Consider the following 70,630-nt stretch of genomic DNA (forward strand, 5'->3'; position numbering starts at 1 on the left):
CATCCCCACCAGAGATGTTGGCCACTCTCCGTTTGAGGGTGCTGAGCTGGGTGACGGTGCAAGCCCCGCCCCACCCCCGCCTGAGACAGGGGCCGGAGCCCCACCACAGTTAGCACAGGTAGAGGGGTGAGCCATCACCTCGGCCTTCTCAGGAGCCATGCTGGGCTACAGGACACCCCGCCCCTTGGCAAGGGCCCATGCCAGCCCTGTCCCCACGGCCTCATTCTTCACATTCCACCAGAAGTCCGGATCCCATAGGGCTCCTCCCAGGTCTCTTTTCCCAGAGCGGACCTGGCGGGCCCTCAGCACCAGTCCTTGCAGATAGCCTGACCCAAAAAGATGCCTGGTGGCAGCTGCCTCCACCCTCCATGCCCCCAGGGACAGGGTGTGGGCAGCTCAGAGATAGGGGGTACAAAGGAGAAGGCCATCGGAGGAAGGCCCAAGGGAGTGGGAGCCAGGCCTGGGGCAGGGCGGGGGGTGGGGGGGTAGGGCGGGCAGCAAGGCGGGCAGAATGGTCCTGCTGCCTGCCCACTGCTCAGTTGTTCATTCACTGAGTGGTCCCTGTGTTGGTCCCCGGCCAGCCAGGCCCCAAGCAGACACAGGTTAGCAGAGAGCAACAAGGGCAGGACTATAGAGAAACATCTCCAGGCACGTGCCCTCATTCCAGGTGACTGCGATAGTGGGGGCGGGGGGAGGGGCGGGGGAGTGGGAGCTTGGTAAGGGATCTTTGAGATGGGGTTTGCCTTACAACTAGGAGTTCACACGGGGGGTGGGGGGGACAGGCTTGCATGGGACCTGTGACAAGCCGGAACTCGAGAGAGACCAGTGGGGACAAGAGGAGGCAGAGGCCAAGAAGGTTCCTGAGGAAGGGAGGCACAGGACCCAAAGGGGTTGTTGATTTGTACTTGGAAGGCTCTGTTAGAAATGTCCCTCCCCTTCTTTCGGAGCAGGAGGTGCTCCAGAGGGCGCACTACCGCCCCAGCAGGTGGCCCCAATCACATGATTCAGGATACACAGAGAGATGCCTGGTGTCTCAGGCGGTACACCCGACCCTGGGGTGCCAGCCCATCACCCTTCAAGAAGGGGAGTCCTCTGCTGGAGGCACAATACCAGGGACCATCGGGAACTGCAGGGGTCTGTGGGGTCTCCCAGGACGTCAGGGATGCTAAGGTCCAGGTGGCTAACAGGGACCAGTGGAGTCTAGGCAAGTTCCCTATTTGGCCATCAGGGACTTGCTAGGGTCTGAGTGGGCTTTGCTAGGGTGTTAGGGACTGATGGGGTCCAAATGGGACTCTCCTTAGGCCATCAGGAACCACTAGAGTCTAGATCAGTGGTTCTCATCCTGTTGGTCTCAACTCCTTTGGGGGTCGAATGACCCTTTCCCAGGGGTCACCCAATTCATAACTGTAGCAAAATGACAGTGATGAAGTAGCAACGAAAATAACTTTATGGTCAGGGGGGTCACCACCATGTGAGGAACTGTATTAAAGGGTCTCGGCCTTAGGAAGGTTGAGAACCACTGGTCTAGATCGTTGCCTCTCCCAGACATCAAGGGCAGCTGGGGTCTGGCTTGTACCATCTCTTTTGGATGATCAGAGCCCCTTAGGATTCAAGTGGTCCTCTCCTTGATCATCAGGGACCGCTAGGATTCAGGTGACCCCCCTGGAGGCTATCAGGGATCTCCGGGGTTCAGGTCCCTCATCCCTCACAGATAGCACTGTGGTCACCAGCTTGAGGTGGGCTGGTGGGACAGGGCCCACAGCCTGAGCCAGGGTGCCCTGGCAGCACCGGAAGGTCCCAAGTGGCTCACCCACCATCAGAGCGTCTGTTTCCCCATCGACAAAACGGGTAAGGAGTGCCCCAGAAACTGAGTGAGAACCCAGCACACTCTCCTCTCCCTGTCGCCCTCACCTCCCTCAGGGGAGCCTGATGCCTTGGAGTCAGGGAAGGCCAGAAAGCAGGCCAGGGGCTCCAGGTGGCTTAAGTGTCCAGGATTCTCTTGATCATATAGTCAGGTCAGCCTTTCAGGTGCCCTTCCCTTAGAACAGAACCCCACAAATGCTCAAGTATTCATGAACAGAATTTTAAAATGCCTGGCATATGATTATTAAACTCTATCGCCTACAGGGAGACTAGGAGAAAATGAAGTGAAAGGCTACTGTGGGAACGAGGGCCTCGCACCGGGGCCCAGCCCAGAAGACAGCTGGCAGTGGGATTCTCCCTCGTGGTCAGGGGAGGGCTCGCTGAGTTGACACCAGGGCCGAGGGGCTGGGTAAGGATGCTGCCAGTCCAAGCAGGGTCGGCGTGGGCAAGGAGGAGATGGGCATCCTGAGTCTGCCCTGGGGAGCTAGCCCGGGGTCAAGAACAGGCAGAATCACACACACACACACACACACACACACACACACACACACACACACACACACATGCACGCACGCACGCGCGCACACGCAAACACCACCACTTCTGATGCAATCTGCATGGTGACCAGGGGCTCATCACAGGCTAAAGCAAGAGGAAGGGAAGTTGGGTAGGAGTGTGGGGAGGGGCTGTCTCTTGAGTAAAAGTTTGGTGACATCACGGTAATGATACCAAGCAAACTGCGTGTGTGCCAGGACCCCATGTGCACACGCTGGACAGGTACTGCAGGTCAGACAGACAGTGCTAGTTAATGAGGCTGTCACCGGTGTGCCTGGGCACCTTGGGCCAACAGCCAGCCCAACACAGGTACAGACCCAAGTGCACAAAGGACATCTTTCCTACTGCGCATGCAGGGCTGGCAGGGACAGGGGGCATCGTTTGCTGACCCGGCCATGGGACTAACTAGGACAGCCATCCTTTGCCTCTGGAAGCAGGTGAGGTGTTCAAACTTGCTCCCGATATCCGGGGCAGGGGCTGCAGGAGGCCGCTTTGAGGAGGGAAGGTTTCACTTGGATTGGCACTGCTGCCACCCGAACAGGCTTCAGAAAGAAGCAGGGAGGTTAGGGTGGGCCCAGCAGACACCCTGCCTCCACCCACTTGGAGCCAAGCACCTATCAGGATCTGGACTGGATAGGATTACCCAGGGATAGGATTACCGTGTTGGCCACTGCTCTGAGCACACAGCCAGGGGTCAACCCTACAGTCTCCCTTCTGCAGGCACCCCTGCCACGGCTCAAAAGTGGCGATGGAAACAAGGGCACCACAGGCCCGCCCTGCCGGGCACCCTGCTACAGTCATTGAGGGCCAGTACTGAGTACAGCTCCTGCCTGCCTGCTGCCACTGTGAGGAACCGTCGGAGCACCTGCCAGAGGGGTGGTTTGGATCCTTAGGTGGGGTGTGAGGCTCAGGCTTGGGGGACACAGCTTCCTGTGTAAAGTTGTCCCAGACAAGAGATCCCGGGCGTCCCAGGTCAGCTCTGCCCAAGGCTCCCCCAGCATGTAGCCTCAGCAGGCAGAGGGGAGCGGGCTGAGGCCCTAGGCCTGGCTCAGGGCGGCCCCACAGCTGTTTAGAGAATGAATGAATGGATGGACAGGCACAGGATCGGTGGAGGATGAATTCTTTTCTCTTTCTGCAGACTTTCCTCAAGACCCGAGGGTTGTCGCCCGATCCTCATGTCAGGGGACTAGTAGACCAGGAATCAGACTGTCCCAAAAGGTCTTGGGGGCACAATCCAGAAGGCCTGGGGTGGGAGTGGGGGAGTTCAAGGCACAGCCAGTCACATCTCCTTCACTACTCCTAGCCCAGCAGCTGAGCCACCACCACCCAAGTGCCCCCTCCCTTGCCCGGGTACAGGAAATAGAAGGGCACTTGATGTGGTACCTCTGTGTCCAGTCCACCCCCCTCAATCCCTCTGGGCAAGTCCTGAGGTCAGGCGGAGGCTGTGCACAGGGGACCCGTGTGTCTGGGGTGTCAGGAAATCCCACACGCCCAGGCAACTTTTCTTCACCTTCCTGGGCCAGCTCCCCCACAGCAAGAAGGAAGGAAGAAGTCACTGCCCTTGTCTGGAAATTAGGCCGCACCGCCCAGCAGATGGCAGAGCTGAGTTCCCATCCCAGTCGGCCTGCCTCCAGCCCAACCTCACACTCATCCTAATCCCACACACAACTGCCAACCCCTCAGTCACAGACACACGACCTCACACACAGCCACACACCCCCCCGAGTCACATGGGTACCGCCTCACACACCACACAAAGTCACCACCACGCACAGCCAGACAGGAACAGCCTGCTCCCCCCATCACACAAGCAGCCCAATCCACACACCCGCTTCAGCACACAGGCACACACAGCCTGTAACCGAGATGCCGTCCTTAACTCCCAGGACAGGGACCCGCAGCAGTCCCTGAGGGTGCCATCAGACCTCCCTCTTACCACTGTCCCGAACCTGCCACCTCCCTCTCCATCCTCACCCAGCTCTGCCCCCTCGCTCACCCTTCTTCCACCCACTTACCCGAGTCCAGCCCCCTGCAATTGCCTGAGTGCTGCAGCCCAGTGGATTCACAGAGCCCTCTCCTCCACAAAGCCTTCCCTGATTGCCCCGGTAAGAAGAGAGGCCTGCCTGGAGGAGGAGACCCTGGCTCTATTCCCAGTCCATAGTCCTGGTTCTTGATGATGACTAACTTGGGGTGGGGTGGTGCTTAGGGAGTGAACATCCCCTCTCAGCACTTCCAATGGGGCATTTGATCTGCTGGTCCCCTGCAGTGGGCATTAGAGTCTAGGGCCAGACCTGGGTCACCCTCAGGGTCTTGCTCCAGGTTGGTCACAGGGCCAACAGGCCATGGGCAGGAAAGTGCATCCTGACCCTCAGATTCACGGACGTGGGAAGTTCTCAGAAGCTGGGGCTCAGTACCTCTGTCCCTGGCCGAGCTGAGACTGCCCAGACCCCTCACTCACTGAGGTAGACTAGGATCCCAGACCTCTAAATCAGCATCTCAGAACCCAGGCTCTAAAGCTCATTTCAGCTTCTGGGCCCAGGGCGAGGGGAAGAGCAGTTTCAAGGTGCCCACCTCTTCCACAGGGCACAGCAGAGCGAGTCCACCCAGGTCACCAGGCCTGGCATTGACGTAAGTGGCAGAGGGAAGAGCCGAGTCTGGGGGCAGGGCCCAGACCCCCTCAGTGGGTCAGAGTTGGCCACTGCACCACAGTGTTGCCTGAAGAGAGACCCTCCAGACGCGGCTTTGTTGCTTGGCCCCCGACATCTGGAAGGGGCTCTGAGGGCCAGGCACTGCACTGTGCGCGGAACTGTGGCCCCGCCAAAAGATGTGTTGAAGCCCTAACCCCGGTACCTGTGAACATGACCTTGCTCATAGCTAATTTGGAAATGTCATCAATTGGGTTAGCATGAAGTGATTGTGGATTCAGATGGTGCTAATCCTATAAGGAGGCATAGTGGTTAATTAGTTAGTTCCCCATTGGGCTTGCTAACTGCAAGGTCCAAGGTCAGCTGTTCAAAACCACCAGCTGCTCCACAGGAGAAAAGTAGGCTTTCTACTCCCGTAAAGAGTTAGTCTGGGAAACCCACAGGGGCCCTTCTACCCAGTCCTACGGGATCACGATGAGTCGGCATCGACTTAATGACAGGGAGTTTGATTTAGGGAGTTTTTCTCTCTGACTTATTATTAACGAGAAAAGACAGGGAGGCAGAGGGAGGGTGCCATGGGACAATGTGGCTGTAAGCCAAGGATGGCCACCCACCACCAACGGCTGAGAAAGGCCTGGGGCAGACGTGCCCCGAGTGCCGCAATGGAAATCAACAGGGCCTGTGCCCTGATATGGAGCCCTGGTGGCACAGGGGGTCAGGTCTGGGACTGCTACCTGCACAGAAGAAAGAGGCTGTTGGCTTCTCTAAAGATCTACAATCCGGCAAAAAAAGTCCTGCCACCAAGTCGCTGCCGACTTATAGCATCCCCCGGTGGTTTCCAAGACTGTAACAGGTGATGAGAGCAGAAAGCCCGGGTCCCTCCGCAGAGCAGCTTGTGGCTTCAAGTGGAGATTGCAGCCCAACTCAGCACCGCTGCACCCCCGGGCTCCTATCCAGGGTCACCAAGAGTTGTAACCGACTCCATGACAGTGGGGTTAGACTCTGATTAGGAGCTCTGGTGGCATGTGGGTTAAGCATTGGGGTGATGACCCAAAGTTTGACAGTTCAAACCCACCAGCCACTCTGGAGGAGAAAGATGAGGCTGTCCGCTCCCTTAAAGATTTGCAGCTTCAGAACCCCTATGGGCAGTTCTACTGTGTCCTGTAAGGTGACTGCGAATCAGAATCAATTCGGTTGCAGGGAGTGGTTGTTTTTCTTAATACTTTGAGAGTAATACTTTGGTTTACTCTCCCAGCCTCCAAGACCGGGAGAGAATCAACGTCTGTTCTTATTAAAAATAAAAAATAAACCATTGTGGTATCTTGTTACAGCACCTCAAGCAACTAAGACTGAGTCAGTCAGCCTCTCCAGGATGCTGAGCCTCTGCAGTTAGGTAGACAGCTGAGGAGCTGAGGGCAAGCTCTGTCCTCTCAGGAAGCGCCCTTGGCTGGGAGAAGCTCCGGGTCATTATCCTGATTCAAAGGAGCCTTCAGCCTGAGGGAGCGCTCTCGTCTGAGATCCAGTTCTTCACTGACTCACTCCCTGGGCCTGGAGGCCCGGACAGGAGCAGTCAGGTTGAGTCCCGTGTCGGTGACCTTGATGAACTTACCGTATTAGGGATGGAGGGAGGATCAAATGAATTGTTGGGCTACCTAGCAGGGGGAGCACTGGAGCACGGGCGAAGGGGGCTGGGGAGCAGATGGGTGGTGGGTAGAGTGCAGACGGATTGCTAGGGAAATGGATGGCTACACTATTGGGAACAACGTCGACCAGGTGGCAGGGCCACGGCCAGCATGTTAAGAGGCACAGAAGTGGGCTCTCCCCCCTGGGAAGGAAGAAACTACTCGCTCCCCCACCCCCATTCATCTCCAGCTTTCCTCGGGCTTTGGCTTTCAATGTGAGCATCTCTGTTTCCCACCTTAGTCACCCCCACATGCACATACATGGCACACAGCACACACATGCACTCATAGGCACACAAACCTACATGCCCACCTATATGCACCTGCACATGCATGTGCATGAATGGGTGTGTGTTGTTATATAAACACACATGTACATGTGCCAAGGAACAAACACACTTGTGTGTATGCAGTACATGCATGTGTATACACCCTGACACACATTCCGGCATACACATGCATGTGTGCTGATATGCCTCTACACGAGCTCACTCACAAGCCTATACACGCAGCACCCACACGCCTTTTCAAAATAAGTGAGACAGCAAGAATGAGGAGGGAAAGGGTGACTGACCTGTCATGCTGCAGGTGGAAGGATCCTAAAGAAGTGACACACACGGCCCTGTACACACATACACATGGGCATACACTCCTATACATGCACACATGTGTGCACATAGCACACATTGCACATACAAGCACACATTCCCACATATACATATGCGTGCACACTTCTGCACAACCACATGCAGGCAGTATACACACATGTCACACACACCGGCTACACACACTCACATGAACACGTACTCACAACTGGTCTTGGCCTCACCTCCATTGTGAACTCTCAGTCCATGGCCTCACTTCTGGAGTCTCCGGGGCCTCTGGCTGTTTCTACTGCAGAACCCACCGCAGCCCTCCCAGACATAGGCTGGCCCCGCTGCCCTGCTCTGTCCACTCTGTGGGCTTTGCTTTGGCCCCTCAGTCCTCACAAACACCCAGCTCATCTCTGGTGACTTCTCACCAGCACTGGGAGCCTCAGGGAGTAGTCAGAGAGAAAGAGAGACTCGGAGCCCCATAGGGGAAGCACTGGACAGAAGCCCAACAAGATGAAGGAGAGAGGATGCTGCTGTTGGGTTTTCAACTCATACATGTCGCCTATTCAGTGGCATGACCAGGCAAATAGTTGTGTCACGGGTCCCTCTGCCCTTCCCCGACCTGGTCGGCAGGCTCCCCCCTCACAGTGAGCAGTGGTCTGACCTTCCCCCTTGCCTTCCTCAATGCTACCTCTTCAGGGCCCCCCAGCATCCCTGAGGAAAGGCAGCCATCCTCCCCTCTGGCTGCCTCATCTGGCCTTAGGATCCTTAGAGCGTCTCCCTCACACCCTAACTCCCCTGCCTTCCTCTGTCTCCTCTGCCTCTCTACCTCTGTGTTTCTCTCCATGTCGCTGTCTTGCTGTCTCTGCCAAGGTCTGTTTCTGACCATCTGTCTCTATCTCGAGGTCTCTGTCTCTCTCTCTCTCTCTCTGAGGTATCTGTGTGTGTGTGTGTGTGTGTGTGTGTGTCTTTATCTCTCTTTGTTTTGGTATGACTCTGTCTTTCTTTCTCTGCTGACTCCTCTGTCAGTCCCTGTCTCTGTCTCTCTCAGTCTTTGCCCTGCTCGGTCTCTGCCTCTCTTTGTGTCGCTCAGTCTCTGTCTCTCTATGGCTCTCCCACTCCTTTCAGCAGCGCTTGCTGCTCCTCCCAGATGTTTTCCTCTGGGTTGAGTGACAGTGGGGGAGGGTTGCTGGCTAATGGCTCTCACGTGATGCTCTGTTGAAGTTCCCTTCATCTCCGAGATCCAGAGCGGAGGAGGCCTGAGCAAGGCTCACTAGGAGCAGAGGCGTGGACCAGCAAGGGTTTACTCGGCCTGGGAACTGGGGCTGCAAATTCCCCCTGGAGGGAGGAGCCCGTGCACCAACTGGGGCCTCAGGGGAGGAGCACCAGCACCCACCTCGGGTGTGCCGCAGTCCCGACCTCACCCATGCTGAGGGACCGGTCAGAGCCTGCTTCCACAGGAGGCCGGGGCCAGGAAGACAGCTCGTCCTCCCCATTGCTCCCAAGGCCCCCCCAGTCTCGGGCCGCTTTCCAGGACCGCTCCCCTTTCCGCACCCCACAGCCAGCCGGCAGACAAACCCTCACTCTGGAGCTTTCCCCCCAAACCTCATCCTAACCCCAGCATCTGCAGCAAACCTCCAGGAGGCCCCGCGCCAGTCCTCACCCGATTGTTCCGGCTCCATGTGGGCATAGGGCCTCGCCCTGTGCTGCCCACACGGACGGCATCTCCCGACCCTCCTGCCTCCTGAGTGCCTGCATACGGCCCGCCCTGGATTCCAAGCTCACGTCCCCAAGCATGTGCGCGTGGCGGCAGCTGGCACACCACCAAGTCCCCACAGCCGCCACCTCCCACAGCTGAAGGCTGTGGAGTCCCCTGGACTCCTCTCCAGCACCATGGCTACCTCTCTGCACATCAGAAAGCCACCAGAACACCATCTCCATCAATGTCACTTTACCTTGAGGCACCCCACCTCCACCACCCCACCCCCACTACAGCAACTGCCTAGATAAGGTGACCAGGTTTTAACATTGGTAAAGTGGGACACCATTGATAAAACTCAGATCCTGGCGAAATAGCCACATGGCAGCCGAAAACCGTATACCCTAGCTTGTCGTGCATTCTTTCCAAATATCAGGACTTTTTAAAAACGCTGTGGGACATGGGAAAAATTGTTAAAAATCGGGACGTCTGGTCACCTTAGCCTAGGAGTAGAGGCCACTGAGGCGAACCAAACATGCTGAGTGTTAGCAAGACCCTCCCCCTCTGCCCTGTCACTGCCCCTTCCAGCAGCCCCGGCCGGCCAGCCCTGCCCACCTCCCCATCCTGCTGCCTCATTTCATGGTCTCAGGTCCCTCAAAGGTACTAATTACCTTGATTATCAATTAATTGTTTGACATCCCTTCTAGAACCTTCTCCCCTCTAGAGCCTGGGTGAGGGTATATTTGAAGCCTGTGCCACATGGCCCGGGCCTCAGTGCCCCTTGTCCTGGTTTAAAGCCTCCTCACCTGGGGTCAGTGACACAGAGGTATGTCCCCAGTCCCAGAGGATGGCTGAGACCTGAGCTGCTTCTTCCGGTCTCCCCACCCAGCAGGGTGTCTGCATGGGCTCTTGTCCCACCTGGTTCTCCTGACCCCACCCTCAAGGAGTGGACATTCTAGAAGGGGAGAGAAACAGCCCTCCCCCCATCAGTTTGGGAGCACAGTGGGTCCCCCCTGAGGGCTCAAGGCATTGATCAAGTGCCTGGCTGGGCTTCCGGGGGCTAGTGCCTGGGCCCACCCAACAAGCAGCCTGCCTTCCTCCAGGGCTGAGAGGGTCACACTTGCCAGCACCTGCTCAGCTCTGACCTGCCACATAACCCCATCCCTCACCAGGGACCCCCATGCCACCTCGGGACTCCTGCTGGGTCTAGGTGTGCTCTCCCGGAGCTCATCTCTTAGACTCTGTCCCTGTGGCTACAAGATACTCTGTGGACCCCTTTCCAGGCCCCACACTGGGCAGGCCCCTCCTGGAGCCCCTCTCCAGCTCCTCTGAGCCAGCTCAACTCCCGCGCCCCCCCACCCCCCACCCGCCTCACTAGAGGAGGATGATTTCACCCTGCTAGAATCCTAGAATCCAGCAGCATGCAGTATTGACATAAATATACCCCCCACCCTGGAACGGGCCAGGGCTGTCTGTGGGCTGCCTCCTCCCTCCCCCCACCCCCCATCTCTCCCCCTAGGCCTACAGGCCTCCTCCTCCTCCTGGTTTCCCTCTAGCTTCCAGGCAGCCAGCCCAAACCGTTGTCCCTCTCTGGAGCTGCTTCTCGGACTGAAAATGCACATGGCCAAGGCCCAGGCTAGGGGGCGAGGGGGGGGTGCCCTGGGCCCTGGCAGACACAGGGCCAGGAGCCGTGCACAGAAGAAAGTGGGAACTCACCCCAACTCTCCCTGGCTGGCCTACCCTGACCTCAGGGTGGCTCCGTCTCCCTGTGGACGTTGTCTTGAAAAGCAGGGCAGCTACAGCCCCTACCTGAGAGCCAGAGGAAATGTCCTTGCTCTGAGGTTGCACCTTCTGCCCAGGACAATCTGGGAACGCTGCTTCAAAAAGGGACTGGTGTCTCAGGATGAGATCTCACCAGGCAATGAGAGGCTGGAGTGGACCAGGCAGAGGAGGCCACTGAGGCCATGGCTGAGAAGGCTTGTAGTCCTGTGAGCCCCAGAAAGGCTGGCCACGGGCTCGGGGTTTTGATGCAGGAGGGCAAATGGGCAGGTGGGCCAGGCCAGAGGCTCTGACCCAAGGTAGTCCTCACACTGACCTAGCACCAGCTTTGCTGGAGGCCTGGGGCCTAGAGAGGAAGGCAAAAACCCATGGTCTTCTGAGTCGGGGTTGGGAGAGTGAGCTGCTGGGGAGAGAGGAGATAAGCAAGTAGATAGAATCCTGGGTGTGGATGCTCAGAGAGAGTGTGTGGTGCTAGGGGCTCCCAGGACAGGGGTCAGCAGGTGGAGTCAACCCCAAGTATGATCCCACCCTCTCTAGAACTTGGCCAGTCCCCTCCAAGTCCAGGAGGAGTCTCTGGCAAGGGTGGACGAGGCCCCCAGGCCCAAGCCTGAACCTGAGCCCTGAGCAACAGCGCTGAGTTGTGGTCTCAGGCTGACTCCAGCCCCTCCAGCCCTCAGTTTCTCCATGCAGACATTGAGGAAGTGCATTTCCTCTCTTGAATGGCCTTCCAAGACAGATTCTGTCATTCTGTCATCCTGTGGATTGGGGTCCTGCTCCGAGGCTGGGTGCCAGTCTGGAGCGGGTTGGGCAGCGAGGACATGTACTTTGGCCAGGTGGGCCAACAGTGGATGGGGCCTCTGACCCAACCTTGACTTCCCTGGAGCAGTTTCCAGGCTGGATTCTGAGACTGGAGGGCCCACTCACCCAAGCGGTGTGCCTCAGAGGGGTCCTGATGACCCTACCCACTGCCCACTCTGGAGACATGGAGAAATGAGTCTGGGAGGGAGGCAGTAGACCAGAGAGACTGTGTGCCACCAGGGAAACAGCCAAGCCAAGTTGCCCACCAGCCTTCCGAGCATACCCGTTCTCTAGTCCCCTTGGCCCTAGTTGGGAAAGGAGCAAGCTAAAACCCTGGGCTTGACTCTGCACTCCAAATGGAGAACCACAGCCCCTCACGGCCCCTCCACAGCCACTTCTGCTCAGGCCTCCAGGAGCGGCACCTCCCAAAGAGCCTGTCCCTACCACCTCAGTCTTGGAGTGAGCAATTCCCAAAAGTTGGAAGTCAGCCTGGGCTGAGCAGGGGCCCCTCTCCCCACAGCAAATAACAACACCTTTAAGGTCAGGGATCACACCTCTCTATTCGGGATCCACCTGGGCCAGGCCTGGACAGGTAACCGATGTGGGGAGAGACCTGGCCCATCCCTTAAAGGGTCAGGGTGCTGGTGGAACCTGAGGGTCTGTAGGGTGAGCGGAAGGCAGCCCACGGGCTGATAGTACAGAATGGGGTATTGTCTTATGCCGAGAGTCTGGGGATCACACCCTGCCCTGGGCACTCTGGCAGGATTCCGTCCTGCCTCACAGTCTCTAGGGGGCATGGCCCTCTACAAGGGGGTCTGAGGAGCTCAGGTCCTGAAGGGTCTGAGGTCATGAGCCCACGTTGGGGGTCTAAGTAGCCACAGCTTTGCCACCTAAGACTAGCTGAATCCTGGACGACACCTAGGACAGCCTTCGGAGCCAGCACTGCTCCAGTCTTCTCATGCCGTTTGCCCTTGTCATTGCCTGCCCCGAGTCCACACCCTCAGGATGTAGGAGAACGCATGTACACAGCTGGCCGGCCGGCGGTCTCTGCATTCCAGGCTCCCAGTGGAGCATGGCCTTACAGTGCTGAGGCCAAGCCCCAGCTGTTCCAGAGAACCTTCCACCAGAGGCTGGAGCAGGGCCCCCAAGTCCTGAGTACCCTAAGGTCATGCAGTGGCTGAGCCTGCCCTGTCAGCTACAGCAGGGAGGCAGCAGGGGAAGGGTTTCAGGCCCTGGGTAGGCTAGCCTTCATTCTGACACCCCCAGCCTCCCTCTCTCCACAGCCGAGAGGGACAGGCACATTAGGTACACATGGGGTCAGGCTGTGCCCACCTGAGCAGGCTCCTGCGGGACTTGGTAAGCACGTCAAGCAGCCCCAGTGGCATGAGGGCAGCAGCGAAGCCCCAGGGGCATGGAGATAGCTGCAGGGCCGGCAGTGTCGGCGCTGTTCAGACCCTCACCCACATGTTGGAGAGTGAGACAGCTGTCCTCACTACCTGGGACTGGAGAGGATCTTAACTGCCTAAACCCTCAAAGCCAGTCTCCCATGCGCATGACCTCAGGAGCCCTGAGCCAGGCTCACTGCTCTGCCAGGACTCTTCCCCCCACGTGCCCCGCCGTGGACAGGGTGGGGCTACTGAGGGCATGGCGCTGGCCAGCTAGATCAGCCATGGACAGACAGCCCACTGGTCCATTCACTCTGCCAGCTCCCCACACAGACCCAGACTGGGGCAATGGGGTCCACTCCACCCCAGAGCAGCCTGGGAAGGGCGGGCCAGTGGGTGAGCCCCGGCCGGCGGGTAATTGTCCCCAGATGTGGCTGCAGGCATCTGCGAATCATGTTCTCTCCTGGCCCCCCGACCCCTGGACAGTTCAGCCCTGTAGTTAGGGCCTTGATATTTGAGGGGTGTCAGCCCCCTACTCTCTGCTGGGCACCCTGGTGTGGGCCCCACCCATCTCCCTCTGCAGGGGCTGCCTACGTGCTCTGTCTGGGCCTCTCCCTGCTAGAAGTCTGGCTCTCCAGCAGACGCCTCATCTTGTTGCCATGGACCCCCGTCCTCCCCCTCATCCCAGGCTGTGCTCTCTCCAAAGCCTGCCTGGGACTAGCACCTACGGATGGAGTAGCAAGAAGAAGATGCTTGTTCTAGGAGGAGTGGTTAGAGGGAGCAGCATCAGCGGCACATCCTGGACATACACACACACTCACACACACACACACAGCACGTGTTCCCAGCCTGACCCTCTCCGATGGCGCAGGGCTCCTGTGCTTGACCAGGATGGATATCAGACAACGAGCAGGTCTCAGTCCCCACCCTCGAGAGGTCCCAGCATCCTCCCAGCTCTGCGGTGAGCTCGGGGAATCCAGTCCAACCGCCCGGCCGCGTGAGAAATTCCCCAGCAGAACAAGTCACATACTTGGCGGAAATCAGATCCTGGCTGCGGCGGCTGGTGGGATGAGTGGAGTGGTGGTGGTGGTGGGGGGGGGAGGGGGGTTTGAGAGTGGAGGGGCAGGGGAGGTCTTGGAAGAGCTGCCGCCATCCCCCCAGTCCTGGGGGGAGGGGCTACGCAGGGCCCAGACGCCCTGTAATAAAACCTTTACAGCCCCCCAAGTCATCCCTGCTCCATATTTAATCCTCTACATGTGGTCCTTGCGTTACTTGGCCTGGAAACTGCCCCCGGGGCAAAGTAAATGTCACTGGGCTAGGACGCTCTCGGTGACACTGCTCAGCCCTCCCTCCCACGTGCTGTGTGACCTCCAGGCAGTCCCCACCCTCTCTGAGGCCCATGTCAGGGCTCCGTGAAATGAGCTCTGCATACTGTCCTCCATCCCTAGGGTGGGTCAGATGGAAGGGGGAATTTCACCCCCTCAGCCTCCCAGCTCACCCTGCATGAGTCTAGCATGCTGGGTACTCACGCACTTGTATGTATGTAGGCAAGTACTGCAGTGCCCAGACCTGCCTTCAGTAGCTCAGCCCTTCTTCCAGAAGATGACCCCCCACCTGAGTCTTCCCAGAATCCTTCTCCAGCACCCACCTCATTCCCTGTGTCAGTAGCTGTGATGGGGGAGGGAAGATCTGGATGAAACCAAGCTCAGAGGGAGAGGGAGACAGGGAGCGTTGGAATAGACAACAGGAAGAAAGAGAAGCCAGCCGTTGTCCCCAAACTGTCCACGGCCCAAAGAGACCCTCACCACCCCAGTCTGGGGAACCCACAGGGTTCCACCCACAGGAGGAAGGGCGCAGCAGCGAGGCACTGCCAAGAACACGAGCCCTACTGACTCAGGCTCTGGCCTGCTGCGCCCACTCCTCGGGGCTCGGGTCTTGGGCCCTGGCTGTGGGTGGGGAGACCCTAATGGGGCCAGAGATCTGTCCACCCTGTCCAGGAACACACTCATATTCTGCCAGAATTGAGTGGACCGAAAGGGCCCCCTTTGTGGGGTCCCAGTATCACCCAGTGACCTGAGATTCTGGAGACTTCCAAGACCTAGGAGGTCATTTTGTTGGGGTGGAGAGTGGCCTCAACAGCAAGGACGAGTGCAAATCAGACCCAGGACCCTCCTTGCCTGCTCTTGCCTTGGCCCACCCTGTCCTGACGCCTACCCACTGCCCGTCAGGAAGGGGCTTGGGCAAGAAGACTGGAGAACATGTGGTCCCAGACGGGCCAGTTACTCCCTTGTCCACCTCCATCCTGTCAGTCTGGCGGTAGCCAATGAGGGGGGCTCTGCAGAGAGGCCCTAAGGAAAGACTGATTGTGTTTTGCCTCTGCAGAAAGAGGCCACCAGCCAGTCCCATTGGGGATTTTTGTGCCCCCACTGGGTCTGGGCGACCACCCTGACAACAGTGCTGCCCGCCCTGCCAGAGCCCCTACTGAGCGGTCGGACTTCCCCAGCCCACTGTGCAGGACAGAGTTGGAGCCCGGTGGATCACTGTGTATCTCCCAGACAGGAGCAGCCCCCATGGATACAGAGGGTTTGCAGGGGAGCAGCAGGGGAGCAGGGCCCTTCAGGTCAAAGAGGTTGGCAGGCCCTACCAGGCGAGGGAAAGGAGGGGCTGAAGGCCAGGTGTTCTCATTTTCCCAGCATTCATAGCCCAGGCTTCGCCCCAACCATGCAGCACATGCCAGCTGCAGACAGCCCTGAGGCCACGCCCCATTCTGTGGCCCTGGGGGGCTCCACTCTCCATTGGCTGGAGCCTGTCAGGTGGCCCATGCCCCCTCCAGTTCACTTCTGCCCCCAGACCCAGATCCACAGTCCTCATTTCAGTACCCTCTTCTTCACCAGAGGCCTCTGTGACACAGATCCAAGAGGTCATAGGGCTTGGGCTAGGGTCAGGTCTGAATCTGAGATCAGGGCTTAGCTGGAGGTCCCACTAGGGACATACACTTCTTGGCCCACTTCCCACACCCAGGTCTGTCCCTATAGACACTGCCTACCAAATCAAACTCACTGCCGTCAAGTCCGTGCCGATTCATAGCGACCCTGTAGGACAGGGTGGAACTGCAGAGCACCCCCACCCCGGAGCCCTCTTAGCCTGAGTTAGGCAGCCCTGGCCCAGCAGCCCTTTGGGTCTCTGGTCTCCTGGCTCTGGTTTTCCCTCCTGCACCCTTCCTCGCCCCTTCACGCCTTCTTGTTCCCACTTGCCTGGAATAAGGTCTCAGGGTGGGTAGCACCCCTTCCTCCCTGGCTTCCTGGCAACCCAGGTTGTTCCTATGTTCCCGGAGCCTAGACTGCCAAGGGCTGGTGCATCCTCTCCCCAGTCCATGTGAGCAATGCCCGCACCTGCTGGTGTGGCCCCATCCTTTGCTTTGGCATGAGGATGAGGGCTTCTGCAGGGAGCTGAGGTAGGGGCTTGTGGCCTGAGAGAGGCACAGACATGGCACGGAGTGGGGTGGTGGGGGGTGGAGGATGGGAAGGGGTTGCCTAGTCCTTGCTCAGACCAGCAGTTCTTTCTGGCTCTTTGCCCCACACCTGTCTGTGCTGGCATGGATGCCACTGCGGGGACTGCCAGTCCTGTCCAAAGCCACTGCCCCGCAGTTCTCAGCCTCGCTGCCAGCTCCCCAGCCCTGTACTGCCTGGGCCAGGGCCCTGGCCAGCATCTTTTCATGAGACACTAGCAACTGGAAAGGGCACTGTGACACAGATCCAAAAGGTTGTAGGGCTTGGGCTGGGGGCAAGTCTGAATCTGACATCAGGTGCTCAGCTGCAACTTTGCATTCCTAGAGAGGCATATTAAACATTTCGCCGGGATGTCATCCACTTCAGCAGAGTGGTTTTTGCCTTATGGTTCATGCCAGTTCCCCCCACCATGAAACATCTTTACCTCCGCTAAGTCAGTGGTAGTGGCCCTGACATTTAGATCTTGAATGCATTGTCTTGACAGGGCACATATTAGGTGGTCAATAAATATCTATTGAATGAACGAATGACTTGTTAAAGGAAAAACCCCAGGTTGGCACAAGGCTCCTGTTCTGTCTCCTCTTCCCAGCCAGGTCCTCGACTTTATCCCTACCCACCCTCCCCTGACTGCTTAAGTCCCCCAGTTGGTCACTCACCTCCTGTGATGAAATCCAATGGCACATCCTCTCTTTGCCTCACCTGGCTTTCCACCCCTCCGTCTAATTGTCTCCCCGCTTGCGATTCTGGAATGACGTTTCCTAAAGAATGCGATCCACGCTGGTTATGTTTGAAAAATAAGCGGAGTACAAATGTGCCAACAGTAAAGTATTGCCTCCAAATTCCTTCACTCAGAAGTAACCTTGCTGATGGGAAGCGAACCTCATTCCAGCATCCTTCAAGCATATTGTCCGGGACTCAGTCCACAGGCAGAAAACCTGAACTGTGAATTAAAATGCTGCTTGACATCAATAAGGTTAAATGTAAATATGATTTCATTTGAATTGTGTAGAACAGGGGAAGAAGGGAGGTGGGGGAGAGGGAGGGACAGAAGGGGAAGGGAGGGGAGGGGGAGGGCGAAAGTAGGGAAGACAGAAAACGGAGTGAAGAGACAGAAGGAATGTGTGGCTGAATTCATTGAGATAAACACATCTGCAGCACGTGAGATTTATGCTTCCAGAAGGGAGGGTGAGCAGGCCACCGCCTGTCCCCTTGCGGGCCGTAGGGTGGACCCCTCTGAGGAAGCCCCTCCTGCAGTGCTGGTGGTTAGGAGCTGCGGGTTTTCACTTTTCAGGTTTATACCATTTGTCATGATTCCCCCAAAGACTGGTCCTCGGTCTGTATCTCAGTGGACACGAAGCTTCTTGCCCCGCCCCAGAGACCCAAAATGTCTCCATTCACGAGCTCCTTATTTTGATTCATCTTTCCAGTGGCTGGATCGTGGCATCCAGGGCTCCTCTGGTTCCATTGTCTTTGCAAGGGTGCACACATGTGGCATGGCATCAGCGCGGGGACATTTGGCACCATTCCTTGGCAATTCTGTCTTCTCAGCCTGTGAGGTCCACCCTCGCTTCCCTCCGGGAGCCTGCTGCTGCTGCTGCTGCTGCTGCTGCTGCTGCAGCCGAGACAGGTCTCCCTGCCATCCTGAGAGCCCCTTCCTCACTCTCCTGGGGAACCCAGCTCTCTGGACACCCCCCCCCATTCCTCTTCCTAGCAGAAGGCTGTGTTTGTGGAGCACTTCTTCATATGGGGTGTCTGAGGGAGGAACTTGCCTGCCTGAAACGGTCTTGGTCCTAGTCTTGGCTTTTGTTTTGCTTTGGGTTTAGTAATTCCTCACTGCTACATTGCCTTTGATTAAGCCCCACTCGGCATCCTACACCCTTCTCACCATTGATTGTCGTTCACCTGTTGTTTCCTTGTTCCTGAGTTGGTTCCCCACCCCACCCCTGCTTCTTTTCTCCCACCTGCCCTTCTCCCACCTCCCCATGGAACCATGGGTCCCGTTCAGACATGTTTGTTTATTTAATTTCATGCACTCTAGGCACAAACAGGAGATCCAGCTTAGGGTTATGTAATAGTTCAATGAGGTCCCTGGGGACCCAAGTGTGGTAGTTATATAATCTGTTGTCAATTTAAGATTATGAGTGAAGGGGTGGAGTTTACCTATCAATCAGATCATAGCCAATGAGGCCTCTGTGTGGGCTTGGCCTTCTCCTGAGGATTCTGGGGACTCCTTTTTTTTCCCCCTTGGAGGGGAGACACACTCCCTGCTCACTCCCTGGGAGATGCTCTACTGACAAGCCACATGGAACTAGCTAGTGCCCTGAGCAGGAGAAGCCATTGTGGAGACTCCTGCCAGCACTGAGATGCTTACACTGCCACTGGATCCACAAGACTTGTCACCCACTAGCCTGTGATCTTTCTGCATTCGAAATCATTGTATGTGTTTTGTGAATCTGAAGAGGAATTTATAGATTGGTATTGGACATAGGGGCTAATATCAGATTTATGGAATTGATCTGGACTGGGCTAAGATATTTTCTCAGTATTTGCATATAAAGCTCTTTCCTATATGTATGAGAGTGTCCATGAATTTGTTTCTCTAGTCTACCCGGACTAACACACCAAGCTTGTTCTGTGTTTGGCTCCCCTAGCCTTCCTGTGTGGTGTCCATGCTTAGGATCTTGAAGTGGCGGCTGCAACTCACTCTTCAAGCCCTATGATTGAGGCAGGGAAAGGGGAGAGAGGCAAAGAAGTGGTGGACACAAGGGTACTCTCTCTACAGGACCCATCACTTCATTGGCCAAAACTAGACCAGAAAGTATCTAAGGAGAAGGCAATCTGTTGTTTTGATTTGGGTTTTTTCTCTTGAAAGACTTCCTGGATTTAATCTTTCCAAAAAAATTTGGGGGAAACATGCTTAGGTTCATTAACCATATTTTCATTTCACATTGTTTTTGCTTTGTTTTGATTCTTCCTTTTCCATAGATACTGTTCTTGTTTTATGTAATTCTTCACAAATCTTTCTAATGATACTAACTGAAGTTTGTTTAAAAGAAAACAACTCTCTTCTGTGCCCTGGATTATTTCTATTTCCTCTAGTGTCATTATTTTGACATCTCCCTATCGCAGCCAGTGACCTCAGGAATACCGAAGTCAGATCGCATTTCCCTTCTGCCTCAAACACGAAACGCAGGGAGCAAAAAAGTCCTCCAGACAGACAAGGAACAGCCAAACGGCCAAACAGGCACTCCTAGAAAATGTGAGGAACTACAGGCGTTAGACGAGTAGCAGCGGCACGACATGCTAGCACACTGGATAACATTGAAAACCCACGTGTCCTTGGTATGGGAGAAAGCAAACAGTCAGGGAGGGGAAATTCTTCACAGAAGAATGACATCGAGCAAGTGCGCAAGGAGTGGAGCAGTGAGAAAATTACCCTTGAGAAACTCTCAGTGTGGCAAGTGCTTCTGGCATGAATATCCGTGGGTCCCAGAACCATGCCGGAAGCGGTGGGGGGTGGGGGGGCAGGGCAAGCAGATGACTCACCAATTGCTACAATGTACAGAAAGAGAGGTTTCCCCCTTAACCAACCAACTCAGCAGCACCAACAAGAACCAGAGTCTGTTAACGGGCTAAGTTAAGCGCTTGATTGGCTCCGTGGTTGGGTGGTGGGCTGTGTGGTGGGCAGTTTGAAACCAGCGGCTGCTCCACAGAAGAAAGACTGGGCTTTCTACTCCCAGTCTTAGAAACCCACAGGGGGTCACTGTGAGTCAGCATTGACTCGATGGCAGTGAGTGTGGTGGGATGTTTTTATTTTGGTAGATGGCTCGGAGATTAGATGGGGCGGGGCAGGGGGCTGCCGGAGAAGACAACAGAAAAAAGCCTTATTGGAAGAACTGAGGACAAAGAGAACGTGAGTGCACGTGAGATTCTATTGCTTGAGCCGATGGAAAGTGTCTGGCCTGAGAACGGTTCTGTGGGTTTGAGGCAAACATCCATGGGACTAGAAGCTGCATACTTGACGTGTTCAGGGCAGAGTGTCATGGTATTTCCAGCTCCCTTTCAAAGGATGCTGCAGAAAGAAAGGTGTGTGACTACGAAACAAATAGGATCTCTAGTATGGCATAGTGGTTATGCATTGGGTCGTGATCCCAAAGGTCTACAGTTCAACACCACCAGCCACTCTGTGGAAGAAAGACATTGCTTTCTACTCCCGTAAAGAGTTGCAGTCTTGGAAATTCACGGGGGCAATTCTACCTTGTCCTACAACAGTGGTTCTCGACCTTCCTAATGCCAAGACCCTTTCATGCCATTCCTCACTTTGTGGTGATCGCCCCCCCATAAAATTATTTTCGTTGCTACTTCCTAACTGTAACTTTGCTACTGTTATGAATCGTCATGTAAATATCTGATATGCAGGATGCATTAGGTGACCGCTGTGAAAGGGTTGTTCGACTCCAATGGGGTCTCGACCCACAGTTGAGAACCACTGTCCTAGAGGGTCACTGTGAATTGGCATTGACTTGAGGCCGTGAGATGAAGTCAATGTAACTACCTCGACGATCGGTGAATCCTGGCAAAGGGTACACGGCATGGTGGCCCCGGGCCCACTCTCAGAAGTCCCTTGTGACCCTGGTTCTTGTGTTCACACACTGCAGTGGCCCCTCTCCCGGATGTGAGCAGAACTGTGATTTGCTTCAGCCAACAGACCACGGCAAAGGCCATGGATGTCACTAAAATGCTGGAGGTTGTGACTTTCTTCTTCCGGCGGACTCCAGTGACTCCCTCGTGGCTTGGGTGCAGGGGCGGCCGCTGGAGAGACCCACCACGTGGCAAGACCTGGAGCAGAGGACTCAGCAAAGCCATGCCCAGATGCCCGGCCCACAGAAACCACACGATAAGAAGCATCTGTTACTTCACTTTGTGGCAATTTGTTGCACAGCCATCAAAGATGATACAGTGTTCCCAGTGGTACAAATTCGAATGATCCTGAACCATAAAAATAACAAAGAAGTTGAGGGTAAAGTCACATGGAGTGTGAACTTGTGCCCCTCTGAGAGAGCCCACCCTGATCCAGTCCAGCCAGCCTGATCCCAGAGCTTCCTGCCAGCTCTCCCTCCCCGGCCCCCACGGGGTTGGTGCCTCGCCCAGCACCATCTCATGTTCTCATGCAGCCTTGTGTGCGTGGAGGGGAGCGTTCCCTCTGCCTTCACACCCTTCCCCATCCGGAGTGGCCCCTTGTCGTCTCTTCACAGAGGGTTTCCAAGATCCCAGTCCAGGATCTTTTGTGATCCCTTATGATCACCCCAGCCCTCCTGGGATCTCCTCTGCCCTCATCTGCCTTCTCTGAGTTCCTTCCCGCTTCACTCACCACCTCTCTCCCCTGCAATCACTCAGCTTTCCCTCTCTCCCTTCCATAGTGCCCCTGTTCTCTTCCCCCCCAGCTTCTTCTTCTCCCCCCCCCTCCTCCTTTCTTTCACCCCCTCCCTCCCTCCCTCTCCCCTTCCCTGGGAGGTTGGACCCCGTGACTGCCTAGTTAACAAGCACAACACACTTGTGTCTGATGTGCGCGCGCGCGCGCGCACACACACACACACACACACACACACGAGCCTCCCCATCTCTGCATCCCCGGCTCCCAGTCGTTTCCATGGACATAGGCCCAACACAAACACCAGGATGCTGCAGCGCCTCCTGCCAGTCCAGGACCCCCCACCTCCAGGCCTGGCCTTTAGAGCGCAGGGCTGGGTGGGCAGATGAGGTCATTGCCACTGGGCCCCCTCCCCCCCAGCACAGGTCTGGGGGAGGGTACATTATTTGTTTGGTCTTGTTTCCCTGGCAACCCCCCAGACCCCTCCTCCACTGCTGTCCATCCACCACGGGGAGCAGCTCACCAGTGCAGGGAAGGGAGCTGTACAGCTAGCCCCCACTGCCACCTCACCCCACTCAGCCTGGCTGAGGCCTGGAGGATGAGCTTCCTGGGGGCCAACCAGCACGGAAGACCCATACCAGGCTCCTTGATTTTCAGGCAGGAGGGGCACACACACCATCACCCCAACTCGCAAGGTATGTGGGGGGGAAACTAAGGCCAGGGTTCAGGGCTGTCCCCTGCCCCGATGGAGACCCTTGACCTCAGGCAGTGTATCCCCTGACATGCAGCAGCCTCCCCGGGAGCAGCACCCTGTGCCCTGGCTCCCCCCCACACACACACATTCCGGGGTCCTTCTCCTGCCTGGTAACATGAGGGACCATCAAGACCTTTCTGAGAGGAGCCCCTCATACGCAAGTGGAGAAGGTGACAAGGAGGTCCCTGGGCTGCTGAGCCGGCAATCAGGTAGGACTTCCTGGAAGAGGGTCAGTAGCCAGGGGGGATGGGAGGGTGGCCGTGGGCAGCGTGGGCCATGTATGGGGGAGACGGGAGGTGGGGATAGTGCCAGTGCAGGAATAGGGGCCCACAGGAAGAAAGCCTAGTTGGGGGCAGGGATGAGGCCGAGACGCAGGAGAGCAGGTCAGGGGAAAGCAGCACCTTGACCTTAGGTCTACCATCACCATCGCAAGGTCTTGACCCCAGAGCGCCGCACACTCTCACACACGCCCCCACCGCCCCATCACGAGCTCCGCCATGTCTTGTCTCCCTCTCTGGGTAGTTCCCATCTCAAGCAGGTTGTAACTGTCCTCCCTCTCTCTCCCTCCCTCCCACAGCCTTTGAAGAACCCACAGATAGATCTGCACCTGAGACCAATGGAGCATCCAGTTCAGGATGAGGGCCAGATTTGAAGTCCAGTCAGGCTTAATAAATGGAGAGAGGCAGAGGGGACCCAGAAGGAACAGTCACATGGAACAGAATGTGTGAGTGTGCAGAGGCAGCATTAGCCTGTGAGATTTCCCAAAGCAGGGGACCAGTCCAGGGCTGGGTCGTGTACCCCCATCCAGCACCAGTGCCTGGAGCAGCTGAGGAGGGGCTCAGCATGAGCCTGACCTCCTCCTGACCCTCTCAGCTTTCAGCGTGGCTGACTCCCTGTGGGCCTGAGCCTGGCCCTGCTGACAGCCTGATCCCCACTCCAGGAGGCGCCCACTGAGTCTCGTGATCTGGTCCCCATGGGGAGCGAATGGCCTGGAGGTCTGGCAGCGGCCTGCCGGGCAGAACCTCACTTTTTCCGTCTGCAGAGCCCCAGCTGCCCCACCTTCATCCTCAGTCTCTGAAGTCAGCGCAAGGCCAGGCGGGATTCAGCCCCAGCACCTTCCCAGCGGCCTGGCCTGCGCAGTCTTCGGAGACATTACCTAACCTAGCCTTCTTACCTAATCCCCCAGCCATCTCCTGCTGGGCTGGGGGGTGGGAGGAGGCGGAGGTGCAGATGGTCCAGATGCCCTGCTCTCACCCCGAGGAGGGGCCTGGCTGGCGGCCCACTGGCCACTGGCCACCTGTGTTGGGCCTGCGTCCCCACCTATGAGTGGTATCTGAAGCCTAGAGTACTGTGTATGAGAAGTGTCTCTGAGCAGCTTCCCCAACCTGAACCTGGTCCCGCAGGACCACCCCTCCCTCTGTCATCCTCACATCCAGGTAGGTTGACTGAAAAGGCAGGAGGGACACCCAGGAGCCTCTCACCTGCGCACTGGGCTGGCAGGGAACCCCCTTTCAGCCTGTAGCTGTCTTTCCCCAGCTTTGCTCAGATGGAGTAGGGGGCTTCCTTCCAGCTCAAGTGGCCTGCCAGTGAGTGGGGGCCTGTCAGCTGCAGGACGCCAGAGGGAGGCTCTGAGGGGTAAGAGGGGCGAGGGTTGAACCACAGCCGCACCGAAAAGATTGGGGGCAAAAAAAGAACATAAGCAACAGCCCATAGGCATACATACACACATGCACACACCTATACATACATGATCCTGCTGATGAACACACACATGACACAGGCTGTAGTCACATACAACACCTATGAACATATGCACACCTGTACACTCACACACAGCTAGCATGCACACACATGCACCTGGACACAAACACACCCTGTGGTGGCCAGAATCTAGGTGAACTTGATGCACCTGTGTGAAGGTATATGTGAAATCCAACCTCTCGATCAGGACCCAGCTGAATGGCTTCTCCTTGTGGTCGGGGGGAGGGGGGGCTTTTTTAAAAGAGCTACTTATAAGAAATGGAGAACTTTCACTTGCCCTTCTCTGTCTTCTCACCTGGCTATGGTGGTCCACGCAGCCGCCAACCCTGGGAGTTGCGGTGCCCTGACACATTCCTGTCAAGCTGGGATCCGTGTGACTCTGCCCCCACCAGCCTGTGAGCTCCCTGCTTCCTGCTGCACCAGCCAGCAAGCTGTGTGAGTCTGGAGGGCCTCCAGCTCGCATCTGACCCATGGACTTGAGTTGGGCTGGGCTGGGCCTCTTTGTTGGTAGAAAATTCCTTCTCGTTAGAAAGTTCTTTCTTATACAGACATGAGTGTTAGTTGGTTCTGTTTCTCTAGAAAACTCGGCCTAGCATGCACTATGTGCACACAAACAGAACACACGCCAATTTGCACATACCCAGATGCATGCACACATGCTTGTGAACACACAAAGGTATGCCAACAGACATGTACACACACAGCACAGAGATGTGCACAAAGGCATGGGCCCCTTCTTGCACAGTGACACATGGACACAGACCTGTACACATGTGCATGCTAAGACAGGGCCAGTCAGCCCTGCAGAGCACCCTCTGCACACAGGAGTGCCACAAACTCAGATGGTGCTCCAGCCAGCACTGCTGAGTGTCTGGACCGGGGTGACCAGGCATGCAGTGGGCCTGCCCAGACCTGGCGGGAGGGGGGGTGGTTGGGGGGGGGGTGGCTACATCCCTGATGGTCTACACCAGGGGTCCTCAAACTTTTTAAACAGGGGGCCAGTTCACTGCCCCTCAGACCCATTGGAGGGCTGGACTATAGTTTTTATTTAATATGAACAAATTCCTATGCACACTGCACATATGTTATTTTGAAGTAAAAAACAAAGGGGCAAAAACACCCGGAGGGCCGGATAAATGTCCTCAGTGGGCCGTTTGTGGCCCTCGGGCCATAGTTTGAGGATGCCTGGTCTACACAGTGACTATATGGGCACCTCCTTCTCCTTCACCACCCAGACTGCTGCCCTTGACCTGCCCCTAGATGGATTGCAGGTAGTTTCAGGTGTTGTCGCCCAGAAAGAATGGTCTAATTGCTGCCTGGCCCTCCCACCTCAGTGCAGGCTAAGCCCAGGTCACTTCTATCCCCATAGTCTCCCTCCCAGGCGCAGGGTCTGGAGAATAAGCCAGACTGTACAGGCATTCCAAACCACAAGGCAGCACCCTCCAGGTGGGCCTGGTCAAGCTCCGAGTCTAGGCCACAGAGTTCTTCACCCCAAGACGACCCAAGGGCCTGGCAGGCAGGGCTTCTCACTGCCTCATCCCCATTAGCAAAGGCAGTGTCTCTGGCCTCTTAAATCTCCTTCCCTGAGAGGTCCAGGGGCCAGACAGAGGTACAGCAGTGGGCACTGGGAGTCTCCGCACGCGCAGCAGAATCAGGCAGGTCATTCCACCTTCCTCAAGCATATGGCCCATCCCCCATCTGCCCACATCTAGGATGGTGGGCAAACCCAGGCAGTCCAGGGGACAGATGTGTCACAGAGGGAGCAGGGACAGAAGGGTACGGGGAGGGAGTGGGGAGGAATATGTCCCGCAGGGCATGGCAGGCCACTGTCATGTGGCAGCCCTCTTAGCAGCCCGATGAGGAGGTGGATGACATGGGCCTGGAACCTAGTGAGCAGGAGACCGGAGCCTTGTGCTTGGAGGACCCTAGACTCAACAAGCAGCTTATGGGGCCACGGTGGGACACCCAGCATGTTAGGACCAGGCTGCAGGTTCAAGTTCCCAGGAGGATCTAGGGCTGGGCAGGGCACAACCTCCACCATGCACCAGAAACAGGAGTATGGGGGTGTGAGAATGGGGAGGGGGGAGACATACCCTCTCCAGCCAGCCCAGGGCTGTCATTCACTTCACTGCCCCTGCCCGCCAGGAGCAGAGCAGCTGCTGGGCTAGAGGTGGGTACCCTAGGAGATCAGGTGTGTGAAAGGGGCGCTGCACCGCTGTGGCCTGTGGCTCTCCCCACCTGCCAGGGATTTCCCAGGAAAGAGAAGTACCTTGCTCTTCCAGCTAAGATAGCAAAGAGCCCTGGTAGTACAGTAGTTCAATGCTCAGCTGCTAACCAAAGGCTGGCGAGCCCCACAGGGAAACGGCGTGGCAGTCTGCTTCCGTAGAGATGACAGCCTTGGGGCCCTGTGGGCTGCTTTCACTCTGTCCTACAGGGTCACGGTGAGCTGGAATGAACTCAATGGTAAAGAGTTGGTGGGGAGAGTGGGGGTTAAGAAGACAGGGGCTGTCCTACCCACCTCAGCTTAAGGCCAAAGAGGGGATGTAGCCTACCCTGAGCAGTCTAAGGTGGGTAAGCCAGTAGGGTCTGAGAATTGCAAGCCCCCCATCAGGTCTGTCCTCTTCTCGGGGCCTAGGGAGTACGTATAGCAAGGGGAGCCTCAGAATGTGACTTTTTTGGAAACAGGGTCTTTGTGGATGTAATTAAGGTAAGGAGAGAAGATCATTCTGGATGCAGGGAGACGCAGGCAAGTGTAATGAAGCCTGATGCGACCAGAAGCCAAGGAACGCCCAGAGCAGCTGGAACTGGGAGACACAATGTAGAATCCTCCCCTTGAAGTTCAGAAGGGACCCTGGCCCCAAGGACACCTGGATTGCAAACTTTCCAGGAACTGTAAGTGAATGGCAATGTCGCAAGCCCCAAGAGCCAGGAGGGTCCCGCCAGGCCAGGCTGGGACCAGATGGGAGTTCCTGGCTCCACCATCCTCTCCACCCCCTACGCCGTCGGCGCCTTCTCCTCAGGAGCCCCACAAAGACAGGCCGAGAGGGGCTATAATTTAAAATACATTTATTTATTGTTTCCATTTTTGTTTCTGGCTTTGTTATACAAAGGTGTTAAATAACTTAAATAGGTTTTCCACAGTCACTCAGGTACACAGCTACTTGCTACACAGATGAGGTAGAGAAATCGAAAGGCTCTCACAAGACTCTGAACACAAAGACAAGGATTCTTCACGGGTGAATATGTCCCTCTTTTCCCAGCCAGGATCAACCCCTGTGTGTGAGAGGACCCCCTGACCCCCGGGGCAGGGTGCAGACCCCAGACCCCGTGATAGGGGGTAGGGGTGGAACCCCAAGGCCAAGTACTCTGGGCCCAGCCGTAGGAGGCCAGGCTGAGGAGAGAATGTGAACGCCACCCCATGTAAGGCTTTTACTTCTAGAAATACTCTGTCACACCGAAGAGAAGCATGGTAAATAGGAGGCCCCCGCAGGGTAGCAGTGTCTTCGCTTAGTAAGACATTCTAATATATATTTATATATAAACAAGCAAACCAGCAAACGTTTTCAGTCTGCCTTGTTTAAAAAAATACTTTTCTTAATATTTATGACATAGAGCTAAATGTGGTATCTCATTAAAAAAAAATCCTTCCTCTAATGGGCCACCTTTCCACAGACCCAATACAAGGTCTGGCCAGGTACAGTCTTGTTGTGAGAGTGGCCAGCTCCACCACAGAGCCCCAGCAAGGGGATGCTCCCAGCCCCAGGTCTGCTGCAGATGGAGGGGCAGACCCAGCCTGCTGGCACGAGGTGGTGCTGCTTCTTGCCCGTCCCCCGCAGCCCTTTTGAAGGTTCTAGAGCTGGCCCTCTGCTCCAGCACCCCCTTTTCGGCTTGAGGTTACTTGCTCGGGGGCTTTCTGAACCACAGGAGAATAGACTTTACTATTTACACTATAAAACAGGGAGAACAGCGACCCACCACAACATAAATAGGTTTTCTTTTAAAAGCACAGCCACCCCGGGCTTCCTAGAGACCCTGGGACTCAGAGAAGCATGCTCACTCAGTAGTTCCTGCGTCCACCACACCTGCCAGCTCGGCTTCCACACAAACCGGGCCAGCACACACGTGTGCACAGTGTGTGCACCACAAGCCTCAACCCAGCCTCCCTCCCCTCCGGGCCAGGTCCTCCCTCAGTAGGCAGCAGATGGCCTGGAACTTGGGCAGGAGAGCCGCCGTCCAGCGCCCTGAGGGCAGGCTCCCTAGGCAGCTGCCACACTGCAGCTGGCCGGTGACCTCTCACACGTGCACATTCACATACATGTGTGCACATGCAAGTACATGCCTATTCAAACATGCCCCTGTGCAAGCGTACGTGGGCATGTGTATGCACACATGAGCACCCGTGAGAGTGTACTACACTCTTGGACACACGTGCACACCCTCTATGCATGCACACGTGCACACAGACACGCATACCATCACATATATGCACACACATGCGTGCACACACTCAAACCAAACCAGGTCAGTGTGAGTCGTCCTCTCCCTCCCCTGCAGAGAAAACACCATAGGCAAGGGCACCAGTATTCAATTTGCGGAACCCTAGCACATGACTCCCCTCCCCCTGCAGGTCCCCTCCTTCCAAGCTGGGGCTTCTGCGTAAAAGGGACCCTGCCTGCGCCTGCCCTGCGGAAGAGCAGGACACCTCCTGCCACTCCAGCCCTGAATCCCAATGAAGGGCCCAGAATGCTGGTGTCTGCAATAGCACGCCAGGCCCAGCTGGCAGAGGACCCAGCTTCCAGAACCCTGGGCCCGTGGCCACACACAACTTTGCTTTATTTCTTAAAAAACAAATAAAAAACTCTCTTGGTTTAGTGGTTTCCAACAACAAAGCAGAGTCAGGCAAAGAGGGGAGGGCGGGGGAGAGTGAGGAGAAGGCGAAGGGGCTCTTTCGGAGAGGGGCCTGGGGGGAAATAATAATTACTATATTCATTAAATAATAATAATTTAAAAGTCACTATATTCACTCCAAAGAGAAGTGCTCGGTGTCAGAAAAGGGGCACAGGAGCTGCTGCGTCCTGTGCCCCCGGGCCCCTGGCGCAAGGCGTGGAAGCAGAAGCAGACTGCTTTTTCTTCTAGTGGTTTCACGCTCACAACAGTGCTGCGCAGCGGCCTCCTCCAGTGGCCGGCTGCCTGCTGCCGACCCAGACTCAGGCCCAGGTGAGGCCAAGGCAGGCGAGCCTCGGCCCCTGGCTCCTTGGATGGGAGCAAGAAGGTGGGAGGAGGGCTCTGGGCAGAACGCGGAGTGAGGACAGGCGGCAGGTGGACGGGGATACCGGCTCTGGAGCCTGGGGAGTTGGCATGTCAGGGAGAGCGGCAGCTTGGGAAACATCCGCCCAACGCTCTCGGGTCACGGGACGGGAAGCTGAGGCTGAGAAAGGGGTCCTCGCGGCGCCTGGAGAGGGGAGGGCAGCCAGCGGCTCAGCCCTTGCAGGTGTAGACCTCCTCGCGCTGCGTGCACTGCTTGCACTCCACGTAGCAGCACCAGCGCACCTGGCACTGGCACGGCCGCGTGACCGCCCGGCTCTGGGTGTTGTGGCCACGCCCGCAGCAGATGCTCTCGCAGTTCTTCTCGCGATGGCACTTGCGGCCGGCGGTGCCCGGGGAGAAGCGGCCGGCCAGGCAGAAGCTGGGCGAGTCGTCCAGGTGCACCAGCTCTGGGGTGCGAGGCAGTGGGTCGCTGCCGCCAGCCCCGGGGGCCCGGCTTCGGGGAGGCGAGATGTCCCCGGCCTCGCCCGTGGCCTCATTAGTAGTGCTGCCCACCTTGAGGGCCGTCTCGTACTTGTGTTTCAGGTGCTTGCCAACTTCGTGGAAGGGGGCCAGCTGGCGCCAGCAGGTCCGCACCGTGCAGGAGCCTGAGACACCGTGGCACTTGCATGTGGTCTCCACGCCGGCCTTGATCACCTGGTGGGGAGGGATCAGTGAGGTAGTTCCCAGGACAGTACCCCCACCCCCACGGTCACCCCCCCCACTGCAGCAGGCGACCCCAGGCTCCCTAAAAGGCCAGTCTCTGTCCCATCAAAAATCCCACCGTGGCTCCAGGCTTCAGAACTGAGCCAGGCTGGGCTTCACAAAGCCTGACTCGCTCCCCACCCACTGCTAGCCCCCACTCCGGGACCCTGCGGTATGGGCTTGGGACCAGAGTGCAGGGTGCAGGTCTCATTTGGGGGGCACCATAGCCTGCACCTGAGCGGACCTGCCCCAGTCTCCAGGGGGAACAGCATGCCTGGGCCCACTCACAGCTGAGCCTGGAGTTTGGCTGATGTATGGAACCCCCCCTGAGGGGGGGGGCCTTCCTCTCCTAGAACTGGGGCTCCCACCTATAAGGGGGGCATGCCTCCTGCCAGACCACTGGCATCTGATCACCCTGCGGACACTCCCACCCCCAGACCTGTGTGAGGAGGGGCCGGAGCCCGGCTGCTGAGCCCCCACCCCTATCCCCATCCGCCCGCCCTCTGCCAGACCCAGTGAGAGGCCAGCCTGCCGGGGATTTAGAAATTTAGCAATTCTCCAGGAGGGCGGGCAACACAAGAGTCACATTTAATGACACTTTGCTGAGAAAGCCGGACAAATTTAATTAAAATGTCGCTCACCCAGGTCCGGTGGAACCAATTGAGCACTTTTAATATTCTGACTTTTCAAAAATCACATACAAAGACTAGACGTGCAAAGAAAGGGAGGCGGCCAGAAGAAAAGAGGGGCCTTGCCAGGGAGTTAATCCCCTCTGGACGTGGACCTCACTCACTCCTGCCCTTAGCAAAGGCTTGGCCCGGCAGCCCCCTCCCCAATAAGGTTGCCGGAGGGACAAGAGCTTTGGTCAAAAGGGGGGAAATTGAATTTTTAATAAGTAGCGACTCAGAATCCTACTTCTCAAGAAAGAGGCAGACACCGTGAGCCACCTCTAATGACCTCAGCCCCCCAAGGCAAGCCTGGCCCCTCTCACCAGTCCCTGGGGGATAGTAAGCCACAGGGCCGCTGACCAGGAAGGGGGGCAGGGTATCCCTCTAAGTTAAGGGGCAGAGGGGCAAGGGAGAGAAATGTTCTCAGAGCCTTGACAAAGGTCGTTCCGGGTAAGGTCGCTCTCTAAGGTCCATGTCCACCTCCCTATGGAAATTGTACCCCCACCACCCCCCCCATCCCACCCCAGCCCTCCCCGCCTTACATGGTGGGAAGCGTAGTCTCACAGAGCAAGGACAGAGGGTGCCTCCTGGAACCTGCAGTCAACCTGTCCCCACCTTCCCGCCCAGGAGCCCCGGAGCCCAGAGTCCCAACTTGCCTTCACCCCGACGAGGTTGTTGTGGAAGTCCACGCGGGCCCGCAGGTCCTTGCTAGACCTGCGGCCCAGGAACTCTTTGACGAACTTGCCGCTGTACTTGAGATTGTCCCCGCAGCCACCCCACTGCCAGGCCTCGCGGTTCTCCAGGTCGGGCGCCTCATCGCAGGTGCAGCGCTCCATGCGGCCGGCGCTGCAGGCCTTGGCCAGCGCGTGAGTCAGCCCGGCAGATGAGATCGCGTACAGGAAGGCTGTCTCCTTGAAGCCTTGGGGAGACAGGCACAGGTAAGCAGTGGCCGGGCGGCCAGGGTCTTCGGGGAACACAAATCCCAGAGGAGGCTTGGGGGGCTCCAGAATGCCGACCCCTCCCGCAGGGGAAGGGAGGAAGAGAGGGAGGATATCCTGGTAGTGTTTGACTATGGGGGCTGCTGAGAGCTATGTGCTTCCTGCATGCTGTGTACCCTGTCTGCAGGGGGGAACACACCCAGCTGAGGCCATAATCCTGGCCCAGTGAACACCCCCCCACACAATGAGGTCTCTAATCCCCCACTTATGTGAGGTCCACGGGCACTTCTCTCCAGTCAGCCCGCCCTGGCTTGGGCCTCAACTCAGCAACTTTTAAGGAAGTCTGTTTGGTGCTTAGCTCCAAAGGGAGACAGAGCTCCAGGCAGCATCCATATGTGCAGGTAGGGAGGAGGGGACGGGCTCTGTGCCCCAAGGCCAGGAGGTACCAGCTGCAGCTCCAGCCTGTGCCCAGGCAATGGGCTCTAAGCCACCCAGCATATGTCAGGAGCCATCAGAAGCTGCCTCCGGCAGCCTCAGACTCTGTACAAGAGCTACACACGTGGCCCTGTCTCCCCAACAACTGTCCTACCAGTGTGCGGGAGGGGCTGGCAGGAAAGAAGAGGGGGGAATAAAGGGGCCCGGCCTCCAGGCACTGAGATGGCTTGTTCCCCTATCGGTCCACCTGTGGCCCGGCCCAGGTGCACCAGAATCACTCAGTCCCAACCACCTTAAGCTGTGCTCTCCAACTGCACCTGCGGGGCTCAGCCTCCTGCAGTCTCTACCAGCCCCTGGAGCAGTCCTGGGACCTGGGTCCCCCTGCTGCCCTCAGGACAGAGATATAGATGACTCCAGGGGCTGATCTCATCCCCAACCCCACCCCCACTGCCTCTCGGAGTCCCACACAAGGAACCACCGGGCTGCCCTGTGAGGCCTGCCCGGCACCACACAGTCTGCACGGCCCCTCTCAGGCTGTGGCACCGGCCCCGAGTCCTTCCACCTCCTTCCCAGCCGTCACCCCAGGGGCTGGGGGGTGGGGGTGGGGTGTGTGTGTGTGTGTGTGTGTGTGTGTGTGTGTGTGTGTGTGACAAAGCTCCCCCCATAGCCACATGGCCCCACCCAGCAAGAGCCTCGACACTGGGCTCTGCCATGGCTTTGCGGGCAGCACTGACCTCGCTTGAGCAGGCTGGCCCGGTAGCGGCCCTCCAGGGTACAGTTCCACCGCTCAAAACGGAACTGGTATTGGCACTCGAGGGCACTCATGCTGATGGCTTCCACCAGCGTCTCGGCCACGCCCGGGTCCCGGCGGCACATGCGCCGCTGCTTCCGCTCCAGTTTCAGCCGGTCGCAGGCCTTGTAGTGTGCCTTGGCAGCCGCGGCCTCAGACTCCAGGGTCAGCGGGAGGATGGTCAGGGGCTCGCTGCCCGTCAGCCTGGCCACACAGAAAAGAGAGTTACCACCACTCCGAGCGGGTGGGCGTTGGGAAGCCTCCCAACAAGACAGCAGAAGGCAATGATCGGGAGATGGCAGGGATGGGAAGAGGCTGGGAGAACCAGGGCAGGGCAGTGGGAAGGAGGCCAGCAGGGTACGACAGGGCCTCCTCTGGGAACCAGGCCATCCCCACGCCTAGCTGCCTGAGCACAGCCTGAGGCACTCGCCCCACAATGGCCAACCACCCCTGACGAAGCCCCTGAGGAGTCCCACCCAGTTCGACAGTACAGACTTCCCGCACCATGCCCTGAACCCCGGGGCAGGGCAGGCCCAGGCAGAGGGCAGAGGGGACATGGGCTCTTAGCCGCTCCTACCCGACCACAGCACTGGCCAGAGAGCCCGTGTCCACCCTGCTCTCTTCCTCTCTAACCCCACTTCTCGGAGACCAAGCCAGGCACACCCTCCCCATCTTTGCAGGCCCCCCAACATCCCCACAGTCCAGTGCGGGCAGTATGCCCCCAGTTCCTGAGTCCACCCTGAGGAGGTACCAGTCTTTCCAGCACCCTTAGCAGGACTCCACTCCACAGAACTGTCACCCAGCTGGCCCCGCCAGGCCTCCTAGGCACTGTGTCCCAATAGCACCCTCCACCTTATGCCCCTCGACAGTGGGCACACGTGGGCCAGGACCTCGGGGCCAGGGTCTGGTCTGGGTGTGCCTCCATCTCTTGCCTTGGTGCCCTCATCTGCAAGAAGGGGCTTGGGTTGCTGTCTGCCAGGGAATGAGTGCAGGACATGCTGCTGTCAGAACCCCTCCCCTGGCTGAACCCTCGGGCCACCCACTAAGGTCTGCTGAGTCATCTCCTGAAGCCTTCGCCTCCATCAAGCCCAGACGTACAAACACCAGCTCCTTCCAGCCACACCCGTTCCGGGCCTGCCCTGCCTACCGTCCACCTCCCAGGTGTGGTCCAATCCTACTCCAGCAGCACGGCCCGCCCTAGCCTTCCCAGGCCTCTGGCTCAGGCCTGCATCTAGCCGTGACCCCAAGACTGAGAAGCACGCTTTCCCAGGGGATTCCCCTGCCTGGGGCAGAGCCCTTGTGACCCCGTACCAAGCTGGGCCCAGCCAAACAGCCCAGGACGCGTTGAAGCTCTCCCTCCCTGCCTGTCCTGCCTGGCCCAGTCCACCTGCCAGGGTGCCTGGCTGATTGCTGCACTGGCTTCCATGCCATCCCCAACTGCCCAGACTGCCATATCCTGGCTGCAGGCATGCAGCCTGCTGCCCACCAGGGACCGGCCTGCCCACTGTCCTCTAGCTCTGAACTCAGGTCATGTGGCCCATCCAGACCCCATGCAAGTGCACCCACCCCTCTTCACCAGCTCCCCAAAATACCCAGGCATCGGTGCCGTCTCCCCAGCTCTCAGCCTGCTCCCCCAGCAGTGTGCAGGCTGCCCCCAGGCCTCTGCATAGACATAGTCCCTGTCCCTGACCGTGCCCCTCACCAGACAGAGCCCAGCCTGAAGTTTCATACATGTAAATGGGGAGACATCTACGGCCAGCTGCCTCATGAGACAGCTCCCCCAGGCAGGAGGCCAGTGTTTAAGATACTGGGGAAGACACACGACCCTTTCAGCAGGTCTACGTCCAGACCAGACCTTTGAAAGCAAACAATAGGGAGAAGGTACCAGGCTCACAGATCGTGGTAGATGAGGGAATACACAGTCGTGCACACAGAGGCCTCCGGCAGTGGACCCAGCTAAGAAAAGAGGCTGAGGGGCAGCCGGACCAGAGTCCGATCACGTAGGGCTTCGAGCCCTACCACAAACTCTCCTAGAACCTCCGGGTCTGGGTGGGAGGCACTGAGGCGGGAGGCTGTGCGGACATCTCAGGCTCACAAAGGCAGGCCCCATACACCACATTCCGGGTGGGGGTCTGGGGTGGGTCACGCAGGACAGCACTGCCTAGACCCCCACTGGCGTGCCCATGGAGAAGGAGAAAGAAGGGGCTCAGAGCTGCACTGTCTGCTCACAGCAAGGGGTCCCACCACCTGCCAAGCGAGAGAAAGCTGGTCCTGCCAGGTGGGCGCCCCCCTCCGCTAAGGACAATGGGAGCCCCACTCCACACTGGAAGCAGAAAGTGCCACCCTCCCCCAAACAAAAGACAGCCTACACGCAGGAGACCTTCATCCCGCCCCCAGCCTCCCCTAGACAGGAATTCCAACAGCTGTGCTGAGGACAGCGTGCCACCAGGAAACGCTCCCGTCACGAACCAGCACATGCCCCCAGCCTGGATTCTTCAAGATTAACCCAGTCCAAGGCCAATGCCAAAGCATTCCAGTGTCCCACAAGAGAGATCCTGGGGGGGGGAGGGCACTGTGGTGGAACGGGGCCTGGAAGCCTGGAAGCGCAGCTGTGACTGTGGACAGAGCAGGGCATGGGGCCAGCCTCCCTCCTGCTGGGCCCTCACCCCTCTGACCCCAGAAGCCAGAGGTGCCTGCCCCCGGCCCACCACCACCCACTCCCCAAGGAGGCCTAGGGTCTCTGCACCACCTGACCTAGGCCAGGAGCCTGAGCAACAAAAGAACAAGTTGAAAGCCAGTGAGCAGATGCAAAGTTACTGCAAAGTTCTCCCCGAATGCTCCCAGCAGCCAAGCAGGATGCTTGACTCTCCTGGGCTGGTGGAGAAAGTTAAATCCCTGTAAGGCTTACAGCCTTGCTGTGGCCGCATCCCAGAGAGGCATGGCCAGGGGGCCACTTCCTCTTCTGACCTCAGATGCCAATCTGTGTCTGCCTCATGCGCCCTGGGACCAACACAGCTGCACACGAGCCTGCCTGCTGCCCCGAAGCCAAGTAGGCTCACCAGTCTGCTAGGGACCTGGATGGGACAGGGGCCAGCCACCCAGCAGGGCCAGGCCTTCCACATACACAGGCCCTCTGAGTTCTGATGCTACGCAGAGCACTATTCTACCCCCTTCCTCACTCCTGAGCAACCCCTCTATGCCTCTCCCCTTCCCAGACTGGTGGGTCTCCTGCCTCAGCCAGTGGGCCTAGGGGGCTAGGAGTGCAGGGATGAGGGGGCAGTGGCTAGATCAGGAAGCAGGGTGGGGAGGGTCCCGGGAGAGAGACTGGCAGCAGTGGACCCTCCAGGCTGCAGGTGAGCTAAGGGCGGTGCGGCCTGTGTGGGAGGCCGAGGGCTGAGGGACGTGGCTGGGCAGACAGGGTGGGCACTCCCAGCTGGGCCTCCTAGCACGGGAACCTGGCTCTAGAAATGAAACCACAAGAGTGCTGGAGAACACAAAAAGGGTTTCAAGTAATCTTGGAAATGAGGAAGCGCTTCTCAGCATCATTATCAGTGGCGATAGCCTCTCTGTATCCATCAGAATCCACGGGGATTTTAACAATTAATAAGTTGACGGTTTTTGTGTTTATAATTGTGGCAGTAACATAATCTCCTGTCACCTAGAGCAGAGGGGTAGAATCTAGCCTGGCAATTAGGTCACAGCTCACTGGAGGCCAGACCCACTCTTTCTGCTTTGTCTTCCTGCTGACAAGCCACATGGAGCTACACCGATGGAGCCAGAGCCCCAGAGCTGGAAGAGCCACGTGGAGGAGAGCCACACCAGCGCTGAGATGCTTCCACCACCACTGGATCCACAAGACTTTCCACCCAAGGCTGTGACCTTCCTGCATTCGGCATCATTGCATGGCTGTGTGAGTCTAAAGAGGAATTTATGGACTAGTATCGGACATATGGGCTAATGTCAGACTTACAGACTTGATCTGGACTGGGCTGGGATGTTTTCTCAATATACAATGGCTTTTTTATATAAAGTTCTTTCTTATACATATATGAGTGTCTATGAATTTGTTTCTCTAATCAAGCTAGACTAACACAATAATTTAACACAAAAATAATTCAACACAAAGATCTCTCCTTGGTTAAAAAACAAACAAACAAACAAAAAACTAACAGAGTCAAAGACAAGAGACATTAGAAAAAAATATGCTGTAGAAAATGTTTACTAATATTCTGGACCACCGGTTAACTTTCAGGTTGTACGTGTGTGTATGTGCATGTGTGCATATCTGCGTGTCTTTCTGCAGAGACATAGAAGTCTGAGTGTGTATGATTTTCTATGTGTGAGAATGGACAGGTGGTACCTGTGTGACTTTCTGCATGGGGTGTGTGCATGTGTGAGCACACACATGTGGCTACGTAGTGTGTACTTACACGTGGATGGCTTTCTGTGTGTGCATACATTCACATACACACACAGTCATCTATCTGTGTTGGAGTCAACTGGAAGTAGACAAAGGACATGAGTACATGGTTCAAGGAAAGAAAATGTAGCTGGTCTTGAGTCTGTCAATCAACTTGTTAAATCCCAATCCGCAGCCATTGACTCAATTCTCATGCAGCGTGGCCCCCTATGACAGAGAACTGCTCCACGGCGTCTGCAAGACTGTCAGTCTTTACAGCAGCAGACAGCTTCATCTTGCTCCTGCAGATGACCCAACCTTTGGGTCAGCAGCTTCATGCTTCACCCATGACACCACCAAGGCCCCTTCAACCATGCTCTGAAAGATGCCAGTTAGCATTCGATTGCAATATTATTTTCATCCATCCCTTAGCATAGATCAAAACATTCCATGAGATCGTCAAGACATATTTCTACCTTTCTCCAACCACAAATTAAGCGATAAAAATTAAACAGTGATCCACCAGATGAAGCCCGCATAATCACAGCCTGTTCTAAGGGGACACCAGAACTAGCTGGTCCCCAGCTACCATGACTGATCATTCTGACCAGGGATATAATAAAAGGTCCCACCGAGGATGAGCAGAAACCGTGCCACTGAATTCAAATCCCTAGAGAAGGCCAGACCTGTTGGACGGCTAGAGACTAGCAGAACTCTTGAAACTATCACCCAAAGACACTCTTTGAACTTGGCAGTGAAGGTGCTCCTGGAGGTCACCTTTCAGCCAAATAATAGAGTAGCTTATAACCCCCACACACAGTATCACTCATGAGTAGCGTGTTCCCTTGAACCTTCCACTGTATAAGACCCAGCAGCCAAGATGAGGAGGCATGGTGGGGAGGGAGAGCTGGGTCCCACGGAACAGAACTGACTGGAAACACTGAGGATGCTGACCCATTGGTGAAAAACCCCAACGCCATGTGATAATCTGTCCACAAATGAAGTGGGAACCTAATTTGCTGTGTAAGTTTTCTTATCTAAAACACAGGGAAATGATTTTGGTTGTTGTTGTTTTTCAGAATTAACCAGACAACCCTCTCTGCAAATACAGCCTACCAACATGTTAACACATCACGTTTCCTCACAGCTCCGCAATGGTCACTAGACACATACCAGAAACAAACAGAGGAGGGGCTACAGAAGTCGGGTCTGTGCAGACACAGGAAAGCACAGGCTTGTGGGGGGGGCATGACGTTGTCCCATGCAGGGTAGGGGGCAGGTGGTAACCTGGAAGACAGCATGTGCACACATTTACAGACAGAGGTACACACCTGTGACAGGTGGGAGCCACACACACAAATCGAATGTCTTCCCTCATACCTGTGCGTGAATGGCCTATTCAATGAGTGGATTAAATGCGAAGCCAGGTGTGAGGCCCTCTCAGCTCTGCCTCAGTCCTTCAACAGCTTGGGACCAGGACACCCTCTCCGGGAGTTTCAGGTCTTGGCACAGAGGGATGGTGGGGAGATGCACACTAACTAGGGTCCATGGACAAAACTGCCCTGCCCTTCTCTGGGATCAGCCTCCCAACCACAAAGCATCCCAGACACTGGCACAGCCCAGGCCCTGGTACCCCCATGGGCCCAGCTGCCCAGGCCACGCCATGCCCCGTGCATCTGCCACCCGGCTCAATGCAGCTGCCACTGCCCAACAGGGGGTGTCTGACCCCAGACAGGGGAGGAAGGGAGCGGCCAGGGGGCTGGGTAGCAGACCCTTCAGGAGCACAGGCCTCCTGCCAGTGACCCACAGAAGTGGTAGGCAGCAGGCCACGGAGAAGCTGCCAACCTGCTCTCCTTTACAGGTCCTGGAAACACCAGCACATTGGTGCAAGGGCCCGTGTGGCTAAGTGGGGCCAAACTGGACACACAGCGGCAGGAGTCTATTCAGGGCCTCTTCCCCTTAAGTGGGCCTCTCTTATCCCTGTACCCCTTTCCCAGGGAAAAATAAAAGCACTGTACAATAGTCAGTATTTTATCATCAACATTTTTAAGAGACATAATGTGGAAATGCAGGGCCAATGTGGGTACAATAAATAATTATAAAACAGATACAGTAATAAATATTACCAAGGCAAGAAACCACTTTAGGGGTCAACCTGGGCAGCCTCTGGCCAGTGCAGACATTTCCTCCCTTCAGTGGCTGTCTTTGGGCTCTCTCTCTCATTGTCTATGGATAAACGAAAGTTCTAACGTTCATCGAGCTTCAATTTCCATTGCTTCCTTTCCACGTGATACTTTTTCTGGCTCATTTAAGATTCTCTCTTCCGCTGTCATAAAAAAACCTTCCGTCTTATCTTCCAAAGGCTTTTCTGTTTTTACATTCCCAGTTCTGTCCTGTTAGACGTGATTCCTGTTGGGCAGGACAGCAGGTGGGGTCCCCTTGTCACCCTCAGAAGGACACCTATCAGATCAGGACCACGGACCCTGCTCGACACCCTGCTTTAGGAAGTAGGGACTGGGGTCTTAAAAGCTCACAAGCAGCCATCTCAGGTCCAACCTTCGTCGTTCTCCATCCGGAGGAAAGAAGACTGAGGACAAGTAGATAGCATGTAGAAACAATTGGTCCAGGGAACTAACAGACCGTGCAAATGCCAGTCTGCACAATCCTGAGCCCGGAAGACGGCACCCAGCTACCTCTGCCTCTACCAACTGCCCTGAAAGGATTGCATGTGAATGCACCGGATGGAGTGGGCAAAACCCCAAACCATAAGAGACCAGGCTTTACTATAGTTAGAGACCAGTAGAACCCTTAAGACTATAGGCTTTTGTCAGCCCTCGGGTCTGTAACTAAACTCACCCCTGTTAGAGAACAATCAACCAGGGGAGATCAGAAAGGTCGCGTTCTCTCAAGGGAAAAGTGTAAAGAGTGAGGCGAGGAGGGAGAATGGACACAGGAGGAAACAGAGAGGAGGCGGGATAGGAGATGGTCCGTCCGGGAGGTTGCAGTGGATGAGCTGAAACAAATCGAGTATGGATCGCTGCATGCAGGACTAATAATCTGCTCCTAAGGCATCATAAAAACTTTACAAATACTTACATCGCGATACCCCGCCTCATAACACAAGACGCCTCATCTCCGAGGCCCTGCAATGCCACCGAGACCATCCGGGTGTGTGGTTTAATTTCTGAGCCCAATCCTCTGTGCTGGCGGTCTTCGGAGGCTGGGCCACCTCCACTCCGCCATGTATGATAGTTTATCATACGCTGTGGTGCCTGGTGAGGGAACTCCTTCCACCTGGCTCTTGGAGAGTGTCTTGGTTCTTCGCATTGGTATGTGGCCCTTTGTAGAATTCACTCATCAAATCATCCACACGCATGACAGGATGTTTATTGGGACTGTGGGGACCTGACCTGTTTATAATACTGACTCTCCCCATCCCTGAGTTCCTGCTCTCTCCCACTTATCTCGGAATTCCTAGCTGTCGTGCTTGAAGGTTTCAAAGCTTCCCTCACCCAGGGGTCGTACTTATTTTCGACAGTGACTAGATCTAAAGGCTGGGTTCCATTTATGTCATCTGAAGGTCAGGAGCACCACTCCCAGGTGGGGGAGTATCAGGACCGTGGGCTGGTCATCTTCGGTCCTTTCCCTTCCACAACCAAACACACGTCCCTGCCACCAGGCTCCGTGACACGGGCTGTGAGCACACGCTGAAAGATGGTCAAGAAACTAGAGGTCGGAAAAGAAATATTCCAAAGTAGAGGTGCCTGCTGAGTCGGAACTTGAATTGTTCCATGAGCGAAATAAGCCTCTATCCTATCGGAATCTGCATATCAAGCTCTAAATCAAACTGCCTCTCATCGAGCTGATTCTGACTCATAGCGACCCTCTAGGACACGGTGCTCCACCTTCCTCAGGCCAAGGCCCTTTCAGACAGTTCCTCATGTGGTTCTGACCCCCTACCATAACATTATTTCCATTACCACTTCACCATTGTCATTTTGCTACTGTGATGAATCGGGCGATCTCTGTGAAAGGGTCGTTCGACCCCCAAAAGGGTCTCGACCCACAGGTTGAAAAGCAATGCTCTAGTAAGCGCTGCTCCAGTGGGTTTCCAATGCTGTAACCGGTCACGGTCACGGAGGACAAAGGCTCATCTTTCTCCCGTGGCACTCCTGGGGGGGCAGACCGCTGACCGGGTGCTTATTAGCAGCTCACCTAGAGAGCGCTGTGCCTCTCACTCCCCACCTGATTCCTGATCTCACAGAGAAGGTTTGCGCCCTTTCACACGGAAGCATGACGTTCACAGAACCGTTGCTTCTGCTCTTCATGTGCTAAGAGTTGTGGGATTCATTTTTTTAATCATAGAAATTGAATTTTATCAAATGCCACCTTTTCATCTTTTGATGTGATTTTTTTTCCTCCCCTGATCTGCTAAGGCGAAGAATTACACTAATTGGTTTTCTAATGTGAAACCACGCTTGGCGATCCTGAAACCAAGCGTACTTGCTCAGGAAGGGCTGTATTTGATTTCCACACTGCTGCATGTAATTTAATAAGATTTTGTCTAGAATATTTGCATCTGTGTTTGCAATTTTCTTCTCCTGTGCTCCTCCTGCGGAGTTCTGGAACACTGGGGAATGTTTGTTTTCTTTCTGTCTTTGAATTCCCTGGAACAGTTTGTGTCAGATTAGACTCGTGTCTTCCTTGACTGACTTCCATCTGGGCCTGATGTTGGCCTTTTCTTTGAGGGAAGGCTTTCTTTCTGGCCCAATTTTTTTTATAATCGTTTCACTGAGATATAATTCACTTCCCAGAAAAGTCCCCCGTTTAAAAATGTATGATTTAATGGTTTTCAGAAAAATTACAGATATGTGCTACCATCATTACAGGCAATTTTAAACCTTTTCATCGCATCAGAAAGAAGTCCTATACCCTTTACAGGCTTCCTCTAACTCCTCCCGCGAACCCTTGACAACCACTCATGTACTTTCTGCTTCGATGGATGCGCCCCCGAACAGCTCCTGGGAACACAATCGTCAAATGGGTGGGTTTGGGACTGGCTTTCCTTCGCTCCGCGTGTTTCCGAGGTTTACCCGTGTTTTAGCACGAGCACTTCATTCTTCCATATAACCAGCTATCAGTCCGTTTGGCAAGGCCAGCAGTTGAGACCCGCCAAGCACTGCTCGGGAGAAGGATGCGGAGATCTGCGCGCAGAGAAGATGGGCAGTCTCAAACCTACGGAGGGTTGCCGTGGGCCGGAATCGGCCTCCGTGGCAGACTGGGGAATGAGAAGGCCTCACCTTGGTGTCTCCCCGCTTTGGCTTCTCTCCACTGGGGGCTACGATCGATAGCGTGCATTCACGTAGAAAGGTTTTGTGTGGATGGGGTGTGTTCCTTTCTCTAAGCTAGATACTAGAAGTGGGATTAGAGGTCATGCTGGCGACCTCAGTTGTCACCTGGGCAGCTCTGAACTCAGGGCCACCTTCCTGTGAGCAGAGCAGAAATGTGTTCGTTCCATAGTTTTCAGAAGCGGATTACCAGGCCTTCCTTTCTTCGCAGGCACCTCTGGGTGCGTTCAAAGCAACCACCGTTCAGCTACTAGTCAACACACAATGACGGACGTCGCAGAACTCTACTTAATTGCTTGAGTAACTGCCAGACTGCTTCCCAAAGTGGCTGCTCCCGTGGACATTCCCACTGACTACATTTCTGTGACTGCTGAAGGACTAGGCACTATTTCATGGGATCCCTGGTTGCCCAGGGGTTAAACACTCCGTGACCAGCCATGGGAGAAAGATGTGGCCAGCAGCTTCCATGAAGACTTGAATCTTGAGGCACCCCAGCCCGTGTGATCACAAGATGTCGAAGGGATCATGTATCAAACATCAAAGAACAAAAAATCATATCATTGTGAATGGGGGGGGACGAATGCGGGGAAGAGACCCAAAGCCCATTTGTAGGCAACTGGACATCCCCTTATAGAAGAAGGGTCACAAGGAAGACACATGCCAGTCAGGGTACAGAGTAGCAATGATGAAATATACAACTTTCCTCTAGTTCTTTAATGTTTCCTCCCCACCACTATCATGATCCCAATACTACCTTACAAATCTGGCTAGACCAGAGGATGTACACTGGTACAGATAAGAGCTGGAAACACAGAAATCCAGGACAGATAAACCCCTCGGGACCAATAATGAGAGTAGTGATAATGAGAGTAGTGATACCAGGAGGGGTAGGGGAAGGTAGGGGAGAAAGAGGGAACCTGTCACAAGGATCTACATATAAGCCCCTCCCGAGGGGACATAAAACAGAAAAGTGGGTAAAGGGAGACCGTGGACAGTGTAAGATATGGAAAAATAAGAATAATTTATAAATTAACAAGGGTCCTTGAGGGAGGGAGGGTAGGCCAGGGAGGGGGTAAAATGAGCTGATACCAAGGGCTCATATAGAAAGAAAATGGTGTGAGAATGATGATGGCAACAAATGTACAACAGTGTTTGACACAATGGATGGATTATGATAAGAGTTGTAAGAGCCCCAAATAAAATTATTTTTTTTAAATGATTTGCATCTTGAAAAAACTGACCCTGTCCTACAGGGTGGCTCTAAGTCAGAATTGACCTAACAGCCATGGGTTTGGGTTTGGGTCTGAGTCAATATTTCTAGATCTTGAGTGAGTTTTTAGTGTTTGTTTATTTCTGGTTTAGACCATTTCATCTAAATCCCCAAATGTATTGTCATGAAACCACTAACAATATTCTCTAAATTTTATTTGCTGAATCTGGAGTGATGTATCCTCTCAGACGATGCCAGTGAATCGAACCTCTTCTTTTGCTTCATTTGTTCACTCCAATAGTTTACAGCTCCTTTCAAGAGAGGGATTTGATTGTGTCTATTGTGTTTGTTGCTCTGGTTTTTTTATTTCAATAATTTCTATTTTATTTCTGTAACCTACCTTCTCTCTTGGGGTTTATCTGGTTGTTCCTTACCTAGCTTCTAAGAGGAAGCATTGGACTTCTAACTGCAAGGTTGGCAGTTCAAACCCACCAGCCGCTCCATGGTAGAAGCATGAGGCTGCCTGCTTCCATAAAGACTTACAGCCTCGGACACCCAGCATTAGGTCGCTATGAGTCAGAATCAAGTGGGTTTTATTGGTCAGAATGATCCTGTTTCTGGCTTTCTTGACTTGTTTTGTTTTTAATGATTCCTCTTATTCTTTTGCCAGCTTGAAAGTTTTCTAGTCTTTTCTAATATCGCCATACTCTCAAAATTCCAGTAAGAACCTGTAACGCTGTAGAAGTCCTCCCCTGTTCAAGAGCTTCTTTTTTCTGAGTAAATTAACACCTGAGAACTCAACTCCATTGGTCCCTCTCAAATTAGATGCTATGGTATCTGCTAGCTCTGTAGGTAGGGACCCACAGAAGGTGTTTCATCCAGCCAGGCTTCCCCTGGAGACCATTTCACAGCTTCAGTCTCTCCTGCGTCTTGGAACACACCAAGAACCATCGGCCACAGCCTGAGGTGCAGCCTTTCCAGGCAATCTGTTAGTGGGAACTCAGGGTCTGTCGGAAAATGTCGTTATTTCACCTTCGTTTTCGAAAATGGCTCAGTGTGTGTTGAACTCTCAGTTGTCAGTCATTTTCCTTCACACACCGTGTTGTTCCATCGTCTTCCAGTTGCCCGGCATCATTCTGAACAAGCCTTTGAGGGGATCTGTCTGTTTCCCTTCTAGCCGCCTTTGTGACTGTGTGTCTTCAGTTCTCGTTTTCTATGTTCTGGAATAGGTTCGCGTTCTTTTTCCTGCTTGGGAAGACTGGGCTTCTTGAAACTTCTTGATAGCTCTAAACACTTTCAGAAAGTTTCGGCTGTTCTCCTCAGATGTACCTCATCCCATTCTGGTTTTCTATTCTACTTCTGGGGTTTTGGTTAAAAACCACTATCTGTTTGTGTCACGTCATAAATGTTTCTAGACTTCTCTCTCTATTTTTCTGTTTGTCTCTCCATGCTACATTCTGGGATAATTTCTTCTGATGTATCTTCCAGTTTGTGAATTTTCCTCAGTGCTTTGCAATCTGGCTTTTTTTTTTTAAGTTTTATATTTCTATTTTGTCTTCCAGACTTGTTAGATCAGTGTGGGGGAATTTTAGTTCCAGGAAAAAAAAATCCCAAGCTTCCCTTACATCTCTAACCCCGGGGAGAATTGTGCATATGTGATGCGCCTACTGTCTGTTGCATGTTGCCCACAGACCCCCGCTCAGTCTCATGTCTGCTCGTGCCTACTCACCTCTAACTAAGCGCTGGTCACTGGGCTCGAGAAGACCCTGCAGGGATCCTTTAAACAGAGGATAAAAGTGCGAGGATGGGTTGGAGGGTGCTTCTTCCCGCCCCCTACCCCCCAAGTGCATGTCTACCTGGAGACTCAGGGTGGGGCCTCAATTGGAATATGGGCCTCTTAAATTACCGCTCTTGAGATGCGACCAGCCTGGAGTAGGATGGACCCTATACAGAAAAGTAGGAAAGATACAAAGAGAGGATGTTCCTAATAAAGACCGAGGCAGAGATGGAAGTTAGGCAACCACAGCCAGGAAACACCAGGAGCCATAAGAAGTTGGAAAAGAGGCAAGAATTATCCTCCCCAGAGGCTTCAAAGGGAGCAAAGCCCTGCCAGCAGCCGACGGCAGGCGTTTGGCTTCCAGAATGATGAAAGCATACATTTGTGTTGTTTTAAGTCACCACGTCCATAGTAATTTGTTGTGGTAGCCCTGGGAAACTAATACAGACTTCGCAAAGCATTTCTTTCTGCATGCTCTAGACCTGACCACTGAGACCGCGTGCAAGGCTGAAGACCAGGGCCACACGGGGCTTTGAGCCCACGATGGCCCTGTGCATATGGCTGGCTGCCTGCCTCTCAGCGGGGCCCTGTGACTGTGGCCTCCAGAGACCCCAGCTACTGTGAGGTGGGCGCCTCAAGCTTCCCTCTTTGCACTACCCCCCCCGCCCGCCTGTTAGACCACCATAAAGACGTTCATCCCCTTATCTGGTATACTCTTAGGACAAAACCTCATTGATGCCTCTGGGTTCCTAGTACCAGCTCTTTGATATGTTATTTTTTTAAGTGTGTTTTTTATAAAGGTAGTTATTTGGTTTGGCTTTTCCAGCAAGAGGGAAAGTCGACATGAGTCGCTATTGCTGGAAAAAGGAAGTCCACACTCCAATGCCGTTCGCATCTATTTCCATGTAATCCCTACCACCTTGTGAAGCGGGTCTTTCCGCTCCAGGATGTAGGTGCTGGGGACTCAGAGAGCTTCAGTCGCTTGGCAGAGATAGTCGAGCTCATGAGGGACAGGGACAAGCCTAGGCTCCTAACCTTTCAAACAGCCTTTCGAGTTCAGGGCAGCTCCCTCTGAACATTCAAACGTGGTCCACTTCCACCACGATACCCAGGGTCCCCGGCTAGGGAGGCAAGGACAGTAGCCAGGCACCAACCTCGGGAGGAGACCTCAAGACATGACGGGCCTCACGCGGGAGGGTCTAGAATGAGTTTGCATGTTTCCACATCAAGCTGCCTGATAATACCTTTGGCACCTCCCTAGGGTAGATGGGGAAATCGAGGCCCCAGGCCAGAGTGGGTTCGGCTACACCCTAGGAGCCACAAGAGGCTGGCATGGAAGACAGGAGCCGATAGGCACAGCTGTTATTCCATTCTTAGCCACACGCTGCCCACCTACAAAGGCACCCCCACCGAGCCCACCCTCCAAGAGCGCCACTTCAGAATTCCTTCCTGCCTTCCCTGAAATGGTCCTCAAGTGGCAATCAATGCCTGTGCGTCCTGGAAGGCCCACCCTCAGCCACCAAGCCGAGCACAACCCAGCCGAATCCCGGCAGCTTCTCACTCAACAACTCTTTTCTTAACTCACAGACTCTCCGCCCTCTCAGCTCTCGCAGGCCCAGGCAAAGGCCCGAGCTCTGGAACCCTGGCAGGGCCCCTTCCATGTTGGATGGGCCACTGAGGACCCACCTGGCCCCCGAGCCACCAGCCTCATGCCGGGCACGTGGCCAGCACTGACACTTGGGCCCCTCTCTCCTCAGAGGCAAGCAGTCCCTGGACAAAAGCTCATTGTGGCCTGGGGTCCCTGCTCCCTCAAGAGGCTCCGGATGGACGGGGACAGGAAGCGTTGGGCTCTCTAGACCTCACCCACTTTAAGCCTTCTTGTTCTCTGATCAACCTTGACCTTGACCCGGCACCCAGAGGCCAGGGCTCTGATGGCACCTCAGCTTCCAGCCATGAGCAGCCCCTCTGGAGGGTGACTGGACCCCTGCACCCTCGCCCACTGCTTTTCCTCCTGCCGGTGGGCCCTGACCACCCACCGGGCCACCTCGGCCACTAGCCACTCCTGTGTCTGGGAAAAGTTTGGTGTATCAGGAGCCATGGCCCCTTGGCAAAGAAAACTCAGCCCCACCAAGCGGCATTTAATTTCTGTATGTAACAAAATCAAAATAAATCCCAACTCTGAGAAACTGGTTTTGAGATTAACCCTGTATCCTCCCTGCAGCCTGCAGTTCAGCCTGGTCTCTCCTCAGCCTCCCTCACTGCAGGTGAGCACTTAGCTGGCCGCCAAGACAGAGAACCAGGCTCTCATGAGAGACAGACAGGAGGGTGGATGCATGTATCCCCATGCTCCTCCCAGGCCACAGAGGGAAACACACACTGAAGGGTGAATGCCACAAAGCAAGGCATGGTGGGCAACCTGCTCAGACGAGGAGGACTGGCAGGGGGCTTTGAGAGCAGGCCACCTGTGTGACAGTGTTGCGTGACCCGCTGCAAGGTGTCAAGGCTTCAGTAGATAGCAGAGGGCTGACTCCACAGTTCACCAGCCTGGACACGGCCCTCCACAGGGGCAGTGAGCAAGCACACAGCGACAATACCCAGAAAGGCTGAGCATGCAGCTCTGGGTTCCAGCCCCCTTCCCACAGTCCTGGGTGGAAGAAACCTGGGCCCCTGTGAGGTCAGCAGGGTCACTGGACACCACAGGTTCAGAGTGTGCCAGTACACTCCTCCACCCTCACCGGGCCAAGTCACAGAGAGGCCTCTCGAGGTGAGCACCCGAGAGGGCACCGGTGGCCTGGGGAGACCCTGAGGGCCGCCAGCAAACCGCTGCATCTTCCAGAGCAGGACTGGAGCCCACCATCCTCCCAGCAGGCACGGAAGCTTCCCTGGGAAGCCAGCCGGTGCAGGTCCCCCGACACTGGGAACTGTCTGCATGGGCTGCTATCAATCTGTGGTAGTTACATAATCTGTTGTCAATTTGAGACTGTTAAAAAAATGAGGAGTTGATACCAAAGGCTCAAGTAGAAAGAAAATGTTTTGAAAATGATGTTGACAACGAATCTACAAATGTGCTTGACATAATGAATGGATGTGTGGATTGTGATGAATTGCATGAGTCCCCAATAAAATAATAAATAAATAAAATTTTAAAAATAATAATAAATAAATACAAATACAGGGCACCCCCCCAAAAAAAATTGTGGTTGTTAAATGTACAAATATGCTTGACACAATGGATAGATGGATGGATTGTGTTAAGAGGTGTATGAGCCCCAAATAAAATGATTTTTTTTTAAAGAGTGAAGGAAGGGGTGAAGTTTAGCCTGTAAATCAGGTCACTACTTGATGAGCTCATTTGGAGCCACTAAGGAGATAAATAGCTTGTTGGAAGCGGGTCACGCGCACACCACACTCCCTGTGAGACATTTCCTGTTGACAAGCCACGTGGAGCTACAATGATAAAGCTGAAGCCCTGGAGCTGGAAGAGCCACGTGGAGACCCACGCCAGCACTGAGAGCCTTCCACTGCCTCTGGATCCACAAGACTTCCCACCCACTGGCCTGTGACCTTCCTGCATTCAGCATTAGTGCATGGCTGCATGAGTCTAAAGAGGAATTTTTGGAATAGTATCAGACATATGGGCTAATATTGGATTTATGGACTTGATCTGGGCTGGGCTGGGATGGTATCTCAATGTAAAATTACTCTTTATATAAAGCTCTTTCTTATGCAGATATGAGTGTCTAGTAATTTGTTTCTCTAGTCTACCCAGACTAACACACAATCCATCTGGGTGGGTGCCTGATCCCAATCTACTCTGCAGGCTGGGTGAGCCTAGAGCCCCTGGCAACCTCTGCTACTCACAGAGAGGTCTCAGATCCAAGGTGGTGTGCAGGGCAGAGGGAAAGTCCCCGTGGCATGGAAGGGAATCCAGGAGGAATATGATGCACCACCTCACACCTACACACACACACACACACTCAGGCCAGTGTGTCGGTGCCCTCTGGCCCCCGTGGTATCCTCTCCCTAGATGCAGGCTCCTTGGCCTCACTAATGCCACGATGGGCAGAGAAGGTAAAGGGCAGTCCCACCCAGCCCTGTCTCCACCCCAGGGTGACCTGGGTCCCTACTACCGGGGAGGGGGCTGGGTGGAGGCCCTGGGGTAGCCACGCTGATGCAGCCCTCTGGTTGTGTGATCCTCTGGCCGCCTCTCCCCCACAGACCAGCTCTCCAGCCCACTTCCCCTGGCTCCTCTACCTCAGGTATCGCTAAGAAAAACAAACGCAGCCTGAGGTTTGACTTTTTCCATTCCCTCGTCCGGGATGCTGGTCCCGCGGTCGGGGAGCCGCCAGCTGAGCAGCAGCATTTCCTCCAGCAGGAGGGGCCAGCGCCCAACCCGGGAACCATGCCTGGTGGTACTTGGGGTGGGGGGGAGGTTGCAGGCAGGCAGGGACAGGGAGGCCAGGGCGCCGCCCAGGACAGGGAGAGCCAGAGCCCAGCCACCTGCCTGCCAGCCCCCCAGGAACAGATGTTCCTTAATGATTAACCCCACAGGAAGCACAGGCTCATCATCACGGAGCCCACACTCCGGACGCCTGTGGGGCCGGCTTAGAGCCCACCGGCCTCGAGGCCCAGGCCCCACGCACAGATTTCCCACATGTCCGCTGTGGCCCCACTTGCTCTCCCTCAAGCCCTTGCCAACTCCCTGCTCCCCACACCACACAACCTTCCCCCCAAAACAGGGACCTTACCCCATCCGGCAGCCATCCCAAGCCAAACCCAGACCAGGGCAGGAGGCAGCTCCCCGTCCCAGGCCTACCTTCCACACACGCTGACTCTTCATCTGAGCTAGCAGCCTTGCTGACACCAGCCTCCCATGCCATCCGGGCCACCAGTGATGGGGCGAGCTCCCATCCCCCGAATCCCCGAATCCCATGCACCCACAAACCCACCTGAGCTGCCACAGAGAGCTCCTCGCTCCAACTCTGCCCCGAGCACCCACGTCAGAGTCTTCCATCCCCTCCCTCCACCCAGGTCCCTGGGTCCCCACACTGTCTTGGGCTGGCAACTTCGTAGCACTCTGTCCAGTGGGCGGTCATGAAGACCATGGGGCCCGTAGAAAAGCAGCGCCCACCCCCCTCCCCATCCCCACGCCATCTCCAACCACCACCCGGCCAGGGCAAAGCTCGGAGGCACAGCAAGCTGGGCAGGCACAGCTGGCCTGGCTGATGGTGAGAGCTGGCCCCACTCCTGGCTCCCCAGGCAGGCCTCAGCGTCACGGGGAGAACACCCTGTGTGGAGGCAAGCAGCCCCTCACCCCGAGTGGGACTCCGAAGGTGACTGGCTGAGTACTGTCAAGTCAGGTTCCCTGCAAGTGGGCAATAGCTGAAGTGGATCCCGAAGACTGATAAGGCCCAGGGGTGGAAAAGGGCCAGACAGGATGGGCTGGAGGACCTCTCCCGCCGCCGCAGGGCGCCCTCTGGCTTAGCAGCCCTTGCCTCTGCTGGTGGGTCTGGCCTCCACATGGTCAGACAGCGAGGACAGTGGCTCACGGTGACTCCCTGTCTTCCAAGGCCCGAAAGAAGGCCAAGTCTAGGCTCCCGAGCAGCTGTGCCTGGTGCTGGGCCTTCTCTGCCAGGCTCAGCCAGGGTGGGCACCGTGAGGTGGGCACCCCCACTGCCTGTGACAATGCACAAAGAAGGCTGGGTGCCCCGCGGGCCGAGGATTAAGGAGAAGTGGAGAACGAGGCCTGCTCGACAGGTGTCGTCTTTCTGCAGCCAGGAAAGAGGACCCACGCCCGCGCTCCCTCCCTGCATGCCCGCCCGCCCCGCCTGCCCAAAGCCTTTATCGGCCCATCTCCCCTCCCCTGGGGCTCCAGCAGCCACGGAGCCGGACCTTCCCCAGAAGGAATCTGTGTGTGCGCATTCTTTTCTAGCAGAAAAAAAAATGATCCACACACTTCTCCTATTGTGTTCATACGTTGTAAGGCTAAACCCCCTGGAGCCGGGGCCAGCAGACAGCTGGGTGCCCTTGGCCTTGTAGGGCCACCCTGGAAGCCACTGGGAGGCACACCCGTGCCCTTGCCGGTGCCCACTGCCTCTGGGGGCTCTGCTGTCAGGCCCAGACCCAGGGCAGGGACCCAAGCCACACTGGTGGGAAGAAAGAGCTTGTGGAGTGGGTCGGGAGACGAGATTAGGCCCAGCTGTCTCCCTGTGCAGACGGCCGCCGGCACAGGAAGCCCGGGCGGCTGTGGGCAAGACATCTGTTCACACAGCTGAAGGAGCCAGGTTGTCCTCGTTCCAGCCCTCACCTCTAGTCACTGCGCCCCAGTACTCGGGATATATCCCGCTCAGAACCCAGAGCAGTGGAGGCAACCTCCAAGCCCCCGCTGGTCTTGGTCTGACACCAAGCACCTGCACACGCTCAGGTCCATGACAGTCTCCGTGTTGGGGGTAAGAGAGCCAAGTGCCAGCCTAGTTCTGTGGGAAGGGGGAGCACATGCACCTCACAGAAATCTGTGAGTAGAAGGGTCAGTCTGAGACCTCTCCTGGGCAGGTTGGATGGGGGGGGGGGACAGAGAGGCTCTGGAAAGAAGCCCTTTGAGAAGCCCAGAGAGCCCCCTACTTAAGAGAGTGAGGCATTAGCCCAAAGGTATATTTAGTCTACCTACTGGGAGCCCATTGGCCAGGTCACCCCGACCCCTTGTCTGAGCAGTGCACCCCTCCACTGGCTGTGGGGTTCTGTGAGTGATGGGAGAATTTCCCTTTCCCCTGTGCTGGGCCATGGTGGGAAGAGCTGGGCTGGACCACACCTTGCCCTGCCTGGCATTTGCTGGAGTTTCAAAATTAAGGACCACTTATGCCTCTGGGCCCACTGGGATCTCCTTCCAGCCCTCTTGGGGGCCAGCACACCCCAGGGAAGACCCATCTCCTGGACCCCACCCTTCTGCTCTTGACTCCCAGGAGTGCTCTTGGCACGGCCCTGGCCTCGTCGAGGCTGGCACTACAATGGACTGAACCGTCTCAAAACTCAAAACTGGGACTGTTTCCCCAAACCAAAATCTGAGCTGCCCTTCTCACACGAGCCCATCTCCCCAATCTTTTACTTCCCACACCCCCAGCCAAGGAGCTGGACCTGGGGCCAAGCACCAAGCACTGGTCACTCCCTTCTGTTAGCCCCCTCCTGACCCACCTCTGCCTCCCACCTCTTCTCTGGCACTCACACCCCTCCCTGTCTCCCTGACAGATGCCTTCCACTGTAGGCCTCCTCTGCAGCTCCCCAGCACCCGCAGGGAGGCCTGCGCCCTGCCCGTGTCACCTGCAGTCAGGGACAGGCTCTGTTCTCACTCTCCAGCAACCCGCCAGGTTCTCCCTCCCCACCCTCCGGCCCCTCCAGGGAGCCTCCACACCACCAGATAAGTGCCACCTGGCACCTGGGAAGCCTGTTTCCACTCCCCACCGAGAGACAGACAAACATCCCTTCCAAGCAGCCAGGAGCTAGTGCACATGACTCTGTGGGGAAGGGGCATCCCTGGGAACCCAGGCTTGTGAACACGGGTGCAGTGGGTTATGTCTGACCTCTCAATGTGTGTTTGGGGGGGGAGTTAGCTTCCCTCCTGACCCCAGGGATATGATGTGCATGTGCATAGAGAACATTGCACCTGCATACAACAGCTACTCTCAGGAGCCCCCCCCTCCCCCGCCCCAGGCACCAGTAAACTATGACAGCCACTTTCTTACTGTCCCTCCCACCACCACCACCACCAAGCCAGTGGAGAGAAGCAGCTCCAGGAAAGTCCCCTGCTCAGGGACCAGCAGGGCTGGGGCACCTCATAAGAGAAAGCACTGGTGTAGCAGTCAGGAGATGGGGGTCTCCTTGGTCCATGGATAGAGCCTGTCTATATAAAGAGCTTGCACAATTCAACAACAAAAAGAACAACAGCCAAGTTTAAAAAAAAAAACAGTCAAAGGCACTAGGCCTCTACGCAAGTACTCCTTCAATGCAAGAAAACTTTGTTCCATTAACTGGCATTCCATGATGCTCACCTTCCCAATACAATCACTGAAGACAAAGTGGGTACATAAAAAAATGTGATGAAGAAAGCTGATGTTGGCCGGCTATCAAAAGATATAGTGTCTGGGGTCTTTAAAGCTTGAAAATAAACAAGTAGCCATCTAGCTGAGAAGCAACAAAGCCCACATGGAAGAAGCACACCAGCCTGTGTGATCATGAGGTGTTGATAGGATCAGGTATTGGGCATCAAAGACCCAGAACAAAAAATCATATCATTGTGAATGACAGGGGTTATGTATGGAGTGGAGACCCAAAGCCCATCTGTAGACAATTAGACATGCCCTTACAGAAGGGTCACGAGGAAGAGACAAGCCAGTCAGGGTGCAGTATAGCACCAATGAAACATACAACTTTCCTCTAGTTCTTTAAGGTTTCCTCCCCCACTATCATGACCCCAATTCTACCTAACAAATCTGGCTAGATCAGAGTGTGTACATTGGTACATAAAAGAGCTCTCAGCACAGAGAATCCAGGACAGATAGAGCCCTCGAGACCAATAATGAGAGTAGTGATAGCAGGAGGCCAGGGGGGAGGTGGAGAGAAAAAAGGGGAACTGATCACAATGTCACAATGGTTAACATACAGCCTGCCCCCACCCAGGGGGACAACAGAAAAATGGGTGAAAGGACACAGCAGTTGGTTTAAGACATGAAAAAAAAAAAGTATAAATTACCAAGGGTTCATGAGGGAGGGAGGGGGAGAAGGAGGGGAAAGAGCTGACACCAAGGGCTCAAGAGGAAAACAATGTTTTGAGAATGATGATGGCAACATATGTACAAATGTGCTCGACACAATGGATGAATGGATGGATTGTGATGAGCTGTAAGATCCCCCAATAAAATGATTTTTTTAAAAAGGTCAAAGGATTTAAACAGACATTTCTCTAGAGCAGATACACACCTGATAAGCACATGGAAAGATGCTCAGCATCATGAGCTTTGCAGGTACTTCAGATCAAGGCCACAATGAGATCCCAGATTACCCCCACTATGGTGGCCATGCTTAGGAAAATGAATGATAGGAAGTGTGTGCAAAGATGCTGAGAAATTACAAGGCTGTAGGATTGGTAACTCAGGCAGCCAATGTGGAAAACAGTTGGCGACTCCACAAAAACTTAATCACAGAGTTCCTATGTGACCTGGCAATGCCATCAGGGCAGCATTGGTCACAACAACCAAAAGGTAGAAACAGCCCCAGTTGTCTATGAGCTAAAGATAAGGGGATATATATAAAATGTGATGTAGTCGTGCCATGGAATATTATACAGCCCGTAAAAAGGAAGGTGGCTCCGAGGCACGCTGCATGGATGCACCTCACAAAGCATACAGCTGAGCAGAAGGAGGCTGTCACGAAAGGTCACAGATCATAGGATTCCACTTATGAAATGTCTAGAACAGAGGTTCTCAACCTGTGGGTAGCGACCCCTTTGGGGGTCAAAGGACCCTTTCACAGGGGTCACCCAATTCATAACAGTAGCAAACAGTACAGTTGTGAAGTAGCAACGACAATAATTTTACGGTTGGAGGGGTCACTAAAACACGAGGAACTGTATTAAAGGGTGGCGGCCTTAGGAAGGTTGAGAGCCACTGGCCCAGCACAAACCAACCATGGAGACAGAAGCCAGTCGGTGGTTTTCAGGGCTGGGGAGCAAGGGGAAAGGGAATGACTGTGATGGAGGCAGGCTTCTGAGCTGATGAGAAGGTTCTGGAATGAGACTGTGGCTGGTTGCAGTCTTGAGACTATACCGAAACCACTGAAGTGTACACTTCAAAAGGGAGAGCTCTATAGTGGAGACAGCATTGCAAAGAGCAAAAGAGACGAGGCTCATAGGCCTGCCCGGCACCAAACCCACAGGCTGCCCGCCCAGCCTTGGTCTGCCTCTCATGGCCTCCCAGTGCCCTTCCTGCCACACAGCGTTGGCAGCCTCCACTTCTGAGCCATGACAGAAGACCTTCGGGCTCCGTCCTGCCTCCTTATTGGCCCTGGTAGCAAAGCTACATGAAACCAGACCAGGGGACCAGGCCACAAGCACCAGGAGCCCGGGGCCGAGCCTCAGCAGTCTGCAGAGGAGCCTTGGTCAAGGCAGAGCGTGCATGACTAGCCGCAGCAGGAGAACCTCTGAGTTTAGGACACTTCCCTCCTCTTTCAAAGGAAAAGGCAGGCTAGAGGCCTCCAGTCATTGCTTTGTCCAGACAGCCGGGCCAGCTTCCTCCTGCTAGCCTCCCGGAGGACCTCGTCAGAGCTGGCAGGCTCTGCGAACTCTCTAAGAAAAGGGCAGCAAGGTCCTAGGGAGCTCTGTCACAGACGGCGCTCGGCTCGGCTCTGGGCTTCCAGCCCCACTGTGGAGTGGAGGGTCAGAGAGAGGCCAACTGCCCCCAAACAAATCCCAACCACTCTCTCTAAGTCCACCCCCAGCTCTAACTCCACATCGCGGGGAATGCGCGGGCAGCATGCCCCAGGGTCTGAACTCTGCTGGCCCACACAGGGGACAACTCTCCACGCGTGCCCCGCGTTTCATGCACACAGCCTTCCAAGCCCATCATCTCACCGACCTGAAACACCAGCCCTGGCGCCATGTGGGTAGAAGCCCCTGGTCACAGAGGGGCACAGCAAAATTGTCAGCCTATCCAAATTCACTGCCCACCGCCTCCGATAGGGATGCAGTGGATCTCAGTCCAAGTCTGTATCCCAAACTTGCCATGTGACCTTGGGCCAGCCCTTCTGCTCAGGCCTCTGACCGGCACCTCTGCCAAAAAAGGACAACAGACCAAACCAGCGAAGGCCCCTGCAGGACAGACATCGTAGCAGCCTTCAAAGGAACCAGAGGGAAATACCACCTGCTAAGCAAGCCAAGACACATGCCGGCCAAGGAGGTGCTGGGGCCCGGTACGAGAAGATGGAGATGGGAAACCCCTCACCCCAGGCAGGCAAGCCTGAAAGGGTCTGGCCTGGTGACTAGAGGCTGCAGAAAAGGGCAGGAGGAGCCAGGCAGCCTCGGGTAGGATTGCAGGCTTGGGGGAGGGGGTGGGGAGGAATCACTTGGCCACGTGATGCCTCCCCCAGGCCAGCCTCGCTAGGTTTCTGGGCTGTAACTGGAGCTGCGTTCTTGCCTGGGAGCCTCCGTGCCAGGCAGAGCTTTCTGAGGGGGGAAGGGAATGAAGAGGCCTGGATGGAGCCCCTTCCTCCTACTCGCTACACTCCTGAGCTCCAGGACAAATCCTGCAGTGCCTCAGTGTCACAGAAGACCTAAAAGAGAGGGCCTTTACCCCCTTGCCCCGCCAGCTCCAGCCTGGCCCTAAGGTCTTAGCCCCATCTTCTATCCCCTCCTTCGACCTCCATACCAGGCCCTTTGCTGAAACAGGAGACAGAGTCCCAGACTGGCCCAGAAGGTCACAGTCATAGAGTGCCTTGTCCCCTCCCCTCCACCAGTGTTCAGTGGACTCTGCACGGTCAGGTATACCCTGGCCTGAGGCCCCTCTAGCCCTCTTTTGACCCCAGTTGGCACCTATCTTCCTCTCCAGGGCTGCTCCCACCTCCTGGTTTGTGGAGGTCCCACTTTCTGTCCCCCAAGGCAGCATAGTTCTCTGGTTCACACCCACCCAATATAACTACAAAGAGAGTCACGCTAGTGGGCAGGGCTCAGAGGAGTGCCCTCCAACCCCTGAATGAGTCCTGGGGGCCAAGCAGAGGTCAGAGAACTGCCCAGAAGTGCCACCAGCCCTTCCGAAGCTCCTCTGAGCTGCAGCACGGGGAAGGTTTCCTGCAGTGAAGCTAGATGCTTAAGTATATGTCTAAAACAGCAGAACACAACGCCCGCGGTGGAGCGACACAGAAGAGCTGGGAGAAAGAGGAGCATGGTGTGTGGCTAGCAGTGCCGAGCCTGGGGTCACAGACCTCCCGAAGGTTCCCTAGCACATACTTGAGGGGGGCACAGGGCAGCAGCAGGGCGAATGCATGCAGAGACGGCGGTGGTGCAAAAACCCCGGTGCAGACAGGCTAGGCTGTGTGCAAAGCTGCGGAGCAGCTGCCTGTGCTGGGAGGGCGAAGGCACAGTTGGGACACAGGGCTGCTCAGTGACTCACCATGGACCTGTAGCCAGAGAGCCCATCCTCTGACCCTCCCTCCTGCCCCTGGGGGTATAGCTGGGGGCACCTTAGAGAGACTCTGGGGGCTTGGCTGCACTCCTCCCAGCTTGATACACAGTGGGCCTGGGTCCAGGCAAGAGAGTTTGGGTGTAGAGCTCCAGGGGGCAAGGAGACATGGCGCTGACCCTGGAAGACAACCCAAGAGAAAGGAACAGAAGAAGAAAGGGGGAGAAAGAAAAACACAAAAGGAAAGTTTCCCATGAAAATATTTTATTTTCTTTGAGAACAGGATACACCTGCAGGGCTCCTCAGCCCAGTCGCCTCTCCCCGCCCAGGCCGGCGCCACATTCCTGGGCCAACGGAGCCCTCTGCCGGCCAGGCCGCTGAGCGCGGGTGTCCCGGGCCAGGGCCAAGGAACAGGTGACAGGCGGAGGGCGGTGGCCAAGGAGCGCCCGCCGGACGCCCGGAATAAGGTCTGGGACGAGCGGGTGGCTTCGGCCCCTAGGGGTGGCACCCAGAGGCGGCGCCCGCGGCGGAAGGTAGGGAAGGGTAGGGGGAAACCTGCCTCGGTGCCACTCTGGACCTCGGTGCGCAAAGCGCAGCGTGGATCCCTCAAAGTCGTTAGTTAGGTGCGGACATCCCGGATCTGGGAGAGAGGGAAGGGTGGAGGGAGAGAAGGAAGGAAAGGCGGAGAGAGACGCGCCAAAACCACAGTCAGCCGCAAACTGCTGTTGCAGAAGAAATGGGACCGCGGAAAGCGGCCCCGGGAGACAGCGGGGAGGCGGCGGCGTGGCCTCGGCCTCAGCCTGGCGCCGGGCACTTAGGACTTTGCTGCCTGACGCGCGGTCGGGTCGGATCCCACAGACGCGCTCTCACGGGCCGGGGGCGGCGTCAGAAGCAAAGCACAAGAAAAATAAATTCCTCAAGCTTGGAGTTTTTTTTTTCCCCCTTTGGGGCTCGGTGCAAGAAACATCTGGATTTTGTACGTATTTTTCTGTTGTTGTTAAATTAACTTCTGGAGGAGGAAAAGGAGGGGGAAGCTGCAAGAGGGGTGGGCGAGGGCCCAGGAGCTCGAGCTGTTTGGCAAGAGTAGGCGGCCTACAGGACCCGGACCCGACCTAGCCCCGGAGCGCCAGGCAGTCCCGCGCACGGCGACGACCGCTCCAGGGTCACTAAGAACAGCGGCCCCGCGAAAGCCCACGGGGAACGCAGACACCCCACCCCCGCCTAACCGCGGGAACTCCAACCCACCGACCGACCGACGCGCGCACCCCAAACAAACAGCTCCAAGCAACCCTGGCGGCCCCAGCCCAGCCCGGCCCCGGTCCCCAGGCCTGTCCGCTGCCCCCAGGAGCTCGGGAGCTACGGACACGGTCAGCTCGCCGGCGCTCCAGCCCCGCGGCGCGCCCGCCCTCTGCCCGGGCCGGAGAGCGGCACCTACCCGAAGTAGGCGGCCGAGGGGCGCAGCGCAGCGAGCAGCAGCGTCAACGCGAAGGACGCGGTGAGCCAGCGCGCCAAGAGGGGCCCATCCAGCATCTTGCTGCGCCGCGGCGGCTGACCATCTCGCTCCCCCCGGCTCCGCGCAGGGCGCGACGCCGGCCGCCGCCCTCTTATAGCGCCCGGAGCGCTGGGGGCAGCCGGGGGCGGGGCCGCGCCCGGCCAGCTGGGCCCGCCCCGCCCCGCGCCCGAGGGAGGGGGCGAGGGAGGGGGAGCGGGCGGGGTGGGGGACGCCGGCCAGGGGTGGGACCGAAACCCGAGCTGAGCTGGGCCCCGCCCGCGCCTCCTCCCGGCCACTCGGGGCCCGGGGCGCCGCTTCGGGGGCGGGGTAGGGCGGGGCCTGGGGCGGGCCCGCCCCCGTGGGTGGGGGAGTTGAAAGCGCGGGGCAGAACCCAGCTGCGGGGAGGCTGGGCAAGGGTGGCGGGGAAGAGACTGGGGGGCTCGGGGAGGACAGTGAGGTACTGCCGTTCCCGGTCCAGTTGACCGTTGTGGGAGTTGGGGGTGATAGGGAGGGCACGTTGGGAGCGGGGGGCGGGGCGCTGGCGGTTCTGGAGGTAACCGGCCCGGGGCGGGGGCGGAGCTGGAATCTGGGACGCCCTGACTGGGGCCACAGGGGACACCTGGCAGCGCGCCCGGAGCTGGAGCGCTGTTCGGGTGTTCCCCAAGGAATCTACGTGAGAAGGGGGAAAGGAGCCCGCAGGTAACCCCCACGCCCCTGTGCAAAGCTGGAACGCTACACGATCAGGGCCTTCCTAGTACGGCTTGTCGTCCACTTTTTGGCCCGGGAATGTGGCGACCTGAGCAGGTGAGCGCCGAGGCTAGTGGTTCCATTGGGTACTTCGGATTCTCCAAATTTAAATGGAGGGAGGTGCGGGGGGGTGGGGGGGGTCCTGAAGCCACTGTCACCACTGTTTGCCGGATAGCCTCTTTCTCGGAGCTCCCCTGCCTGTGTGTACAGCAGGGATAAGGAGGCTGAGCGGGGCGCCGTCTGTGAATAAGCCAGAGCCCCAAGGAAACGGAATCGGGTCGTCTCAGAGAATCCCAAACCACCTTAAAGCACGAGAGACATAAATCACCAGACAATGGAGTCTGCCTCAGAGAACCCTTGGGCGGTGGGGGTCTTGTCAACAGTCAAGGCCTGCCACTCGATGGGCTAGGCCCACCCAACACCATCAGGGCAGCACAGCTGACCCCTCTCTGGGCAGCAAGCGGCTGAAAAACGATCAGCTCAAACTCAGCTCCCACCTTCTATAAGAAAAGCCTGTCTGCGCTGTCTGAAGTTGGAAGGGTTCCCGCTGGGGCAAGTGGACTCAGCGGCCAGTGTCCAGGAGTCGGCTCCAGGACAAAGGAAACTCTGACCGTTGTCAGCAGATAGCTAGCAGCTAAGACTGCAGACCATGTCAGGAAGGGAGGCGTGTAACCCCCAGCCCTGTGACCTGTGTAAAGCACTTCCTCTCTAGGCCTCCCCTTCCCCACCCAAGATGGGCTCAATTCCAAGGAGCAGGGATTTCCCCTCAAGCTGTGATGGTGCCTCAGGCCCCCATTCCGTGCACCCAGTGAACCTAACCCTGAAAACTTTCCTGTGGGCAGGGGGCTTTCTTTTGTCCCTCCACCCCCATCTTTGCACCTCTGCTGGGCACCCCTGAAACTCCAAGGAGCTGGCACAGCAAAGGGAACGTCCAAGGTAGTCCTCCAGCTCATGCAGCCCACCCTGCCCAGCCCACCCAGGCAGTGGGAGTAAGGGGAAGCTGGCCCTCCCACTGTTGGGGGTCAGGTGTCTCAGCCCACCCCCAAAGCTTCCAAACTGAAGGCCTGCTTCCCGCACCCGGGAAGTAAGAGGCAGCCGGTGGGGAACCGCAGGAGGCAGAGGAAGGGAGACGCCAAGCGATGACATGTTTAAAGGCAAGGAGATTGCTTCCAAGAAAAATGATGTGTGAGATTGTAAATGTGTCTCTGGAAGGCGCTGCAGGCATTAAAAAGCTCCCTTCACGGGAGAGTGAAGGTTCTCACAGCAGCCACCCAGGGCGTCCCTGAGGAAGGAGGCGGGCCAGCAAGGGGTTCTGGTCCCAACCCAGGAACCGTGGAGCTCTTGGTGGCCCCCATGCTGGAGAGATGGACCAGAATTTATAGACTTGGGAGGGGAAGGTAGTCAGGGTGGGCAGGTGCCTGGGCCAAGCTGGAGCATCCTACTCGCCCCCACCACCACACACCCCACCCCACTTGAAGTCTCAGCACAAGGAGAGATTCAGAGCCTGTCGTACTCAGTCCCTTGTGGGTGGGTAGTAGGAACCAAGCTGAGAGAAGACGGAGCCATCATTGGGATTACGCAGAGAATCTGCGGCACTGCATCTAGAATCCTTGAAGACAGCCCACTGCCCAGCCAGCACCACTGTTTGGGAATGGTTAGAGATGCCCCCCCAGTCCCTGCTCCTAGAGGAGATGGTGCGTGCCACCCACAGCATGTGCACGCTCGTGAACACACACACACACACACACACACACACACACACTCCACAGAGGAGGTTTCCAATCCTCTCTCTAAGCCCCTTCGCACCACAGGCTGCCCTCACCACCAGCACGCCTTGCATTTGGACCTTATCGGTGACACCTGCCCCCTCCTGCCCACCACACACACTGGCTCATAGAGCTGCCGTGCAGCAACTGAGAACTGCTCAGCCAGCTCAGCATGGGTGTTGCCATCTCTGGACGCTGGCCGGGCCCTCTGCTACATAGCACATGTGCCTCCCTGCCGGGTCTCCTGCTTCCTCATTGGGGACCACCTGCCTGCAGCTGCAGAATCCTCCACAAAGTATTAGTTGGCAGTGGTGGGGAGCTGGCATTTGGTGAGGCAGTATCTGCTGCCAGGACCGGGCCATGGTTCTAGAAAGCTCAGGACTATGGTCTTTCCATCTGTGGTCCAGAGCAGCAGCAGACAATGGGTGTTCCCTGCGTTCACATTTTTAAACATGTGAATCCCACCCCCACCCCCATACTTTGCTTCAACCAAAGCAAATCCCAATTGTCCTGCCACATGGGAGAATCTGCCCTCCGTGGGGAGCCTGGCTGCTGTCTATCAAGGTGACAGAGGCCCCCACCTGAGAGGTAGCACCTGGAACAGGTGGCTCCCTTCAGGACAGTTCAGCCCGAGGTGAGCGTTGCCAAGCAGAGAGCAGGAGAAAGAAGTGGATGGTGACAGTGGAATGTGGGAGTCAGGTTCTCAGATAGCAGTGACCACCACAGGGGCCACTCCATAGAGTCCGACAAAGGATGGACCTCTGGCATGACCTGCCTCCAATAGTAAAGTGAGGCCCAGCGAGCAGATCACGGGGCAAGTTAGGGAGCCAACGCTTGGCTCCTACCTTCTGCTTTCTCATGGAAGCAAAACCACAAATCACCTCTTTGGTGTTTGGGTTGAAAGGGCAGATTTCCTCGGGTCTGGCCAATGTACACTGGCATATTGCAAAACGGCTCACCAAAAAGCTTGGGTCAAGCAGCGTTCGTGCTGAGAGCACCAGGCAGGTGGCAGAACCGTGGTTGGCTTGGTGAAGAGGAGGGGGCAGAACAGGCTCCCTTGGAGCCCAGGCTGAGAGCACCTGCCTGGAGGGAGGAACAGAGGTGGCTGCGGGCTACAACTGGGTGTTGTTTCTGCCCCAGGTACACCCGGCAGACAGTGGGATACAGTGTAATCAAAGGCGCCAGAGGTGCGACCCCCAGGGCACGTGTCAGCACAAAGGAAGCATGTGTGTGTTAAAGCAGATCCCACATGTGCAGTCATAAACACAAAGGGGCTACCACCTTCTCCAGATCCAGGCACTCTGGCAGAGGGCCCAAGCCAGTGAGGGCTAGGATCCCCAGCTGCCTGGAGCCCTGGCGTGCCACACAGACTGTGGGGAGGACAGCCCCACCTGGGCCCTCAACCCTCAGCGTTAGTCAAAACTGCACCAAGTCCTCAGTGTCTGCCGGCTGCCACAGGCCAGGTGGGGAGCAAGCCACCAGTTTCCCGGGCAGGCCCACCCTGGATTCAGAAAGGGGTTCAGAGCACTGCACTTTGGCACTCAGGCTGTTTCCATACCGCCCCTGCCACAACACACCTACTCATTCGCCTAGTGTACTGACCACATGCACGGTCCAGTTGCTGGGATAACAGGGCCGCGAGGGCGGGGGAGGCGGCCAGGGATGCGGAGAGAGGCAAGCGTCCTGCTGATGGCCCAGAGAAGAGATGGTACAGGGAGGCAAGAGTCTCAAGGAGCCAAGTTGTATCTAGTCCATCCCCACCAACGTGACCACCTTCCCCGATGCACTTCTGCGCTCCCTGAGTCAGTGGCAGCGTCACCATCCAGAAACCCTTCAGGATCGCTGGTGCCTCCTTCCACTAAGCCAGCCCACTCCTTACTCCTGGGGCGTAGAGAGATTCCGTGGAGCCTCCTGCTAAGACGGCAGTTCTCAGCCTATGGGTTGGGACTCCTTTGGGGATCAGACGACCCTTTCACAGGGGTCACCCGATTCGTAACAGTAGCAAAATGACAGTTATGAAGTAGCAATGAAGATAATATTATGGTTGGGGGGTCACCACCACATGAGGAACTGTATGAAAGGGCCGTGGCATGAGGAAAGTTGAGAACCACTGTGCTAAGACCAGGGGGGTAGTAAGAAGCACACCCCTCTTTGTGCCTCAGTTTCCAGTCAAGTAGGCCCCAGAGCTCCCTGAATCTCGTGGACCAGTTCTACACACCGTGCTCCTGAGGCTGCCAGGAAAGGCCTAGTGTGGAGGGAGGAGCTCTTCTCTGGGGTGGTCTGGGAAGGAGTGGGGACAGCCAGCTATCAGGAAACATTGCCTAATGGGGAAGGTAAATGAGGCCAGGCAGGGGGTCTCCCTAAGGGAGAAGGCAAAAGCCCACTCATGAGTCATTTGAAATTGAGCTGGACAAAGAGCTCAAGGAGAAATTATCCCGCCCAGCCTGCCAGCCATGGACAGAATGACCTCATGGTGTGTGTGTGTGTGTGTGTGTGTGTGTGTGTGTGTGTGTGTGTGTGTGTGTGTGTGTGTAAGAGACAGACAGAGGAACCCAGGGCTCACACAACTGGCCTCCACCATGGCCTCTCCTTGTGTGGCCAGGCTGCCCCCTGCGGGTCAGCATGGGAAGGGACCAAACTGAGCACTGTCTTAGAACAGATACTAGGTAGGCATGGTGATTACTCACATAGATGAGAAAAATGTTCACACTACCATGCTTACCTGTGACATTCATGTAGGAGACTTGAGTAGATCATAAACATTTTAAAATCATTTTCCATTAAAAATGTTTTTAGCTTTGGGAGAAACATAGATTCCTAGGTTAAGTGTAAGACATCACAGAGAAAACCCATTCACCTAGTTCCCCCTGGAATAGAAATCTTCTCAAACTCTGGTGCAGTGTCACAACCAAGATATTGACACTGATGCAACCTCCTAGCCTTACTCAGGTCCCACCAATTGTATTTGCACCCAGTACTGGCTCCGCCTCTCTTAGGCATGTGGACATCCAGTTTCCCCAGCACTGTGTGCCGAAAAGGCTGTGCTTTCCCAATTGAATAGTGTTGATGCTCTTATCGGAAATCAATTAACCACATATCTGAGGATTTGCGCATGTGAGGTCTGTTCTTCATTGTTCTATGTGTCCATCCTTACTTAATGTGTTCAGTTAGATGTAATCGTTACACGTGAAGGTCTGTATGTTTCTCGTTACGGTCCAAAACAGTGCTTTTACCACCAGACATATTTCCATTTTATAAGCCCCCAACCTCACGCCTGAATAGGCATGAATCTCCATCTCTGTAATTTTATTGTTTCAAGAATGCTATATTTATATTAATCATATTCTATGTAACCTTTAAAGTTTTTTTAATAAATCATTATATTGGGGGCTCCTATAGCTCTTATAACATTCCATACATCAATTATATTAAGCATGTTTGTACATATGTTGTGGTCATCATTCCCAAAACATTTTCTACTTGAGCCCTTGGTATAAACTCCTCTTTTTAACCCTCCCTCCCCTGCCCTTCCACCCTAGTGAATCCTTGATCAATTATATATTGTTATTATTATTTCATATCTTACACTGTCCATTTTCTCCCTTCATATATAACCTTTTGAGATTGGCTTTTTTTCCCCACTCAGCATAATTCCCCAAAGCTTCATCCAACTTATTGAATGTGTCAATTATTTGTTCCTTGTTATTCTGGAGTAATATTAAGGGCAACAGAGTTGTTTCCGGGTTTGTGTTATTACAAAAAAACTGTTGTAAATATTCAAGTTTAGGTTGAAGTTTTTGTTAAACTTGTAGTAGAATATAACCCTGTTTTCTATTGCCGTTCAATCAATTTCAGTGCATACCAGCAAGAGTAGAATGGCTTCAGAAGGTTTCCAAGGCTGTAATCTTTATGGAATGTGTTAGTCTGGGTACTTTAGAGAAAAAAATCCACAGAAACTCATGTATGAAAGAGAGTGTTATAAAAAGGGTGAGTGCGCATCAAGAAAACATCCCAACCCAGTGCTGCCCAAACCCACAAGTCCAACATTAGCCCATATGTCCAACACCAATCCACAAAGTCCTCCTCCATCTCACAAAACAGACACTATGATACCAACTGCAGGAGGAAAGCCGAGTCAGTAAATGTGTAAGCATCTCAGCACTGGCAGGGGTCTCCACACGGCTGCTCCAGCACCCAGGGCTGCATCGGGGTAGGTCCATGCGACTTCTCCTTGGGGATGTGAGGAAGTGAGCCTTGCCAGCTGGAGCAGGGAACTGGCTAAGGCAGCTGCACCCTGGTCCGACCATCAGAAAGCAAAAGACCTGAGAATAAGAAAGGCAAGGCTCACCCGAGCCATTTATCGCTCTGCCCTTTAATTAACCCCACATGTGTTTATCGGCCAGGTTGGCACAATAAACTTTAACTATATCATGGAAGCAGACTGCCACATCTTTTGCCCAGGGAGTGGCTAGTGGATTCAAACTGCTGATCTTTTGGATTACAGTGGACTACCAGGGCTCAATGTGGTCACATGTGCATAACATAAACTTTACCATTTCAAACATTTTTTAGTTCAACACATTCACAGTCGCCATTCCTCTGCCATATTGTGGTGGCTCACATATTTCTCAGATGCCGAAAACTATGCCAACAATATTTTTTCCTTTTTTCTATTTATTTTGCAGAGCTTATGATAATATGTATTTGACTTATAAATGGGCTTTTTCTATGTGTTTTTCTCTTTTTTTTTTTCAGACCATTTTATTAGGAGCTAATCCAGGCATAGTACCATTCCATAGTTCAATCACATCAAGCAGTGTTGTACAGTTGTTAAAGGTTAAAGACATTTTCTTTCTTCTTGAACTCCTTAATATCACTTCCCCTCCCTTCCCCACCTCTCCCACAACCCCCCCAAGAACCCTTATTCTAATTTTTGTCTCTATAGGTTTATCAATCCTGGATTTCATATACCTAAAAATAGAAAACACCTAACCAAGATTCAAGAAAGCTACCCACAACGACAAAATACATCATAGGTAAACCCCAATATGAAAAAAATTAAAACCACAGAAAACATTGCAAACTGGGTCAAGCACAAAGTATAGCAGGGGGGGCTCAAGTGACAGGCTTCTCACCATTCAGGCCAGCGTTATCATCTTCATCTACTATCGTCACTTCTCCAGCAGCCTCTGTCTGGTGACCCGTGTACTCCAAGCCTTCAACTATGGTTCGAGGGACATTACTGGAGGCTATTCCTTTGTGGGTCTTGCAGATGAATGTGGGGCTTCCATCGGCATCCATAGCCTTCTACAAACCACTCTCAAAATTTCAGGTCTGAAACTATTCCTTCCCTGAGGCACTGGATTGTATGACTTATAATCCTCGGATCATGGTTGTTGGTGTGCTTCTTCCACGTGGACTTAGTTATCTCACTTAGATGGTTTCTTGTTTGGAAATAAGCCTTTAGGACCAGACACAATTCTCTGATAGCTGAGTACCATCTGCTTCTTTCACCACAGTCTCCTATTGCACCGTGTCGTCTATGTTTCCTTCAGGAGGGCCAGTACTAAGCAGGGTCATGCTGTAAGAATTAATTGTTCTTAGATTGGAGCTCAGATTAAGTGGGAGTCCAAATTGCATTCCTGGATTTGTGTATTTTGATCTGCCTCTGACTCCCCTTACAGACCTCCTTGTTGATTTGTAGCAGAGACTCTTAGTGAGCATCTCCCTGGCACATAAGGATCTTCTGTGAATAATGCCATTGATTAGCCCACAGTTCTACCTTTTAGAACACTGTTGAGAGAAGGAGATTGAACCACTGTAGGCTAACTACATATCGCAATACCTGAATTACTCACTTGCACAGAACAAATCCTTAACATGGCAGACACTACACAAATACTGGGAGTTGGTTGTCAGGAAAAATTTACAATAATATTCACTGACTGCCAATCACAGGTCTGCCAGAATAATACATATCTTAATACAGTAAGTGGGACATTGATGTACTAAGTCAATGTTAGTCTGCCTCCTGACAGTTCAATACTCTTGGTATAACTGTCTTCTGCTTCTTCACACACCAGACACTTTCAGTCTTCAAATCCTCAGGTTACAGGTGAGTTTGAGGAAAAGTCTAACTCACCTAGTGGAGTTTCCACATCAAATCCCTCTGGCCTTTGGAGCATGTTGAGTGTCTTGAAGATCCAGGATTCAGTGCCCCAGTGTTTTATGGCACTTAACCTGGGTCCCAACCACCAATATTTTAAATATAAACAGGATCACTCATCATCAACAGGTTTCATCAGAGTTCCAGATTAAGACAGACTTGGCAACCAGACAAGTTGTGGTACGACATCAAGAACATCATATATGAAGAAAGCAAACGGTCATTTTTAAAGCAGGACAGAATGAAGAAATAAAAATGAATGTCAGAAGAAACTCTGAAACTTGCTCTTGAATAAAGAATAGCTAAAGTGAGAGGTGGGAAATGATGAAGTAAAAGAGCTGAACAGAAGATTTCAAAGGGCAGCCCAAGAAGACAAAGTAAAATGACATAAATAAAGGGAAAACTGCTTGGCATTTCTCAAGTTCAAAGAGAAAAAGAAAAATTTCAAGCCTCAGGTTGTAATAATGAAGGATTCTGTGGGGGAAATAAGGTACCCTGGTGGTGCTTTGGGCTAAGCATTGGGCTGCTAACCACAAGGTCAGTGGTTCAAACTCACTAACTCCTCCACAGGAGACAGATAAGATCAATGGTTTCTGTAAAGGTTCAAAACCTCAGAAACCCTATATAGGGACTCTATGGGTTGTAATCACTATGTGTTGGGCCTTATATAGATTCACTATGAGTTGGCAGTGGGGTCTGGTTTGGGATGGGCAAAATATTGAACAACACAGGCAGCACCTAAAGAAAAGACAATAAGAAGGAATATATAGAGTCACTATACCAAAAATAATTGATCAACAGTCAACCATTCCACGGGGTAAATAGCATATGATTAATAACTAATAGTATTGAAGTAAGAAATCCAAGCTGTACTGAATACATTGGCAAAAACAAGGTTCCAAGAATTGATGATACCAATTGAGATAGTTCAAGCTCTCACGTGTCTATGCCAAGATATTTAGAAGGCCTAGCCAAACAACTGGAAGAGATCCACATTTGTGCCCATACCAAAGATGATCCACCGAAATGTGGAAATTATAGAATATCATTAATATCACTTGCAAGTAAATATTTGCTGAAGATCATTTTTAAATGATAGTGGTAGCACATTGATAGGAAACTGTCAGAGATTCCAGCCAGATTCAGAAGAGGATGACAAGGAAGGATGTCAGATGGATGTTAACTGAAAGCAGAGAAGACTAGCAGGATATTTCCCAGCAGTTGATGGCCTGTGCGAAGGCATTTGTGTGAATCATAACAAGTCATAGATAACATTGAGAAGACTGGGAGTTCAAGATGCTTAACTGTGTTCATGTGAACTATGTCCATGGAACAAAAGGCAGTCCTTTGAACAGAATAAGGGGCTACTGTTTGGGTTGAAATCCTGTGTATCAGGAGCCCTGGTGGTGGTATGAGTTAAGTTTTGGGAAGCTCACCTCAAAATCCGTGCTTCGAATCTGCAAAGATGAGGCTGTCTGTTCCCATAAAAACGGACATAAAACCCTAAAGAACAGCCCAAGGTAGGTCAACTCTGTCCTGTGTAGGGTCGCTATGAATTGAAATCATTTCAATGGAAGTGGGGTTTTCTTGTTCTGCTTTGTTGTATGTCAAGGCCGTATCCTTTCACCATTCTTACTCAAACTGTATGCTGCGCAAATAACCTGAAAAGCTGGTCCATGTGAAGAAGAGTGTGACAACAGGATTAGAGGAAGAATCATTAACACCCTGCAATATGCAAATGACACAATCTTGCTTGTTTAGGGAAAAGTATAATTGAAACACTGATGAAGACCAAAGACCTAGCTGTCAGCATGAATTACCCCTCAACCTACAGAAAATAAAAACCCTCACAACTGGACCTATAAGCAACAGCACGATAGATGAAGAAACGGCTGAAATAGTCAAGGATTTTATTTTACTTGGATCCCAAACCAACACCTATGGAAGCAGCAGTCAAGAAATCAAATGACATAATATACTGGGTGGATCTGCTGCAAAAGACCTCTTGAATAAATGAAGCTGTCACGTTAGGACAAGGGCACACCAGGTCCAGAGAGGGTATGTTCAATGGCCTCATAATGTGTACCCAACTAGACAATGAATAAAGAAGAACTAAGAAGAAGGGATGCCTTTAAATTATGGTGTTGATAAACAATATTGAATATACCATGGACTGCACCACCACCCCAAAAAAATAAAACCCCCAAAGCTGTCTTTGAAGAAGTACAACCAGAAGGCTTGTATTAGTCTGGGTGCATTAGAGAAACAAATCCACAGAAACTCATATGAATAAGGGAGAGTTTTATATAAAAGGTAAGTGCACATCAAGA

General features: G+C 54.8%; 1 protein-coding gene across 1 annotated transcript; it reads right to left on the reverse strand.

The window, feature by feature from the left end:
• Window positions 1-27,448: 27,448 nt before the first annotated feature.
• On the reverse strand, window positions 27,449-59,707 carry WNT9A (Wnt family member 9A). The gene is made up of 4 exons (XM_075542156.1): window positions 59,565-59,707; window positions 33,179-33,438; window positions 31,728-31,990; window positions 27,449-30,355 (listed from the first exon to the last, which is right to left on the reverse strand). The coding sequence occupies exons 1-4, from the start codon at window positions 59,657-59,659 to the stop codon at window positions 29,873-29,875; spliced, it is 1,101 nt and encodes a 366-aa protein (XP_075398271.1). The 5' UTR covers window positions 59,660-59,707; the 3' UTR covers window positions 27,449-29,872.
• Window positions 59,708-70,630: the final 10,923 nt, after the last annotated feature.

This window comes from Tenrec ecaudatus, chromosome 2 (assembly GCF_050624435.1).
Source record: "Tenrec ecaudatus isolate mTenEca1 chromosome 2, mTenEca1.hap1, whole genome shotgun sequence".
In the NCBI taxonomy this organism is placed as follows: Eukaryota; Metazoa; Chordata; class Mammalia; order Afrosoricida; family Tenrecidae; genus Tenrec; species Tenrec ecaudatus.

Coding starts and splice junctions, on each gene's coding strand:
- WNT9A (XM_075542156.1), bottom strand. CDS start 59,659: ATGCTGGATGGGCCCCTCTTGGCGCGCTGGCTCACCGCGTCCTTCGCG. Junction 33,439..59,564: donor CCCTCGGCCGCCTACTTCGG/GTAGGTGCCGCT, acceptor CTGTGTGGCCAG/GCTGACGGGCAGCGAGCCCC. Junction 31,991..33,178: donor GGCCAGCCTGCTCAAGCGAG/GTCAGTGCTGCC, acceptor TGTCTCCCCAAG/GCTTCAAGGAGACAGCCTTC.